The sequence below is a fragment of the Vigna umbellata genome, chromosome 5 (assembly GCF_029865625.1).
Source record: "Vigna umbellata cultivar VRB3 chromosome 5, Vumbellata_1.0, whole genome shotgun sequence".
NCBI classification, from domain to species: domain Eukaryota; kingdom Viridiplantae; phylum Streptophyta; class Magnoliopsida; order Fabales; family Fabaceae; genus Vigna; species Vigna umbellata.
The window spans coordinates 23161732-23213546 of record NC_142169.1 but is presented as its reverse complement, the minus strand read 5'-3'; the positions used below and the strand labels follow the sequence as shown (position 1 = coordinate 23213546).

The window sequence follows — 51815 nt, the reverse complement described above, 5'->3', positions numbered from 1 at the left end:
GAAATTAAATTGATTAATTTTTTTATCACATTAAATGTAACATCTCATTAGTATAATATTACTAAATGAAATATTATATAATATACGATAAATGAATCATTATAAAAAAATAAATCTACGAGAAACAAGATTTACTTCTATAGAATTATCTGACTTCTCAATTGTTTCACTTTCACCTCTAGTTGAAAATACTTCCTATGAAATATTATATATATACACAAGTGTTAGAAATACCTTTTATAATATAATTATTAAGTAGAGTGGTTACAAAATTATAAAAAGAAATGGTATGACAACCATAATTAATATTTTTATTATTATAACGTGTTCTCTCGTCTAATGTATGAAAACTTATCATAAAACAATTGTTCATAATTATTAAAATGTGTCATACACAAGAAAAACGGCTTTAACATACGTTTGTTATAATAATTAATGCTAGCATTTAATCTTATTTTCATTATGAGTTATTAAACTTAAACTTAAATGAAACTTTTTCATTCAAAACTTTGAGAGAAAGGAGTAAAGCCTTAGGCAAAATTTAATATTTTATTTTCTAACTTTGACAAAAAAAGAAGAAGTTAGGATAGTTTAAATGGATTAATTTACAAAGGATTTTAAATAAAAAATATAATTTTGAATATTTAAGTAAAAAATAACTCATAGAAGAGTTTAATTATATAAAAAAGGGTAAAAACTCAATAAAGAGTTATAATATTACACATTATAATCTCAAAAACAAAAAGAATTAAACAATATCACATTGTTGAACCAATGTGGCGGCATTTATAATTTCCTTATGAAAAGGTTAATTAATTGGCTATGGTTATTGCTTGGTCATTATCAGTGTCTGATATCACATCTCACTGTCTGTTCTTAATTTACAATATTCCTTTAGATGCCGGAAAGAACCTAAGATAGTTGGTTAGTAAAGTTAATTACAGAATTTATAGTCTAAAGGAAACTATATATATATATATATATATATATATATATATGTTTGTTTGTGTGTGGTGTAAGAAAGATTTCTTTTAATAACTTTATTATGTATAGGTAGAAGATAAATTTCATAGATATAATTTAGTGTGATCATTATATAGTTAATAAATTTATATAAAATGTGATTTTAATTGATGTAATTTAAAGTATAATTATATATTATTTTAATTTTTCTATAAAATTTTATGAAAATAAAAGAAAATTGAGAAAATAATTAAATTATATATTTATATTTCATCTGTTTTTAATATGATCATATACAATTTCTTTTACATATTCGAATACTTTTTATGTCTAAGATATATAATTTAATTATAAAAATATCATTTGTACAATTTTTTATCTACATGAAGATTAGAAATTTAGTAAAGTGGTTTTGCGTTAGTAGACTTTCCATTTCTCATCTCTTTATTATTCTATTTAATTAATTATTTTTAAGCTTTTATCTTAAATTTGAATTTTTTAAATAATATTTTATTCCATTTCGACTTGAATATATGTATAAATGTATACTAATTAAATAATAAATACTAGATTAAAAATTTATAATTGAAAATAAATAATATCTGAATTTTGAAAAAGACAGATATTACTCATAATAGAAAAAATAGTTTTTCAATTTCATCTTTTTATAAATATTTTTTAATTTTAATAATTATTTATAATAAAAAATATGTATAAATATAACATATATACAAATTATTTATATTTATAATAATTTTATAATTTAATAAATTGTTGTTATAATAAAAAAATACACACACGTATGTGCATATATTTTTACCAATGAAAAAATCTAAACTATTAAAAACGACTGAAGGAAGTAATATATAAATAAAGTTATGATAAGAATTTGATATTTATTAATAAAAATAATGTTATATCAATATAAAGTTGATGATTTGTATGAAAACAACCATGGACTTAATAATAAATTTTTTCTAATCATAAATTATTGAATAAAGTAATATTTATTTTTTATATTTTGACTTTTAATAAAAACATGATCAATCTAGTCCATTTTACTCCAATTCATTCTTAACTCACAAAAAAATGGGATGTGGTTGATTCATCATTCTTAGGTGGGATATTCATTCACTTATAGTTAATATTTTTATATTGTTTTGTTCTGTTTTATTTTAATATATGTTAAAAGCGCACTTAATCATGAAAATATTTTTTAATTCTTTAATTTTTTAAATAACAATTAAAACATCTCATTAAATTATTGAGAAGAAGGGACGGTGCGTTTTAGGAAATAATAATAGGGCCCAAAAGGATCACATCGCACCATTCAAAGGTTGACTATAATAACCGGCCATACCCGGTGACCTTCATGCACCGACACCATTTCCCGGTTGCCTACACCACTCTCTGTTCCGTTTTAAAACGCGTGCACGTTCCCTCACTCTACTTCTCTGTGCTCTCTCTCTCTTGAGAAGTGAGAAATTTCTCCTCGAGAAGTGTTGGAATTTGTAACAAAACAAGAGCACAAACCAGAGTGACAACATTGCTAATCCCAAGGATCTTTTTGTCTGCCATCATTTTTGCTTGTGGGGTTAGTCAAGTTCTAAAGTTTTTAACTGTTCCATCTTCTTCTTCTTCTTCTTTGTTGTTACTGTTACAGTTTTTGAGTCTTTATTCTCTCTCTTCTCTTAGTTTCATGTGTTTTTCTCTCGTGAAGTACCTTTCTTTGTTTGTCTTTGTTTCTCATTCTGCCATCTTTGGTTTTGTTCTCAGAGAAACCTCAAGTACAATGCTTTTTGGGTACGGTTACAATTGTCTTTTTTCTGTAAATAATTTTCAAAACCCAATTCACCCTTCTCCTTATGTATTTAATCTTCTGTTTGTTTTCTGTTTCATTTATTAATTTTTCTTCTGCTTATTAAATAGTAAGTGTGATGTAACTTCCGTTTCCTTCCGTTGTTGTTTTGTTTTGCTTGCTTTTTTAATTGAAATTAAGAAAATGTAGTAGTTGAATGAACAAGCTTTCACTGCTAAATCCTAATTTTACTTGATGAGTGGGGTTGGGTTGGTCAAGGTTAATAGTTAAAAAAAGACAAGATTTTTAGACTGATGAGTGACAGTTGTTATATGGGGTCTTGAAATTATTGGAATATAGCCAGCTATCATATTTGATATTGGTGATGACCTTGGTGAGGAAGAAAATTTCTTCACCCTCTACTTCTAGGTCTCTGATGGTGCTTGGTATTCTTTTATTTGTTTTTTATTTTTTGCTCTAAGATGGTGGCCGCATCTTGTTTGGTTGGCTATTTTTCTTTTTGCTGAGAATATTTCCAGGGTACCACCATGTCGCTGTCACTCCATTCTAATTCGACTTGGTACCACAATGAAGTGTTTTTTGTTTTTTATTTTCTCAATAGACACATTTCTTGCTCCTGGAGAGAGTATAAAATAAAGAAGCGATGACATCATGGTTGTTCTAGGAACTTACTTCAGTTTTACTTGTGTGGACAAGATCCAAATGAATGCAGAATTGCTTATCAAAGATTTCGGATTAATGCATCTGTGCCTTTTGAAATTTTGTTTATGTTTGTATTTATTTTTATTTTCTCTGAATGTTATCATTTTGATTTCTGTCGTTGTTGTTATTAGTTGCTTTCTAAACGAAGTCTTAATTTATTTTACGCTTAAAATTTGTGGCCTCAAATTGAACTTGGTTCCTTCAATTATTGCAAATTGTGTGCTTTATGAATGAACTTTCTGCAGTTGTCATATTTCTGGGTTCTTTTTCTCTGGTACATTCACATAGACTGTGTGTTTTGATTTTTTATACTCATTGTGATGAATGCTTCAAATGCCTTCACCTCGCCTCTTATGCGATAACCTTTCTTGGTTTTCCTTTATTATTATTGAATATTATTCTTTGAAAACGTAGTCACTTATTTTACCTATACTTTTGCAGGTAGATACTAGTTGTTTTAATCCCCTGGAAAAACAGGGAGGTCCTGAACTCGCTTCTCGGGTGGTGGAAGCCAAAGCACTATTCTGGGGAGTGGGTATTGTTAGTGATTACAGACTATAGGATTGGGGAACTAGCGCATAACGAGTTTGCTAAGGTTAGTTACTGCTATCATTTCCCCTGTCACAACATCTTCATTTGATTGATATTTGAAGGAATTTGAAAGCATGAAAGAAATTGAGAAGAGAAAAGCTTCAAGAAATAGTCAGACAAAGGGTTCAAGAAAAACCGAAAGGAGAGAGAGTAAATTGCAACAAGATAATTCTTCAAAAAAATTGAGTGAAAAAGGAATTGAATCTAAGACACTCCATGATAGTAGACCAACTGCAAATAATACTATAAGTGATTCCAACACGGCCTCAGAGAATTCAGAAACTTATGAAAATGTGGTTATACATTACCTGGACGATGTCAACAGGTCTGAGGAGGCACTTGCCAAGATCAAAGTTAATGAAATGGTTGCTAGTGAAAACAAAAATGAAGTGGCTGATGATCATTCTACTGATTTGGAGAAAGAGCAAAAGGAAGGCAATGACGAAGTATCAGATGCTGAGACAGTAAAGGATTCAGTATCTTCCCAAGGTGATTCTTTGACAACTGAGGATGAGAGAACTGAAGTGGCTTCAAAAGATCCTAAAGGTAAGGTTAGAGTTAATCCTCCAGAAAACAACCGTGTTTCAAAGGAGAGATCTGATAAAAAAGAAAATAAATTGCAATCAAAGGTATCACATGGCAATCAAAAGAAACCTATGAACCCAAATAAAGGGCCCTCCAGAGTTGCAGACAAAAATACTTCCTCAACCAATTCTAAGACTTTGAAAGTTCCTGTAAATGCTTTGTCAGAATCTTCTGAAGGTGTTGATGAAAAACCTGTTCAAGAGATCAAGGAACTTGATATTGTGGATGGATCCCCCAATGGTGCTCAGAGCATAGGAATTGAATATGAAAGTCATGAAACGGTTAATGCTGAAAAAAATGATGAACATGAGGATGAGGCAGCTGTGGAATTAAAAATTGACGAAATGCAATTACGAATTGAAAAGCTTGAAGAGGAACTTAGAGAAGTTGCTGCTCTTGAAGTGTCACTTTATTCTATTGTACCAGAGCATGGAAGCTCAGGACACAAGGTGCACACACCAGCTCGACGCCTTTCTAGGCTCTATATACATGCTTGTAAGCATTGGACCCAAAAAAGGAGAGCCACAATTGCCAAGAATACTGTTTCTGGCCTCATTTTGGTTGCTAAGTCTTGTGGTAATGATGTTTCAAGGTATGCTTGTTTTATTGTTAAAGTTCTATTGTTTACTAATTTGAACATGGACATAAAATATTTTCTTATTGGTTTGTGTTTTAGGTTAACTTTCTGGTTGTCAAATACCGTTGTACTGAGAGAGATAGTTTCACAAGCTTTTGGGAATTCATGTCAAGCTAGTCCCTTTAAAAGGTTGGCTGAGTCAAATGGGACTGGCAAGAGAAATGATGGGAAGTATACTGCACTGAAACGGAAGAGTAGCTCCAATGGTAAACCAGGAAGTGGTTTTATGCCTCTCGTTGAAGATTGGCAAGAGACAGGAACCTTTACCTTTGCTTTAGAAAGAGTAGAATCATGGATCTTTTCTCGGATAGTGGAGTCAGTGTGGTGGCAGGTAGATGCTGTCTCCTGTGTTAGATGATTGATGAATTTCATTGATATAAGAAAATAATCATTCTTACATATTGTCCAGTACAGTGGATCTCTAGTGTCATTCTTTGAAGCCTTTTTTATAACCTGAGAATCATGCTATGTTTTCAGGCTTTGACTCCCTATATGCAGTCTCCAGATGGGGATTCTTCAAATAAATCTATTGGGAAGCTGATGGGACCTGCTCTGGGTGATCAAAATCAAGGAAATTTTTCCATCAATCTTTGGAGAAATGCTTTCCAAGATGCCTTTCAACGACTCTGTCCTGTTCGAGCAGGAGGACATGAGTGTGGTTGTTTGCCCGTATTGGCTAGAATGGTGTGTTTTTTTACTATCCGTGATAACTTTCCAATCTTGCATTGTTTATAATCTCCTTTTCTTTGGGTCAGGATTAAGTAGATTTGAATTCTTTCACCAGGTCATGGAACAATGCATAGCTAGACTAGACATTGCTATGTTCAATGCTATTCTTCGGGAGTCGGCCCTTGAGATCCCAACTGATCCTATATCAGACCCTATTGTGGATTCAAAGGTTTTGCCAATTCCAGCTGGGGATTTAAGCTTTGGTTCTGGTGCACAGCTAAAAAATTCTGTATGTATATTTGCCCTTTTTGTTACTGCTTGTCTTTCACACGTTGTAGTTAAAATTGAATATTTTCTAATCTGGCAGCTTTCATATATAGGAAGTTTAGTTTATGTGTTTACCCTTATGGAAGAACTACTTGAACTGCAGGTTGGCAATTGGTCTAGATGGCTTACTGACATGTTTGGCATGGATGTTGAAGATTGTGTACAAGAAGATCAGGAGGAGAAGGGTGAGAATGATGAAAAGCAGGGTGGGGCTGGTGAACCTAAGTCTTTTGTTCTCCTAAACGACTTGAGTGACCTTCTGATGCTGCCTAAAGACATGCTTATAGATAGAAAAATCAGACAGGAGGTTAGTTTTTCTTTTGCTACACATCAGTTTCACATTTTATAGGTTTGTCGTTGTCTTTATTCCCTGTTTTTCATTGTTGTGCTTATAGGTGTGTCCTTCCGTCAGTCTGTCATTGGTTATACGGATTCTCTGTAACTTCACTCCTGATGAATTCTGTCCAGACTTTGTTCCAGGAACTGTATTGGAGGCCCTGAACGCAGAGGTATACCATACATCACTTTCATTTTTAAGCTGTTTACAAGGATACATCAATACAAGGATACATCAATTCGTTGCTAGATTTACCAACTTGAACCAATTTAGGTGTTTGTCTAAGAATTGAATGAACATTTAATTTTGGTTTCTCTCGTCACACTTTCACTTTAATAACATAACATTAGTAGGAAATAACAAGTTAATTATTCGCATGAGATTGATACTTACATTTAATGGAGTTTAATTTCATGAAGCATATCTTTTGTAACTTTTTGCTCTAATTTTGGAAACTGATTTATTGAATTTTGTATACTTCATGTTCAGACTATTATAGAGCGAAGATTGTCATCAGAAGCTGGAAGAAGCTTCCCCTATGTAGCTGCTCCTGTTCTGTACAAGCCTCCCTCCTCTGGTAATGTGGCAGAGAAAGTTGCAGAGGCTGGAGGAAAGTCTCACTTGGGAAGAAATGTATCAGATGTTCAGAGAAGAGGATACACCAGTGATGAAGAGCTAGAGGAACTTGATTCCCCTCTTACATCCATCATTGATAAGCTTCCTTCATCTCCATCAGCCACTCATAATGGTAAAGGTAGTCACAAAGAACAAGGGGGCCACCCCACCACAAATTCTAGATACCAACTCCTACGTGAAGTTTGGTCCATGTGAGCCTTGTAAGTTCCACATGCGTAGATACCTACCAAGGAAAAAAATCACCATAGTGAACTGAGAAAATTGAAAAGAAATGGAATACAGAGATTTATATACTTTGAGAATGTTCATCAATAGCAGAGTTTAAGCCTGCAGTTTTATTTTTTGTATATAAACATAAGTCATTACAGTGTAGCGTTAAAAGAATTTCCTCTGCTCAGTGTTACATCTTTCTGTTTTAGTATTAGCATGCAAGATACATTTGTAATAGAAAATTTTAATATTTATTTATTGTTATATTGATTATACAAAATTTTACAATTTCCTAAATTTATGATTTAGAATTTTAGATGAGTTGTTTAGTTTATCTATAATTCAACATCTTTTTTGTGATAAAGACATAGGATATCTTTAAACAAGTTTCTTCCTTAGTTTTGGCAACTTGAATGCACTTCTACAAAATCTATTACGTATTAGAAATAGCACACTTGAACTTGTATTTGGAAATTAAGTGAAAGTTGAAAAGTTTGTTTTAATTAGAAGTTATGTAGTTAATTAATTTATTGCAATGGAAGGTACTTGGTATTGGTAAAACTAATTAATTTAACTCATTTTTCTTTTCTTAATATCACTTTTAGTTTTTATTTTCATTAACTTTTTATACATAAAACCCATTTTTCTCATGTTAGATGTGATATTAATTTTCATAATTTTGGTTATTTCTCGTCATCTAAATCATTAATAGCATATGAACCGTGGTTTTTAAAAACATTTTTTTTAACTTTTATTATTATTTTGGATTCTTTCTTAATTTTAAAAAAGTTGTCCATATGTGTAATGTTGTAATATTAGTGTTAGGTGTCAAATTAGTATTAGTATCATGTCAAGTCAATATCAATTTAATTCAATTATTTTTGTTTAATTTAATTTTAAATTTTGTTAATTTTATTTAATTATAATTTTAAATTTTAGAAGCTAAAATTTATATTATTTTTAATATTAGATGAAAAAATTCTCATTATTTTTAAAATTATAAGAAATCTTTTCCGTATTTTTAAAATTATAAGAAAAACTTATTATTATTTTTAAAATTAGAAGAAATTTTTTAATTTATTTCTAAAATTAAAGGGAAACTCAAATTTATTTTGAAAATTAGAATGAAAATTATTTATTATTTTTAAAATTAAAAGAACAATTCTTCATTATTTTTAAATCAACTGTAACCCTATTTTTTACACGTAGAAAAAAAAAATTAGAACATAAATCTAATAATTGAATAAAATTAACAAAATATTGAGGTTAAATTGAATATAAGACACTAACACATAACATTAACACTCATACCTAGCTATAATACTGAATATATATATATATATATATATATATATATATATATATATATATATTAGTTTTCTAATTTGATTTTGTTTTTTATGTTTTTAAAGATTGATGGTAATTGATAGATGTAGTTTAATTCTAGATTATAAATGGTAAAAATAATTGTGTTCTATAAGAATGTTTGTGCATAAAATTTGTAAAAGGTAGTTAGTACTCTTAGGTATTTATAATTTGCGGATAATGAGTAGAGGATATTAATTTTTATTTAATTAATTATTTAAAAAGTTAAAAATAAAAATTTAATTACTTGAAAAAAATAAAAATAAAAATTTATTTACTTGTAAAAAATAAAAATAAAAATTTAAGTGTTATATATTACTCGTATTAGTTATTTGAAAAAGATAAAAATAAAAATTTAATTTTTATTTTATTAGGTTAAATTTAATTAAATTTTAATTTATATTATATTTTATATATTTTTAAATTTTATTTTAAAAATTTATAAAATATTTCTTTTTAAATATATGTAGGTATGTCAGTCAATTTTAAAAAATCATGGATAAATTTTAAACAAATATTTATCAGGTTTAATTTAATTTTTTTTTGAGTGGGGTAGCATATAGACACGGACTTACCATCTTATTAGGATATAATCAAACCATGCAATGGCATGAAATCTTGGAAAAGTGTCATTAATCATTATAAACTCTTAATGCAAAAAAACATTAATTTCATCACCAAGGGATTAATTGGTTAATGTTCTTAGATTATTCAAGAGCAATGAATTGTCTTGAATTGGAAATTTGAATTCAGTAAATTAGATGATTGAAATGATATTGTACATGTAATTTCAAATGTATAAAATTGTCATTCTTATTGTTATTTACCTTCCTCTCTTTATTTTCATCTATTAGGGTTTAGGGTTTAAAAAGAAAAGTACTGGATATACCTCTCAAATCTTTCTCTTTTAAATCACCCGAAATAATTAGACATATTTTTGTCTTTCATTGAAACTTCGCGTATGTATAAACACATTAAATGTGAGATTAACCCTAAAGTAGTCATATATATTAACATAAACCTGAATAAGGAATTCTTTCCCAAAAGAACGACAATAGCCAATTTATTTCTAACACTGTTAAATCAAGATATGTCGTTTTCTACTGATCATAATTTCCAAAAGAAAAGAAAATTGTACACGCTTCATTCAAAGAACAACTTTAGTAGAATGACCAAGACCAAAGAAATCCTAATACAGCATGAAATATAAAGCTTTAGCTACTATCTTACCACAGATGGGAAGCAAGATTCCACTAAATAACGAAAACTTGTTAGAAGAAAAAAATTTATTGTTTGAAAATAACATTTTGTCATAACTTAAAAGAGCATGCAAACATACACATTTTTGGCGGTTTTTTTTTTAAATCTAATAGAAAAATTATAAAAATAGGCAAATTTTAAAAAATAATGAGAATAAGTGAGCTATGTACTTTCACAATATTTTAAATGAAGAAATTGTACACTTTTCATATAACTTTTGTTTTTGTGTCCAACTTTTGGAAATGGTTAAGTTCAATAACTTCAAGTTACATTTTATGAAAGTTATCCAAAAGTAACTAGTAACTGAGTTATCATAAGTCCAGCGAAAACACGTATTGTAATCGAATTGATTTCGTGGAACCAGAAAAGAAACATTAAAAGCTTGATGGAACATGTAGAAAGTATAGTAAAGTATGTGGAGAATTTGGTAAGTATATAAAAAACTTAATGGAACATATGGTTAATTCGGTTGAAATCAACTCAATTACAAGTTATTCCTAAACAAACTTTTTGACATAGAAACCTGCTCAACATTGAAATTTAGTTCATATTCCAATCACAGTCTCAATTCTGAACTTGTACTCCACTAACGTATTCAACTTCAACTTGGTCTAGGCCTCTTGATGAATTTCTTATATGCATTGAACCTTTTCCTGGCCGTGCTTCGCTGGCCATTATCCTCTTCACTTCTATTCACCACGAGTTTCTTGTAGAATCACTTTCTCTTTGTAAGGGTACATTTGTAGTAGAGCTATTTCCTTGTAATTAGGCCAATGTCACAAATTTTGCCTGTTCTTCTGTGTTTCCTGACACTATTGGCATTAGAAATTCTTGCACTCCCTCCCTGTTCACATTGCCTGCACTACCATATAACATTGTCGAGGAGCCTTGGCCAGTAATCTTCTGAAACACTTCAAAACCTTGCATTGCTTCCACAGGGACAGTGATTTTTGGCTGATATAATTCTTTTTCATGATCAGTTTCTCCAAGCAAAGTGGCATCAACGTTATAAAACCTGATACTGAAACTAGTAATGGCGTTGAGCCCTTTCAACTTATGCTCTCAACATCATAAGCCCTAGCTGCTTCCTCTTCCGTGTCTGTTTATATATACTTAAAAGCTCAGAGAAACTGATCAACGATTTAAACATATTAAGTGATAATAATATGCTTTAAAAATACTACAAATAATTCGTCTATGAAACATATAAAAGACTTGAGCGAATAATCCAAGGAAGATGCGATGGTCTTTGCCTAAATCAAAATCTGCTTGCCATTTCCCAGTAGAGAAATCTCTGATTAAAACTAAGTAGAAGTGAGTGAAAGAGATGATTTATATAGATAGAAATTATAATACAACTAGCTATAACTTTGTATATACCTGGAGACTCCACGATACATGGAGATGGACTTGGTAAAACTGAAACTCAACCTTTATACAGGGATACAAAATGATTTGCACTGATCAATATAGGTTATCTAGTAGGGAAAATGAAAATGAAGGAATTTAGAACAAAGGAAACTAGGAGTTTTAGTGGTTCACTCAAGAGTTCTTTCTGATATTACATTCTGACAGAATCCACAACTTCGGTTTTTGACATATCAGTCATAACCTCCAGTACTGTCTTATATTGACTTTCCTGGAACAACGAAAGATATTGTTGGACAATTATATGATGCATTAAAAACAGGTTTAGTCTTATATTGACTTTCTGCACGTTTCATCTCTCCAATCATCTTCTCTTTCTATCGTATGTTGATATTGTTTTCTTAACTTTAGTCCTACCACAAATAGCCTTCGTAGGTTAAAAATTCAGATTCCTTTCAGAAGAAGAGATTAGCATTTTTATTTAGCTCAATCTCAAAAGGAGGTGTCTTTACTTTATCTATTCTTGTTATTCGTATATGCATTTATATTTGAGAATGACAAATAAATCTAATTATTAGAAACGTGATGTGTGTGTGTCCAGCACTTGATAAGTTCAAAATTCTAATGTTATGTTTACCTGTATCTTGCAGTATATCTTGGTGAGTGAAGCAACATGTGTGTGTGTGTGTGTAAATTATGAATTGTGTTTAACACCTTCGGTCTAAACTTTTGGCACTGAATAACATTTTTAGTTATAGATTGTGTTAATTCATTACACTAAACTTATAATATTCTCATTGTAATCCTTTATTTAATGTTATAATACTAAAAGAAAAACCCAAATAACTAATGAAATCGAAACAAGTAAAACTAATATTTTCGTGGTGTGAAATTTGTAGATAAAAAGAATTAAATATTCAAATAAATGAAATAACTGAAAAGGCAAGATTAACTTTTTGAGAATTTACTAACATAATGAGGATTAGTAAAGGTGAGTGTCATTCATAATGAAGTAAATTTATTCCAATGTATAAAGGATCATCGAAGGAGAATAATTATAGAAAGACAAGAGAAAACATTATGAGTTAGTGTGAGTACTTTGAAATACTTTTGAGATGGTTTTATATAAAAGGTTACAAACTTGTTTGTTCAACTAAGATTTTTGTCTTGTGTGGGTGGTTTGGTTTTTTTTTTTTTTTCAACAATGGTATAAGAGAATGACTTATGATAAGAAGGGTCGAGAGGAAGGTACAAATCAATCATGTCAACAGGCAGAATTGAACATGTCATATGACTATAGAGAGAAAAGTTAAATGCATTGAAAAATTACAAAATGGGTGTTCATCATTTTCTTGTTTTCCCACAAATCACAATTATAATTCTGTGTTTGATGTTCTTTCTAGACCTTCGTTCTCACTTTGCAAAGTGTATTTATGTCTCTAGGATCATTAACATAAGTGAACGCTCACTCTAACGTAATCACAGCAGTTTCTTTGATGTTGTTTTTTGCTTTTGAAACAAACATGTACCCATGTCATTCTGACTCAAATGATGCTATCATTCTTACATTTTTTCAAGACTATTGTATCGGTTACAGGACTCAGTAATTAAATATTTTCACAATTTGTCTTTCTTCGTCGTTCGGTTATGTTCCTTGGGTCCCTTATCTGCTAGTTCGGCTGGAGTATACCTGTTAAAGATACTCCGATGTCAAAGTTAGTAATTGAACCGTTCGGTTATCTAATACGACAATGACAGTAATAAATGCACAGTAATTGCCTCTATCTACCTGTTACCTTTGATTTATATTTATAGTTTCAAAACATGGACTTAAGATTGCGATATTTTAATATCGGCCTAATCCTGATCCAATATCCGTAAACGTGATTTACCTTAATATCCTTAACATTAATCATTTTACGCTTATGAGGTCGACCGTCCCGACCGACCAATTTATCTTCTTTGTTGGATGTTCGGTCATGTCTTCATTGTTGACGTGACGACCATTCGGTCATATGATAGAACTATTACTCTGTAAATTAATATAATGACTATCTTTAAGAGTCTATGTTAGATATATAGTGTTATTTTTTTATAAGTTAAAAATGATATATATCTTTTTTTAAATCTAACGTGTCATAACACGAAAAAGTGGATTAGAAGCCTCTTATCAACTGAAAATAAGGTAGAACCAATTTTGTAAAATTAAATTAAGTTAAATTTAAATCTATTTTTTACTTTTTTTAATTAATTTCAGTGTAAATTTAATCTATTTTATATTAATAATTTTTAAATTATCCTTTTAAAATATGGTTATTTAGATGATTCAGATTAAAAAAAATACCAATACCAAGACACAATCCACATGTTTTTGCTAGTTAAGAGAGAATAAAAAAAGATTTTATCTCTGTTTACAGTTACAAAAATTATTTTACACATAGAATGATTAAGCTGGATGATGTCGTGGACCAATATGACCTGACTTATTTATCAGGAGAAAAATTATTTATACATACTAGTGAAAACACATTCAATATGTGTGTTATTCTTTTTAACAAAAATTGATTAAATTATAAAATATTTTGTATTAAAAATAATTATAAAAATAAATATTTTGCATAAATTTTTATTATACAAATATTTTTTTGATATACATAATTATTTAAAATTAAAAAAGTAGTTACCGAAATAAAAAATTGAAAAATAATTTTTTTATTATGAAATATCATTTGAATTTAAAAATGTTGTTACTGAAAGATAAAATTGAAAAAGAAATTATGTATATAAAAAGAGGAATCCTCTTTATATAATGATAATATAAAAATAGTTCATTAACATTTAATATACCCTTTAGAAAAAAATAAAAAAAAGATATATTTATAAGTTATATAATGTTATAAGAAGAAAAACTAAAATAAATAAAAAATATATAGCTATACATAAAATGAAAGTGTATATATTTCTTTATTCTTATTAATAACCTTCAAAAATATCAAATACATAGTGTTTTAATTTTCTTCAATGTATTTTTGTGTAGTTTGAAAATAAAATCAAATTCCAAATTACTATGATAACCATGTTAATATATAAAAAGTAATACGAATAAATAATAAGTTTAAATATTATATTAATATGCATAAAAATATCCATCTCAATTTTAAATAACATATTAATCTCAAAATTAATTTAAAATATCCATCTTAAGACTTTAACTCTAAATAAAAAATACAATTTAAAATAATCTTAAACTAAAAATATAATCCAAAATCATATAAATACACCATCCAAGATCAACTCATTAATGTCCCTGCACGTCTATAACATTATAATTTAGGATCTTAAAAGAAAATCAAGACATATTCATCTCTTGAAATATCTTCACCCCATCTATAATACAAATTTAATTAATAACAATAAAAAGATTAAGTAATAAATCAAATTTATATAATAATGCTTATAAAAAAATTAAATAATTTTTATTTTATTTTGAGAGAAATGAAGGGGAAATTGAGAGTTGGAAAGTAAATAAAACCTATATATTCTCTTCACCACATTATTTGAGTTGTATTGTGTCAGAGTAATTATTTTTTTAATTTTTTTATCATGAAACTAGTGAGCTAGTCTGACAGTTTAATCCAGATTAACTGAGGTCTTAACTATATTTTTTAACTCAACTTAATTCAAACATTGGGTGGACCATATTAGCTAACAAAACACAGTTATGAAAAAACGGTACAAAATAATTTATTGGTTTTCATCATATTTATTTATTTATTTAGTTTCTGATTTATTTTAAAAAACTGAAACAAATACATAGAAAACGCAAAAGAAATAATTTAAAAAAGTGGCCCTTTTGAGAAAGAAACCGTCAAATTTGGCATTTTTTTTGTTCGCCAGTCTTAGCCAGGTTGTGTATCATCAATCATATATACTTCGTTACTTTGATAGGTCTTTAATATATTTCAGATTTATGATAAATAATTATATATTGAAATTTGCGTTAAAAATTTAAAGTATTGAAAATAATAAGTTATGTGTGATTAAAAAAAGTTAAACCGTTGAATCAATATTAAAAGCATAAGAAAAATATTAAACACAACTGATTTTTCAAATCTCCCAATATAATTAAGTTTGACTTCAGGAAAATATTAACTAATTTATATATATATATATATATATATATATATATATTATTCAAATATTCAATATATTAAAAACTTAAATTAATAAAAGGTATTCAACTTTGAAAAAGGAATATTAGAATCTTTAAGTGTAAATAACAAAAAAAAAAACTATGATTCTTTGTTTATTGAAGTTACACTTAAATAAACGTCAATAAAATTCTGAAAATTTTACTACAATTTGAATTATCTTGTTAGATTGGAAGACTAAGCCTCTGTTCGGTTAGGGTGATTTACTGTAGTCGCCAATTTGCAAGGATGGTTTTGTGGGTTAAACGCTGTTCGGTTCGTATGATTTGCGAGGATGGAAAAGCAGGGATCAGAGATGATTTGCGCGGATTATAGCTTTTTCCGGGTCTCGCAGTTTTGGAAAGATTTGAGACGATTTGGGATGAAAAGTCGTCTATGTCCCTCTAATAATTCTATAATCCCATAAGCATTGAATAAAGCATGCATAATATATTAACATGTATTAACGTATTGGATTTCATTTGAACCGTACTCAGCAAATGCACTGTGCTTTCACGCGTGTTACTGTGCCTTCCCATATGAGGTATTTGGAGTGTCCGAAAGCAAGCTTTTACATGGTGGTTTAGCACTTCCGTAACAAAAAAATTGATATTACTTCGTACTAAATTATATTACAAGCAAATACTACATTTTAAAATAAATTATTTTTACTACATTATAACTTTTATAATTTTTCACCATTAATTTTATAAAATATTCATAATTTTTTCTCTTCATAAACATTTTTACAATTAAATATAACATTACAAAATAACATTTTATAATACTTTTATACCTAGGGGCATTTTGGTAATCTTTATTTTCTATCAATTAAACTAATTTTTAAAATCTATCACATCAATCAAATCCTACAATAATTCTCACAAACTTTACTTCCAAATTCACTCTCAATTAACCACAAATCCACTCAAAAAAATAACTAAAAAATTATCCTCAAATCTACTCAAATCCATTCAAATCATCTCCTCCAAATACACCCAAAAAAGACACCGGTATGAGGTTGTTCTTCTCTCATTATATAAGTCAATCCAAATAATTCACCTGACTTTTAACTCAAAATTTTAAAACACTAAATTTATGATTTTTTTTATATAATATATAGTTTGTCATTTCTATAAATATTCCCCTCTCTAGATATATCCGACTTGAAATCTCAGGATGAGTCGGCTTTATGTACCTAACTCACGTGTCTAAGTTACAAGACATAACAGTAGTGTTTTGTGTAAACATTTAAATGTTTTATTTATTGCCGTATTAAGTAATATTGGTCCATTGCAGACATATAAATATTTTTTATTTATTGCTGTAATAAGTAATATTGTGCTATAAATTTGTTATATGCCAACAAATCCAAATATATTTGTTAAAAAGAGTAGTTTTTAACAATTTATATATATATATATATATATATATATATATATATATGAGACTATAAATTGTATATTCACATAATAAAAAATAATGTACAGTTTTTATTTATAGATTTTCTTTCTACGGTGAGCTTGTAAAGGAAGAAAATTAAATAAAGTACATATATAGTTTACAAATATGTATTACCTCAATATAATTTTGTATGTCTGATATATTTACTTTTTAAGTATCATTTGTCTTCAATACCTATGAATCCATTCGCAAATATTACCAAAATTTGGTAGTGAAGGTCTAAATGAAGAAGTAACATTCCTAATTTGGTGAAACCTTTTAACCAACAGAGGAAGCAAAAGAGTTATCAAGCGTTGGTTCGCAAAAAGAAATAATTAATTAATTCAAAAGTTCTTAAATTCCTTACTCCATTTCACATTCCAAAATTACGAAGGTAAAGAAAGTTATTTAATCATCTGGATTCAATCATAGATAAGAGAAAGTTTGAATAAACACTGATTAATGTTCACTTACTCAAACCACACAGTTTGAGCCAAAGTTTGAATGAGAAATGAGAAAAGACAAATTATGTAAAGGTACTGGCATTGGCAGCAGTACTGGAGGTCCTATCTACCCCCATTCATGGCTGAAAACATGTCATAATCACATGTGAAATCGTTGTCTTCTATGTAAGATCTGTTGAGATAATCTCTCATGTCCAAATCAAGTTGACTTTGGAAGCCGTTGTTGTTTGGTTCAGAAACAGGATTCTGAAAACTATCAGGGGTGCAGGAGTTCAAGTTCTGATGCTCATAACTTTGGTGCAATGCAGGTGCGTGTAGCTGTGTTGCTCCTGTACTTCCATTCAGCGTGACTTGTGGTAGAGCTTGCAGACTGAGGGCAGCAACGTTGTTTAAAGGTTCCAATTCCAAGTTCCCCCCAAGTAACTTCTTTCCGAAACCTGATCTCCAATCAGGGAAACGGACGCACTTTTCTAACTCTAGATTTCGGATGCCAGTAGCAGGCAAAGCAAGGTTAGAACCCTGAGGCAGAAACTGGTTGTTGCTGTTGTTGTAGTTATTGTTCACAAGGTTCAGATTAAAGGCATTGTTAAAACTCACTTGCCTCGGAGTCTGAAGTGACTGTTGCTGTGCTGCATTATGATTTGGAAGCTGATTGTTGTTGTTGTTGTTGTTGACAAGGTTCTGATTGGAGCCATCGTTGAAACTCACTTGCCTCGGAGTCTGAAGTGGTCGGGGCTGTTGCTGTGTTGCATTCTCGTTTGGAAACTGTACAGCATCGTTAACAATTGAATTGTTAATTGCACTGTTTCCTGCAGTATCAGCAATGGTACCAAGAGCATGAGGGTTGGTTGGTGTGAGAATTTGGTTGTGGCAGCAACGACAAATGGATGGGATGCTGGGTGGTTGAGGATGGCATTGAACTGAGGAGCTGTTTTGAGGAGATGCTTCGGGTTCTTTGTTTTTTTCTTCTTTCTGCAGAATGATCGATCCGTCCGTTGCTTGAGCAATCACAGTCTCCATTATGCCCTCAGTTTCATACGAATTCCAGTCAAAGTTGGTAATTGCTTTCCCTCCCTTCAGTTTTATTGATATAATGTCATAAGCTCTCGCTGCATCCTCTGCAGTGTCTGAAGTACACAATCATATGTCTTACGTTAAACTTTGATTTAGATTTAGAGAGTGTACCAAAAATATTATACTGATTATGTATTGTTCACATAAACACATGCATCTTGATGCTTATCCATTCAATTTGCCATAAATTACAACATGAATTTGATGAGTTGCAATATACTCACAATAAGTTCCCAAGTGTATGGTTGGTGACCCCTCACGACCGAGCCTTGCTTCCCATTTTCTGCTTGTGGGTACCCTGTTTGTGGAAGTAATTAGAGAGATAGAGATAGTAAATAAATGAAAGAGAGAAAGAAGGAATACAAACCTGTAGACGCCACGGAAAGGGGAATCACCGTCTGTATAGCCCTTGCCCAACCTGATATTTTTTCAAGTTTCCATGCAATCATGAATTTCTTTATCTTAATTATGAACTCATAGTAATGGTTGAAGATTTCTAAAAGAATCATTTGGCTTTTGTCATTCTAAACAAATAAATACAAATGAGCAATATTAGTTGATCCAACAAGTCAGGATAAAAAGAAAAAAAAAAATATTTGGAGGCCACTGTGTGGAACTTTGGGGGGTCATCACAAGCATACGTAATATGCTAACTTTCATTCTAGTGTTAGAAAAAAGGACACTGATATTTGACAGAATGTTTTGAAAAAATGGTTATCAAGTTTTAGCTGCAATGTTAAGATATTTTTCTTCATAAAGTATTTGTAGTAAGAACAACAGTGTATATTTATATTTAATTTTCTGTGATGTTAACATCAGCCACGATTTCATATAATATTAAGCATCACAACAAATCAAGATTACAGCAGCAATGACGATTCAGAACCTCATTTAGTAAAAAAACAGACCAAGTTTTAAATAGCTGATTTGAAAGAAAAAAAAAGAAATACAATTAATAGTTGTAAGAAATTAATGGAAAGATTCTACTCTTAACTCATTGAAGTAGAAATTTATTATATATCACTTTTTTTATGAGTCTATACATCACTTTATAAGATCTATATTTTCTTTTTTATTTGATAATATTTTACAAAGTATAACAGTATTACATAGCTATAAGGAGATTCACAAAAAAAAAAAATCACATCTTACCCTCTAACAGCACAAATATAGTCCCATTTGCTCATTCTTCTCATTTCATCCATGTCCTTGGAATAACATCTCACCTACGAATAATAGTATGCTTTATGAGAAGGAATTCAACTAATTAATAACAATTGAATCAAAATCTGCAACAAGATTATATTTATGAAATTCATAAATGTATCTATAAGGAATGACAGATACATGAAAATTGGTTAATGCTTTTAAGCCCCCTATTCTGATTGACACCAAATCATGAGCTTTGGCGGCGTCAACTTCAGATGAATAAGCACCTGCAACAAAAGCAAGCAAAGATCAGAGAAAGATTCACACCAAAACCAATATTTTATCATCTACTATTCACATTAAGATAACCAACACTTGATGCAGAAAAGCAGATTGTACTAACCAATATAAACTGCAACCGTTGAAGAAGATGCAGACATACAAGCGAAAAAATGAAACGAAGTTAGTGAGTAGTTTCTTGAGATAAGCAAATAAAAGGAGAATTGAAAAGATATATATGTTCTAAAGTCTATTTCAACCTGTTCTTCCTTTTTCCCCTGGATCGCTGTTATCCCACACAAATGCTTCAAAACGATCATCGTTGCACCTATATCAGAATTAATGTTTCCTTTCACTCAGGGTCACAAAAAATCAAGTAAAAGCTAATGCAGCAGCGTAATTATTTGAAACAGAGAATCATATAAATATACTTGATTACTCCTCGATACACAGAGCTCTTGCTACCGATTGTTTTAGCAACCAAATCAAGACACGACTCGTGCTGTCTTCGATCATTCTCTCCACAATCGTTTCGTTCCCTTTCATTGATAATCCTGCTACAACATTTCATGTAAGAAAAATAAAATTGAATGTATTATTGTAAAGTAAAGTACCGAAGGTGGCATGTACGTTGCTGTCGCTGTGGCAGCAATGGACCCAACATTGCAAGACAATAGCTTGGATTGGATTAGGGTTTCTTCTATGTGTTTTTCGTTAATTATTCCCTCTAAAAGGGATAAAACATGATACTGAAGGGATGAACTGCAGGTGGAATTGTTGATTGAGCCTTGAGAAGTGCTTTCCATTTGTGGAGTGACAAGGTGTTGATGGAGTAGCATTGCGTCTTGATTCCAATTCCCGGGCGTGCCTTCTTGAGTGGTTAACACGGTTTGTTCCATATTTGTTGAATTCTGGAGCATGGAGTATGGTTCTTCCATGGTCAATTTTCTAGGCTGCTGAACTCAGGATATAATAATTTGGGTTGTACGAGTTTAAGGTTTCCGGAATAGAGAGGTAATAAGGTGGTTTGGTTAAGAATTCATATAGCTGGCTGAGACTACGTTGATTCAAAAAATGTAACTCCCACAGCAATGTTTGACCATGATATTTTGTTTTTTTATTGTTATGTTGAACATGATTAATTATTTTCTTAATCACTTATTGAATACAAAAATAAAAATAAAAATATAATATTATTATTTTATAAAGGAAAATGTTAATATGAGTTGGAAATAAGTTGTTGAATTTTCAAGTAATCATTCCATCTCAACAGTTACTTGAATTCCTTAGAAATTCAGTAGGTGGAATCATATTAAAAAAATTTAACAGCTGAGAAATATAAATTGCACAGACTGGATACAAATAAAAAAAAAAGGTTATTAACCTTTTTAATTTTATTTCTTTAAGATTCTTTTTTCTGATAATTTTTAGAAACTGTATACTATATAGGTAAGAAGTATTTACAAATAATTAATTTTATTTAAAAACATTGGTTAAGTATCAATAATATCACACCTTCAAGCTCAAAGGGTCTTAATTGGCTACATTTTCTTTTTATATCCAAACCTTTAATTTGATTATGAGTATTATTGATGGCAATTTTTTTTATTGGCGGAGTTATTTTCCAAGTTAGGACTTTATTAAAAATTAATTTTTTTCATAAAAAATATATATTTATAAGTATAATGTAGTATTTGGAATAATTTAACTCATTTACAAGACATATACTTCAATATTAGTCCCAAAAACCTTTCTTGCTATAGTGCAAATTTTTATCCCTTTCCTATAGGAGTTAAATACATTAATGTCCATATATTTTCCTATGATGTATTGCCAAACAGAGCTGTAGTATTTGTTGTAGTATCCCTCTATTTGTGTTCTTATGAATGCAGCAGAATCTAATTAAAAAATACTAATTAAGCAAAAATAATCATGTATGAATGAGTTTATATGAGTAATTCTAAAAATTACATTTTAAGTAGATTTGATCCTCTTATAAGATTTATTAATTATCATGACTTTATCATTAATTAGTCCATAGGTTAATCGCAATATTGTAATCCGTATTAATAAAAATACTTAACTATGATAGTTTAGGAATAACATTAAATAAACGATTGTATAGACTCTATTATGTTCCACACACACACACACACATATATATATATATATAAGACGACTCCTAAATAAAGCAAGATTGAAAATGCCAAAGGTGTGATTCCTGGTTTCGCAAACTTTATTCCTTTGTGATGTTTTTAGAGTAAGAATTGAGATATCATACCGTACACCGTTAGATGATAATCAAATTATTGACTTAAAAATGAACAGAATTTAATTACTGAGTTTTTCATACTTTTGCCAACTTGATTTTCTACATTATTTTTTAACTCTTTGGACTTTTGAAAAGTTTCGCATTTATGTTTCAGCACATATTCATATTTAATAAATACTGAAAATCATCTAGTCTTGATGTTAAGGATGCATACATCACTATGTATAAGGCCCAAAGAATCACTAACCTTTTAACAGTTTATCCTTTCCATTAAGAAAAATTCATATGTATCATAAGATTCATAATCAAACACAAAAATTTCTTCAAATTAAACAAATTTTATTTACAGAATAAGTTTGTCGATAAAGGTCAAATTTTAAAATTTTAATTACTGATTTTCTTAATAATACAAATTTTATTTATTGACTGATTTTTTTATTGATAAATATATATATTAAAATTCGTTATAAATCTATTAGCAATAAATAAAGAATAATAAAAAGTGAATGTAAAGAAAGGGATCTACAAAAAGAAGAATTGGTTAGTTTTTATTATTTCTTGTAGTACATACATAATCTATAGCTAATATTTGTATTTTAATAAAACTATGGAAAATTATAAATTTAACACAAAAATTATGTAATGAAAAAGAATTACTAAGATGTATTGTTTTAAATAAAATTCCAACACCAAGAATAGGTATAATAAAATGTATATGGCTGTGTCTTGTGTTAACATTTCTCACTATAATTATAAGATATATAGAGAGAATACAACATGAAGTATTTAGTCATTGAATATAATCCTAAAAATAAAATTTAATTTAAGCAATACTCAAATTGTATAATAAGTCTCATTTATGATACTGTGTAAAAGTATTTTTTTTAATACATACTTTTTCTTCATTGAAATATTTGTGTTTCGCTAATGGAAAATGTGGCCCACCTGGTTGGCCTTACATAAATTTTTCATGTTAATCTTTCTGTTTTCTCCAAAAGATTTTCTTAAATTGTTTAAATAATATGTACTTTTAATGAAATGAAATATTGTTTTAAAACCTTTTTACGGCATTCACATCCACACAGAATATTTGAGTAATAAAAAATATATAAATTATATACAATTGATTAAAAAAATATCTATATTACTTATTATTATTTATACTAACCTAAGTTCTTCTTCTTCTAAATAAAGAAATCCAAAAAAGGGTTGTTAGAACTCTCAATTTTTTGCACTCCATAGTTTGGCAATTAACTCATTGGGGTCACATAATAAAAAAAGTCTCCTAATAAAAAGAATTTACGGGTTAAAATAACCACAAAAGTATAGTGACTCATGATCAATGAACTTTCTTTTTTAAACATAAAAAAGTATTAATTATTTTAAAAATAATTTCATTCAGTATCTCAAATTTGATTGAATTTCTATCGAGATCGACTCGCCCAAAATTCAACGGGTTGATTTGATTAAATTAGACCAAACTTCAATTGGAGCCGATTAAGTTGAATTTGACTAGATTTCAGTTGGTGTTGGTTTAGTCGAATTTAGATTATTTCCGACGTGGAACGACACGGTCAAATTCATTTGAGGTCGACTTAGCAAAATTTTGATTGGGGTCGTCTTTACCAAATTCGAGTTATTTTTATGTGTGGCATAGTCAATCGTGTTTTGATTTAGGTTGTCTCAGTCAAATTAACCCGAATTTTGTCTATGCTGTCTTGTCTGAATTTGATCGATTTTCGATTGAACTTGGCTGAATTCGACTAACTTTTTGACTTGAAATTTGGCCTAACATGACCTATATCAACATTTGGACCTGCCTGGTCCATCTCAAACTTGGTCATAGGTCAGTCGGTCTAAACCTTTGGTTTGACCCAACCCATCTCGACCTTGGCTCTTTCTTGGTTTTTTTCAATATTTGGACCAACCTGGCCCGTCATAACCTTTGGCCCACCTTGGTCCGCCTCAAACTTGGGTCGAGGTTGGCCAATTCCATCTATCGTTTGGCTCGACCATTCTCAACCTTGTGTTTGGTCCGACCTATCGCGACCTTAGAATTGGCTTGACTTATCTCAATATTTGGCTCGATCCAACTCATCTTGAAGTTTTGTAGTTATTGTAGGGTCAACCCACCTTAACCGTAATTCTAACCCTCTTTTGAAAGGCTTTGGGAGCTAGGGCTATTTCTTGGACCCTACCTTGAGGGGGCCTTATTGAACGGTGGGTCAAGACTAACCCATAGACCATAGGCTAAATTCACAACTGCATTTCTCATCATCTTATGCCAACTCATGATTGCATCTTCTGCCCTTTTAGATCTACTGTCAGCCACCACTGAAAGTTCTGCTAGCATTATCAACTCCCCTACTTCCCTTCTTTTCATCTTTTCCACCCCATGATTCATTTTATCTTCATTCCAATACCTAACATGGAATCTAGGCGTCACCCCTACGACACTCAACCATTGGCAGCGATAGTTACACCATCCTTCCTTTTTGTTTTCTTCACACCCACGACTAAGATGCAACCAACACTGCTAGCGTCGTTGTCTATTAGCGAGTCACAAGTCGTCGCGGTCTCCCTCATCGTCATCGTCGCTTCTATTATTAAGGTTCCAAATCCAAGTCGTTGGTGGAAGCATCGTCGTTAGGGTACCAAAACAAAGTTGTTGGTGACAGCACTATTGTTGTGCAAATACAAATAGCGCTTTTCTCCCCTTTAAATCGCAATGAAAAAATGTGACTTATCATGAACTCTAACTCTTTTGCTTAACACCAACCACCAAAAACCTTGTCATACCTCTTGTCGTCGTCACACACGTTGCATGTCGCCACACCTTAATTAACCTAAAATCGTCGACACCAATTGTGCATAAGAATCATGGCACCAACACTACTCCAACGAGTTTTAACACACTAATCTCATTAATCTTAATGTGCTTTATATATATTTAATCTTTTTGATTCTTTTTCTTTTAGCTTTTTAATGTTTAAATTATCGACTTTGTTGAAATTTGTTTTGCAATTCTTTGAGTGAGTGAATGGATTTTATGTTTATGTCTGGCTTAATTTTTTCTAAAATTCTCACTTTATTATTTGTTCTGTGGTGCTATGTGGTTCTTAGATGAAAATTTGAATCACCGCAAGAAGAAAATCTAAAGCCCTCAATAAGATAAAATCAATCAAAATTCAAAAATTCAAATTTGAATACAAAGCAAACAAAATAATGAATTATTGATAATTTTTGATGGATTTTTTATCCGTAATTATGGATAAAATTTTAATTTCATTAATAAAATTTACTAATAACAATTTTATTAATAAATTTTCAGTTATGGATAGATTTGTCAATATATTTAATTTATAAATGGATTTTAGATATTATAGATAATTTTTTATAATTTGATAATATCAATTTTTCTTCTTGAAATTAATATATATAATCATTCATCTTTATGATTTTTCTGATGTGTATCTCATTTATTTTACATAAATGAAGACTTCTTAATTTGAAATATTTATTTCTAACTTTATTATGTTATAAATAAGTGTCTTTACTTAGATGAAGGACATAAATTTTATTAATCTTCACAATAATAACACAAAAAGATTACAAGGACAATTCTCCCACTAACAAAACTAGCCATTAATATTTGTTGATATAGAAAACATATTCAAATAAATAAAAAAAAAGGTTGTTTCTCTTTATTGTAAAAGAGAAAATATTTCCGTCTACAGTGAATCAGGTTCGTATATTATTTTAAACAAAATAAAATAAAGTGAATATCACTTTATTAAAATATAAAGAAGATAAATATTATTTATTAAAATATATAAAGGTATATATTTATTATAAAACTAAAGAATGTCTATAGCAAATTTTTCTACTGCACAATATTTTGTAAGATTTTACTATTTTGTAAAAAAGAAATATATATATATATATATATATATATATATATATATATTATAAATTTAATCTCTAATATTATTAAAATATGAATATTGAACTAAATTTTATATTAAATAATTACATATTATATATTTTTAATTACATTTATTTATTTAAATTAATTTTATAAAATACTTTTTCTATCTTCGAAGGAGTAGTTTTGAAACCCATTTTTTTATATGAAGGACTAATCTCGGGCTAAAGTATATTTTAAAGTCTAAGCAGCTCTTAGCAAAGTTTCTTACCACAAGTGATTATTACCCAATATGATTTGTTTTTTCTATGAAGCCGAGCTCTTTCACCCTAAGAACGTTTTCGAAGTATTATACATTAACAGAACATATAAAATTATTTGTGTTACGTCTTAAATATTATTAATTTTTTCCTTTAATATGCCCTTAAATTAGTATAATCTTATTTAATTCCATTTTAACTTAGAAACAATGACTATTTTTGTAGGATTTTTGAGAAAATTAAAAAAAAAAAAATATATATATATATATATATATATATATATATATATATATATATATATATATATATATGGGGTTTGTTAACGCGTGTAAGCCTCTTTTTCAGTTGGTATATTTTAGCAATGTGTATCGATTTTAACAAATGAACAAATAGAACAAGAGCAACAAATTGTGGTGTCGCGCGGATTGTTGTGTGTGGGTGAGGGAGAGAGTACGGAGATGAGAGATAAACAAATTGGATAAGTAAAGAAGATGAATTAAAGTTAGGGAAGTGTTTCTGATTTTTTTAAATTGGATAAATGACATATTTAAAGAACCATAAAACCTTAAATGTACAAAAACAATAATGAACAACAAGGCTCAGTAACAGGTTTTAAAATCCAAGTTTGAGAAAGTTGATTCAAGATTAACTGTTTTATTTCAATAAATTTCTTCATGAATTTCTTATAAAAAGAGAAAAATAAAATGAAAATTAATTTCTTTATGCATAAGTTAATTGAAGATTTTTTTTTTTTTGTATAATTTCTTAAATTTTAATTTTAAACTTAAATACAGGTACTAATCTTATAGAAATTACTTTCTTATTTTCCTCTTCTGAAAGGACATCAGCAAGGTCTTTCAACCAATCATACAATTGTTCAAACCATTGTTCTTTTGCAAACCAAAACCTGTGTTTCTTAGCAGTACTTAGAGAGCTTAGCCACCCCATTCATGGCAGTAAATTGTCGAAATCACAGATGAAATCATTGTCTTCTATATAAGATCTATTCAGATAATCTTTCATGTTCAATTCAAATTGGCTTTGGGAACCATTGATGTCTGGTTCAGAATAAGGATTCTGAAAACCATCTGCTGCCATCGTTGGTTGAATCTGTGACCCAGATGAAGAAACTCCATTTCCATTATTCACCATGAACAAACACCCTCTGTTGCTTCTGTTCTTCCTGAAAGGACCCAATTCCAAGTTTCCACCTCGTAACTTTGTTCTATAATTCGATGGTCCATCTGGGAGACTTAGACAGCGTTCCAACTCAACGTTATTGGCACCATCACCAAGCCTAGGAAAGCTAGATCTCTTTGGCAGAAACTGGTTTTTGTTGTTGTTGATGCGAAGGTGATCAATGAAAACTGCATTCACTTCGCTCTGAGTCTGAAGTGATTCGTGCAGTGCTGCACTCTCATTTCGAAACACTCCTCCATGGTCACAAATTGAACTGCCACCATTTTCAGCACCCCCAGAAACTCTATCAAGAACAAGGGTTACTTCATATGAGATTGGACTTGATACAAAAGTTTATAAAATTATATGAGTGATGATTAAACGAGACAAATAAATAGGAATGAAAACCTGGAAACGCAATGGTAAGGACAATCGCTCTCAGTATAAGCCTTGTTCGTCCTGAAATTTGTGAAGTTTTTCATATCATCATCAGTTTCTTCAGCTTAATTTCAAAGAGAAAAGAAAAGCAGTTTATCTGAGTTATGAACTCGTACCGATGGTTGAACATTTTTAAGAAATTATTTGCCTCTGCAACACCAAGCAAACAAATACAAGGAGCAATAACTGATCAAAAAGCAAAGCTTGGAATCTCACAAATTAATGAAACTTTTGCCTGTGTTGGTGATAGATAGTATGCAGAATATATATAGTAGAGATTTTAATCATCTGCTGTAAAAAGTGAAACTGCATACATCTCATCCATTCAATTTAATTTTTATAAAATTGATAAATTTAAAATTTAGTTTTATTAATATTAACGGTTAGATTAGGAAAGTGTTGTATGCAATTTTTCTTGAAAATTTAGAGAATCTAAATCGACATATAATACCTAATTAGCAGTCCTTCTTCTGTCATGTCCTACTTCTAAATTTCTCATTTATAAATAAAAAAAAAGTACATTTTTTAAAGTTTCAAGATATTAAATATGAAAAGGTTTTTTTAGCAAATTTTGTTAACAATTTTTTTATAACTATTTATATGATAATTTATAATTATTCGTTTCAAATATATAAACCAATAAAATAATTATACATAATTTATTATAAAAAGAATTGTTAAAAGTTGTTAACATCTATTAAATACCATCTTATTTGAATCAGTTTCTTCGTAAACATGAAATAAACATGAAGTAAAAAATTATTTAAAATCAATTTAGAATTAAATTCATAAGTTAATTTATATTTTTTTAAAAAAATCAGTTCAATTTTCTTTATTTATCTCTCTGTTATAATAAAATTATCTATATAAAATAATAATTACTCTCTACTTAACATAAAGAACCTATAATTAAAATATATAACATCAGAATAACTCAAAAATAATTAATAATTCATAGTTGAATTACAATTTTATATTGCTATAACTATTTATATAAATTTTTATTAAAAGTTAATGATAGCATAAAATTTATATAAATAAAATATAAAGTAATTTCTCTTTATACAAACTTTTCTACATATACACTAGTGCAGCGAGGGGCTTTTACCGCGGTTATTTTTGACTATACGTCGCGGTTTATGAACCGCGGCATATTCAGCCGCGGTAGTAAGTCAGAGACTTTAGGCCGCGGTTATGACCGCGGTATGCGGAATATGCCGCGGTTGTCCAAGGAACCGCTGCCTAAATCCTTTTTTTTTAAAAAAAAATTTCGTCCACTATATGCCGCGGTTGTGGTTACAACCGCGGCATATTCCCCTACAGTTTTTTAAAATTACAGGTCTGTTTTTGTGATATCCACTACCACAAAAACAGACCTGCATATAAAAACATGTACACAAAAACAGACCTGCAAAAGAGAATTCATATTAATTAGTGTATATGAATTCAACATTTGGGAAAAAAATCAAAATTTGTTAAAGTTACCAAAACTATAGTAATTTCATACATTACCAAAACTATAGCAATTGTTATTATGCAAAAACTAATGAAGAAATCATGGTAAGAATGCAAAAGGGTATAAATACCTGGAACAGGGGCGGCGAAAAAGCTTGGTGCAACAAAGGGGAATGGCAGCAGAGAGGAATGACAGGCGTTTCAAACGATTTTGATCGGCTAAAACTGTTTCTTATCGTCAAAAATGGGAAATGACCGAACAATTTTGAGTTTAAACGGTGAAGAAACGAGGGAACTGAGATGGGTGGTCGGCGGGAGAAGAAAACTCGAAGTCCAGCGAGCGTCTGCGCGAACAAGACGATACGGTTCCAAAGTTTTATTTTTTAACTCTGATTGGGGAATCTACTGCGGTTCACTACTTAACCGCGGTATAAGATAGCATTTTTGAAATTATTTTTAAACTATATGCCGCGGTTCGGCGGGCAACCGCGGTATATTCCTCTAAATATTTCAAATTCATTTTAAATTTATTTCAGGTAGGAGAATAGGTTGCGGTTACTTTGAGAACCGCGGCATATACCCCTGTAACTTCTGAAATTCTCTGACTCAGTCAGCCCCTGCAATAAATTGGCAGGGGTATATGCCGCGGTTTTCCAGAGAACCGCGGCATATACGCTGTTATTTAATTTTTTTTTCAGACGTGGCGTCAAAGGGGATGGTTGACTGGCGTATATGTCGCGGTTCCCCTCTGAACCGCGGCATATTCCTTCGATTTATTTACAAAACTGCCACCGCGCACCATTATGCTGCGTTTCTAGTAAACCGTGGCATAATGTGCGCTGTAAAAACCCAATTTTTTACTAGTGATAGTTTATCCTAAAGAAACTTTTGATCCAAAGATATGATTTGAAAAAAAAAACTAAACTAAAAACTATGGATAATTTTGTAGTTAAAAATTTAAATGACGTTATTTAATATTTTCATATATTTTTTAAGAAAAAGGTAAAAAGAAAATCGAAATTAAATTTATAATCTGTTGATTTTAAATTATGAAAAAGTTAAATTCATTTAAAAATATTTATAAAGAAATTTCTTCCAACAATCCTTGTTAATATAATTATACTTTGAGGCTTTTAAATATAATAATAAATATGTCACTTTACAAAATTTATCTCATTGTCCTAATAAATATATTAATTTTATCTATTATAAATACAAATATTAATGTAATTTATTTTTATGTTAAAAAACAATTAATAATTTATTGAAAACTGAAAAAACACCTCAGTCAATTCAGAAAAATTAAAGACCAAAACTGTAAACGTTTGGATAAAAGTACAGCAATAATAATAAATATTATATTTAATTTTATCTATATTGCATTGAATGTAATATTAAATGTAATTATTATCAAAATTGACTGCATGGTATTATTTAATATTATATTTATTATATATTAAATGTTATATATATATGAGTTATATATTAAAGTTATTAAAACAATGATAATAATTATTAAATAAAACTCCAATAGCAAAATTTAATATCTTCAAATATGTATTTCAATTATTTTTCAAATCATTAGTTAAGAAATTAAATTAACAAAAAAATAAAATAAATGCGTAGTATCATCTAAACTTTATTAATCAAAATTGTTTTTTTCTTTCATATCATATCATTGTATTGTAGTGCCTACGAAAAAACCGCACCCAAATATTTGTCCAAATTCGTACATGTGAAACATCAAAGTCTAAAAAATATGAAGATAATCAGTTTTCAAAGTCTAATTAGTTCCTTGAAATCTATTAATACAAAATAATTAAGAACCTATTTTATTTGAAATTATACTGCTCTATAAAAAGGTAAGTATTTGTCCCAACATTTTAAATTATATCTATGACGTTTTTAAACTTTTGCAACACCTACATAATCCTTTCATGTTATTTGCAGTATTTTATTACATGTGTTTTGCTCTATAAATATAAAATATGAAGAATCCATAATAATATTAAGGGTGGAAGCATCACACAGACCAAAAGACATTGCATGAAAGTAAATTCAATCTTAAAAGACCATTTAAAAAGAGGCATCCAAACTAATAATTGACATATCAAATAACAAAGGTAAATTCCATTAAAAATTAGCAGTTAATAAAAAAAAATCGAAAGTTTAAAAAAAATTAGACAACAATGAAAAGTCATATTTCTTTTAAATTATGTAATTTATGATCATGGATTGATTTTTACAATAATTTTATTGTGGCACGAATGACAGAGTTTGGAAGAATATGTTGAAGGTAAGACCTATTATCAAAGGTTGATTGCTAAAATTAAAAGTTTAAAAGTGATAAAATATTGGTTATGTAGCATACTTGCTTAGTGTTAGTTTGATGATAACCTATTATTATTTATAGTAGCTGCTTGATATTAGCTTATGTTGGTTAGTATTTGGAGCCACAAAATGGATCAGATCCAATTTGGTTCGGCCTATTTTTAGTTTACAAAAAACGAATTTAGTTGGATTTGGTTGCAACTAAAAATTTGGGTTAGAGATTACAATTTGTTGGGTCCACCACCACACCCTGCTTCCTACACCTTCCCAAATTCTTTTAATTCCAATTTTATCCTTAAGTTAAAACCTTTTTACTTTTACCATTTAGGATTTTTTAATTAATTTGAAAACCCTACTTCTACTATTTACTCACTGCAGAGCTGCACCACCATCTCTCACAGATTCCTCTCTTTCCCATTTCCCTTTCCTATGTCTGTTTCACTTCCTCTCATCTCTTCTTCCTTTCCTTTCTTTTTTCTTCATTTGTCTCTTCTCCATTTTCGTTTCATTCCTTCCATTATAGTTGATCCCTGGTGTGGAAGAGCATCGAGGAGCATTGATCTAGATTTCGTTCGGGTTGTTTTCGTCTCCATCCAAGTTGGTTTTCTTCACCATTGTTTGATTGTTTAATTTAGGGTGTATTACTATTTTTTTGCTTTGGATCTGTGTTGTTTTGTCACTGCTTCTGGTTCTATTGTTAGTTGCCTGAACAGAGTCCACAAAGGCCAAAACGGATGTGGGATATCCGTTTGGCCTTCAACGGATGTCCGACATCTGTCAATGGAGAAAAATTGAAAGATTCTGGTGCCCCCTGTTCTTGACGAGAAGCAGGTATAAGAATGGAGAGTGTGGAGACTATCAGTAGCTGTGATGGGAAGCTAAAGAAATAATTGAGTTTCGTGAATCATGCAGTTTGGTGGAGTGAATGATTACCAATTTTAGAATAGGCCAAATTCAGTTGGCGAAAAGAGCAAATTCATTATGTGAAAAGGTTTCGATTAAGGATAATGAGATCCACAGGAGATAAGGATTGGTATTGATGGTGATGAAGTCCAGATTAAAGAATATCATAGGTGCGGTAATGATGGGAGCAAATAACAAAATAAAACAAAACACATAAAATTACATAAAACAAAATGAAATAAAGTGAACATAACATAAAATGAAATAAAATAAATCAAACCTAAATCAAACACGATAAAATTAAAAGAGAACAAAATAAAATAAAACCAAATCAAATAAAATCAATTTAAAGTAAATCAAATAAAATTAAACCAAATTAAAGCAATGAAATGAAAATGAGGAAGAGACAAATGAAGGAAAAAGAAAGGAAATGAAGAAGAGATGAGAGGAAGTGAAACGTAAATGAGGAAGTGAAATGGGAAAGAGAGGAATCAGTGAGATATGGGGTGCAACTGAGTAGTGAGTAAACAGTAGAAGTAAGGTTTTCAAATTTATTAAAAAATCTTAAATGGTAAAAGTAAAAAGGTTTGAAATTAAAAGAATTGAAGGAGGTGTAAGAAGCAGAGTGTGGTGGTGGAGGGAGCACCACCCCAATTTGTTCTGTCAGGACGAACCAACGAGTTAGTGGACTAGGCTTACTTTCTTTTAATTTTTAAAATTTTTATTTTTAAAAATTGTTTATATATATACTTAAAAATATATATTTAAAACATAGTTAATCCTATAAATATTTTATAAACTTTTAATGGATTAATCAACATTTTTAACTAGATGAATTAAAATAATTATTATATTTACATGTTAAATTACTCTGTTATAACTAATAATTGGAACTTAGTTTATAAGTGTTAATGATTTAAATTATAATAATATGGTATATTTACATTTTTAAAAAAATATAATAGTGAAATTTAATCTTTTTAATTATTTTTTTTATTTTTAATTTAAAAATAAAAAATAGAAAACAAATGAGTTAGGAGTTTTGCAGTCTAAATGGGTAAATGGGTCGAACCAAAATGAGTTGGCGGGTTAAAAATTTCAACTCGACCTGCTCCATTTTGACAGGCTGGCCCGCGAGGCAGAGGTCATTTTGACACCCCTAGTTAGTATAAAGAATGGAGTGAAGTGGGAAAGCTCTCCATCTCTAGTTTTGTTGTCAACCTAACCAAGGAGAAAAGGAAAAGGATGAGATATTGAAGAAGAAGAAAATAAAGAGAATGAGGCATGTTTAGAACGTGAAAGTTTTTGTTTGTTGTGTCGACTTTGTGCATCTAGAAAGAAAAAGGGGATTTTACAAAAAATCTTTTACTCTGATTAACATTCAATCATCACATTTTAAAAACATTGAGAAAATAAAAAAAAAGGGTAAACTAGATTTCTTTTAAAAAGTGTCATAGAAACACATACTTTCACAACTCATCCATTCATCTAATGGATATCATTAAAAAAAACCAGCTCATTCATTTAATCATATCTCAGAAAAAAAAAATCAAGTGTCTGACATCTCTCAACCGAATCGACTATTTGTCATGTCATAAAATACTAAAATTACATCAATACAAGCTTGAGTTTACTTTCCAAAGACTCATGCATTGAATTAGAGTCGCCTATCATACTACATTCACTCACAACAAAGTTAAATTCCAAGAAACTAAGTCTTCTCATATGACAAGATAAATTTCCTATGAAAATAATTTCGTTGAGTGAGAATATGACTTGTCCAACCACAAGTCCTCTTTGAGTGCTCAGGTTTTCCACAAAAATTAATTGTCTTCATATTAGCTTTCCAAAAACTTTAGGAGTCCTATTTAAGGGCTCATTGAAATTTAATTTTGCTCAGTGAAATGATAACTTAGCCAACGAGTCTACATAATTTAGTTTGACTGTTTTTTTGAATTTATTATACCAAAACTTATACACTTAATCTAAATAACATCAAACTAAACTAATTTAACCCGATTGATAAAAAATTAGACTATTTCAAATTAAACTAAAGATACTCAACCTACTCATGTTAAAACATTTCAAATTAAATCAACCATATTACACTTCCATAAAATTCATTAACTTATTGTAATTCAACTTCTAAATTCAGATTTTGTAACTCATAACGTTATTGTAATTAAATTATTTTTTCTTATATAAAATAAGTTTCTTGACTCTAAAAACAATAATTTTATATAAATAACACAAATAAATTATTTGAACATATTTTAACCATACTAGACAAAAAGAGATTTATCTCAAATCCAATCGAGTCATGGACAAGCACATAACTTCTTAAACCTAACTCAAGTAAAAAGATAAAATTGAAATTACTTTGATAAAAATTATAATGAAACAAAATTGTTTTACTCTACTCATGATCTTTATGATAGACTTTGATATTAAAAAAAGATAAACAAACCTATCATAACCTTTAAAAAAATAAGAGATAAAAAAATTATTTTTTAATTTATTATTTATATTTCAATAATAAAAATTTTAAATTCTATTTATAAAAAATCACTTCCACTCTTAACTATTTTTTATTTATATTTGGCATTATAAAAATATTATTACTATCTCGATTTGGTTACAAATTAAAAAGTTATGATACATCTCTACATATAGATAATTTTCTACAATTATTTTTCTGTAGGACACCTAAATTCGTAATTTGTGAAGACCACATTCACCTAGAACTTGTAACATCTACACTCCTCACAACGCACTTCACTCTACTCTATCTCCATGTTTTGTATCATATGATTATCTGTTCAAACTTGATATCTTTTTAAAGATTGAAACTATCTTCAAGAAATTGTATAATATTTTAGCAAGTCTCACGTCGATTATAGAGAACATTATATAAATCCATATTTAAAAATGTTTAGTGCCTCTTCATTCTCTCGATTAATTATTTTATTATTTTCTTTTTATAATGACAACAATAATGATCAAATTTGAATAAAAAAAGAAGAAACTACTATCTAAAAATCAATCACCAGTACTTGTACCATATGGATTATTTTCTTTTGCTAGTTACTACCACTTTGACTAAAGAAAATGGCAAACTAAAGTTTAGATAAAGTTTAACGTGTCATACCACTTTTCACACCTCACACTTGCCTTATTATTACAGAAATCTGCTATCAAATCTTCTTTACCCATTGAAAAAGTTTGCTTGGTTTTGTACTGCTATGAATAAGCTAAATGCTTAGTTCACAATGTATTTTGAAAGATTCGTGACATCTGTTTTAGATGTAGTGTATTCTCCACCATATGACAGAAAAAAGTACACTGAAGTTGGTTGTGTACTTGAACTCCAACCTTGAGTCTGCATCATAAATGCAAGTGTCTAAACCAATACGTCATGGCACTCCTGATTAACACTTACAATCCAATGCCAAATAGAGAATGTATCATGCAAACCATTCCTATATCTCAATTCATCAGATAGAAAGAAGAAAAAACAAAAATTATGTGAAATACAGACCTTAAAATTTACATACAAAGACTCAACAAAAAACAAAGCAGTCTTTGAGTTTGGACTCAGAAGTTCAGACTGGTGAGGGTTCCTCATTTGGTTCATGCAAATTTGCAATGCAACTTCTTGACTCCAGGGATTGAAGGCTTCTAACAACTTCTACCATGGATGGCCTTTTCTCAGGCACCACAGAAGTGCAACGAAGTGCAATATCTAGAGCTCCAATCATCTCTTGGTGAAAAGTGTTTGATATTTTTGGGTCAAGAACTTGATGCACCCCATTAGCGATGTTCACTTTCCTCCTAACCCACTTCACAATGTCAACTGAGTCACTTGACTCCGTTTCTTCTGCTTGCCTACCACTCACTAGCTCCAGTAGTACCACGCCAAAGCTGTAGCTGTCCAATTGTTCAGTTGCTTTCTTACTGTAACCATTTTCTGCATTGCAACAACACAACAACGATCTTAAGAGTTTATCTCAAAATTCAAGCTATTTCATATAAAGTGAAAATCCAAGCATGCATGTAGGTCTTAATTTGTATGAAAAAAATACTCTACCAATGAGTTAGCTCAATTATGGGAGAATGCATTTGATGTTGTTTGAACACAGCTTATCATACCTGGTGCGATGTAACATGAAGATGCTGCTTCAGAGTTCAAAATTGACTGAAATGAAGCTTCTCCCACAACTCGATCAAGAGCAAAATCTGTGAGCTTTGGCTCGAAATTTGCATCCAACAAAATGTTACTTGACTTGACATTTCTGTGAAGCAAGTGAGGGACATAATCCTTGTGAAGATATGCCAGCCCTTGAGCAACTCCAATGGCAATTTTTAATCGAACCACCCACTGCAGCTGAAAGTTCTGACGAGAAATCAAATCCCCTAAGCTCCCTCCGTGCAAGTACTCATAAATGAGAAACACTGACTCATCGGAGTGGCAGAACCCCAGAATTTTAACAACATTCTTGTGCCTAATTTTTGCCAGAGTCTTCACCTCCGCTTTCAAACTTTTGGAGGACTGGTTTCCAAAATTGACTAACTTCTTCACAGCTACTAGTTCACCACTAGGTAAACTCACAACATAAACTCTACCAAAAAACCCAGCATTTCCCATTGAGCTTTTCTCATTCATCCCTACCAGTAGATCATGCTCGGTAATCCTGAGAGGATAGAAGAACACTGATCGCCAGACCCCCACTCGATTTCCCTTGGAATACCTCCTATACAAAATAAACCCACCAACAACAATGGCAGTTCCAGCAACAAAGGCTAAACTGATGAGAGCACATACTAAGGTTGTAATGCTACCAATGTGGCGTCTTGGCATGTCATCAGAACAAGAGTTAGGCAATCCAGGGCCACAAAGACCAGGGTTTCCGTCCAAAAATGAGGCAGGGAGACCAGAAATCAAGGAGTATGGTACTTTACCTGATAACTGATTGAAGGAGACGTTGAAAAGAGCAAGCTTCAAGTTCTGAAGCCCTTGTGGGATTGAACCTGTGAGATTGTTATCTGAAAGATCAAGGTAGGTGAGTACAGGTAGCTCGGCAAGAGAAGAGGGGATTTCTCCAGTTAGACTGTTATCGGCCAAAGACAATGAAACTAGTTTCCTGCATTTTTTTAGCGCTGGTATTTGACCAGAAAGAGAATTGTGGGAGAGATTTACTATGCTCATAACAGGAGAGTCACAAAAGTTAGGAGGAAGTTCACCATCGAAACGGTTGAGAGAAGCAGAAAATCTGTATAAGCTCTTGACAAGGCCAAGACCTTGAGGAATTTTACCCGCAAAGCTGTTGTTGTCGAGCTGAACTTGCTCCAACTGAACAGCTCCTGAAATTGACTCGGGTATTTGGCCTGAGAATCTGTTGTTTTCAACTCTAATGAGCTTGATTTTGGGTAATGACCACAAGGCAGCGGGGAAATCTCCAGAGAAGGCATTGTTCTGGACTTGGAATCTCTCAAGACTCTTACATTCATCAATGGAGTTGGGTATTGAACCATTGAAGGAATTTGAGTGGAGACAGAGGTTTACAAGGCCTTCTCCTTTGCAGATGCCACTTGGAAATGGCCCCAAAAGCTTGTTTTGTGAAACATCTAAGGAAACCAGGTTCTTCAGAGAAGATGGTAGAGCCTGAGGAACCCCACCTGTTAGGTTGTTCTCAGAGAGATCTAAATGGGTCAAACTAACCAGGCCCACCAGAGAATCTGGAATTTTGCCTTGAAAAGAAGAACTTTGCAACAGAAGCTGCTTAAGATTTTCAAGCTCGCCGATATCCTCGGGAATCTCACTCACCAAGTATGGATTCTGAGACAAATCAAGAACTTCAAGTTTAGTTAGATTGCCAAAGACAGCAGGCACACTACCTGAAAGCAAGTTGCTTCCCATGTTGAGGACTTGGAGGTTCTTCAAGGAGCCTAAGCTCTCAGGGATATTTCCTTCTATGTGGTTTCTTCCCAAATCGAGCACTCTCAAGGAAGAAAACTGAGAAATCTGAGATGGGATAGTGCCCCATATGAGGTTGGTACTGAGATTCAAAGTCTCCAAGGAACCACACTGAGAGAGGTGAAGAGGGATGGGTTGGTTGAAGATGTTATCGGCAAGGTTGAGATAAGACAGATTTGGAAGGTCACAAATGGAAGATGAGATATCCCCAGAAAGGTTTAAGCTCTGAAGGTTGATAGAAATTACAGAGAGTAAAGGTGTGTTGGAGCAGGTTATTCCAGTCCAGTTACAGTAATGGTTTGATGAAGTGTTGGACCAGCCAGACAAGGCTTTCTTAGAGTCTACTATGGAGGCCTTGAAGGAGAGAAGGGTGTCCCTCTCTGATGAAGATGAACTAAGATTGAAGATTGAAAGGGACACAGAGAGAAGGAATAGGTATGTACAGAATGTAGTAGTGGCCATGAGCTTGGTGACTGCAAAAGAACTTGCTTTGAGTTGTTCTCAGCGGTTTCTATATATCCGTGTTAACTGTTAAGTGAAGGAATGTGTATAGTGAGATTACTGGAGCTCGATGGGCTGGAAAGAAAAAAAAGCTTGCATTTTTACGTGCAAAAACTCATCATGGCATTTGAGAAATTTGCTGATAAAACCACAAAAGTCTCCCCTTCACTCTCTTTTAAAGACTTTTTTCCCTTCATGACATTGTGTTCAAAAGGAATTGTATCTGGACAAGAAAATAGTACAATAATTTCAACACAGAAAGAGATAATAGAAGGGAATCAAGAGATAAGAAAACATAAAATGTCAAACTGTCGTAAACATAAAAAAAAAACATAATATCATAAACATAAGACTAAATAAGTTCAGTGTTTACTCACATGCGAATGTGTTAAGTTTTACTTTTACACGGGTGATAAAATATAGATTATTTTGTGAAAAAACACACGTTGGAAACCAGCAGAAACAGGATTTTACAAAGATTTATGTTTACACATTCTTTTATTTGTCCCAGACACTTCCTTTAAAAAATAAGAACATGTATCTGAACTTAACATTATAAAATATTATAATAATGATATATACTAAAGTTAATTTGAACTTTATATCCACCCTAGGAACCTAGCATAGTCTCTCTTACCCGTCTGCTCTGTTTCACTTATTAGTGTATTTATTTGTTGTTACCAGTAGTAGTAAATTTCTCCGAAACAGAGGAAACAATGTCAGGTGAGAAGTTAGAAGGCATTGTCTGAAAATAGTTGTCACTGTTATAAAGCATTCAGTCACTAATGTCGCGGAACTTTTCACCCCAAGAAGGGAAAGAGGTGAGTTTTTTCAACGTTTGAAATCGAATCCAAAGAAGCGAACAGTAATGTAGGATTTGACCTTGGAACACCCAAACCAAACATTTATCTATTTTATTTAGTATTGTTGTTAATATTACCTTCGAGGGGAAACGAATTGAATGCATGTTATGTTGTACCTCATTACATTGAAGACGTTTTGGCTAGGTCACTGGGTCACGTGGCCACATTGTCCATTTGTGTTTCGCAGTGGGGTCCCCAATTGACCGTCAGAACTCAGAAGTCAGACAGCTTTGATTATGCCCAATAACCAAACAAAACTTTTCATTAAACTTGGCATCTTCTCCTCGGGAAAATAACTTCTATTACTAATCTAATACAATAATATTTTTAATGTTAAAAACATAATTAAATATATTTTTTATTTTTAAATTTTAATATAAAATTAAAATTTATCTTGCAATTTTAACATAATTTTATTTTTCAATTTAAAAAATAATAAATATTTTTTTTTAATTCAACTATGTTAATTCTTTTATATACCCAAAATATTTTGGGTTAATGTATCAGTTATGTTAATTTTTCTACTTATTAAAAGAATTTTTTAATTAATGTTGGTGTTGTTTACATAATTTGATAGTGAGTCAATATAATTTAAATATTTGTTTTTAAAATAGTTTAACACATAAAAAAATTAATATATTTAAATTAAGAAAACTATTTTAGTTCATTTTATAAATTGAAAAATAAAAATATATCAAACTTTTAAACGTAATAAACAATTTTTTTTAGAGACTAAAATATAGGAAAATGACACTTGAACAACCATTTTTGACAACATTTAGACACGCGCACACGTGTCAAAATCTGAGTGGTCCAGTTGGAAAAATTAAATGAAAATGGACCACTCAGATTTTGACACGTGTGCGCGTGTCTAAATGTTGTCAAAAATGGTTGTTCAAGTATCATTTTCCCTAAAATATATTCAACTTTAAAAATTAATGTAATTTAATTAATTTTAAATTTTTATAATAATTTTGAGTTTTTTATTAGGTATTTATTATAAGAATTTTGTTTTATTGGGTACCAAAATTTTAATATTTTTAAAATTAGGAAGAAAGTGTTCTCGTGAGTGAGGGTGTTGTTGATAAGAGACATAGGTCCCCATGGCACGTTTTATCAGAATGATTTGGAATTACATGAAAGAGTGACAAAGGTGAAGATAAGTTGGGATATTAACTTTATAGTAATATATAATAATACTGCTTCTACAAAACATATGCAATATTTTATTTTCTTTGATTAATTTAGTTAGACCACCCATTATCTTATTTCAAAAAATAAAAGTACATTTTGTTCTTGATCAATGTAAATAATCACAATTATTTATATGCATGAGACAAAAAAAGGCAAAAGGGTATTTGAGGAAATAAATAAGAGTATGGGACATGAACCGGTAGATCCTCTGCTACACAATTTATTGTAGCGGTGGAGGACAACATGATTCATTATGAATCTAGCTCCACCAATATAAAATTTTATCTAGGACAGTAAAATAAAATTGTACTCTTTTAAACTTGAATGAAGTTTATTATGAATTGTGATTTTTAATTGAAAAATGGTGCGAAATTGTTTTACACTATAGCTCATTTTTCCTTAGAACTATTTTCCATACATAACAAATTTCTTTTGAACAATAAATCTCTGTTATATATAAAAAAGATTAAAAAAACTTACTTTGAGAAAGTTTTATCAAACCATATATAAAAAATTATAAAAAGTGCAAACAGTTTATATGAATAAACGTTTTTAATACGATTAAATATGCTTTGGTTATTCTACTTTTTCAGAAATTCTGTTTGTATCGCTCTAGATATAAGTTAATTATCAGATTTTATACAATATGTAAATTCAGTCTTGTTCTAAATTTATAACAGTAAAAGATCTTCATTAAACATTTAATTTAAATATTAAAACTACATACTTTTAAATTTTAAAAGATTAATAGAAGAATTAAAAAGTATTTTTTTTCATTTTAATAATAATTGTCACTAGCCAAATTGGCTATAATAGTAATTAATTATTCTTAATTATTAATTACTAAAATTGATTATTATTTATGAATTGTTTTGAGTGCATGATTTGTAAATTTTAATTATGTATTAAGTTTCGCTTTGTCATTAATTAATTTAACATTATTAACAAAGGATATCATCTTAAAAAATATAAAAATTGAACTGAGTAAAAAGAATATAAGAAAAAGAAATCATAAACTTAAAATATAAAGATTACAATACAAGTGAAGCAAAGGATTGTAGAAAAAAGAGTTTAGTAAACTAAAGTGACCTTAAGATATTGTGTATCAAAATATTTAAGATATTGTCTTTCAAAATATAGTTTATGGTATCACTTTCAAGGACACGAAAGTTATGATTGGACTTTTTGCCATTGTTATAACATCTGATGCAAATGTTAAAACTTGCAATATTTTTAAAGAAAAGATGATATGCTTCCGAAGCAAAAGTTTAAGAATTAGAGAAGTTGAGATGCCCTCCGTTATATTTTGAGAAGGAGAAAGAGAATCATAAAATGTGGGCTTTCTCTGACAAAGTGGACGAAATCCAAAAAGTTCCGAAACATATCAAAAGATTCTTAACTTTCTCTCTCATTTCTATCTTTCTCAATTCAACACTCACCAAAGCTTCTGACATTTCAATTTATTTATCTTCGCAGAAAATAAATTACGCAAAATATGCCCTCACACTTCCTACTCTAATTGACCACCGTTTCTTTTCTTTTTTTACTATTTAATCTTAAAGTCATCTTCACTTTTATTAAATTAGTAAAATTATGCATCACTGCTCAAAAATATGCAATTGATTATCTTGATGAAACTCTTAACTACTAATATCCAAATAGGTAAAATCACACAAGTCCACACACACACACGTATAGACACATATACGTGTATATAACCAATCAAATTATGATCCACCATCCATACAGGCTACTTAGGCTCTGTTTACTTCCAACACATCATTTGAGAGAGAGTCAGATGAATTTGAGAAAAGTTGTGAGTAAATTTTTTTATTATTTATTTGAGTGAATTTAAAGATAAATAAGAGAGGATTTGAAAATAAAGCTTGTAAAAATTAATATGGAATTTGATTGATATCATGGATAAAAAAAAAATTTGTTTAATGAATAAAAGTTAAAGATTACTAAAATGTTTTTAGTTATTAAAATAATATAAAATGATAATTATTAATGTTGTATTTAATTGTAAAAATAGTAATAAAAAGTAAAAAATTTAAATTAATTATTAAAGTAAATTTTAAAAATGTAAAAAAATTATAATTTAATAAAATAATCTACCACCAAATGGTATGATTTTATTTGTTATTGAAATGAAATTTAATATTTTTTTAAGAAACAAATAATTAACCATGGTTAGAATTTGAGACCCAACTGAAATTATATTTGATTAAACAAAACAATATTCTTTAATGGGCTAAAGGTTTTTTTGGGAAGAATTTAATCATTGTAGCTCTTTACATGTTAACTTTAGAAAGAGTAACATTGTGTGACGAGTTTCCTTGATGGATTAAATGAAAATTTTAATATTGATTAAATCACATATCTTGTTGATGAATCCTCTACCACCATGACTAACATGTTGTCTAAGGTGTCAAAACATGAGATAAAAGTAACTAATTAACAAAGAACTTAATAACCACTTTATAAACTAACAATCAGTAGAAAAAAGTACTATTTATTAAATTACTCCTTTAACTATTTCTAATTTCACTTAGCAAGTAGCAAGATTCTTCAGATTCAGAAATCATATTATATATTTAGCATTACCTGGATTATTTATAACTAAAAATAATCATAATAATACCACAAAAGGGTAACCTATCATAAATGTAATCAGTGGCATCCATTCCAGACAGGTTCAGAATTACTTCAGAACATACGCAAGCAAGGATGGCTGAGGAAATTGTAGTGTTTTATTAAACTTATATTTGTATACTTATTATCTACATATTTTAATGGGACAAATTAGAGTAGGATAAAAATTCATACAATAAGAGTTCATTACATTATTGGTTCAGGATAGATTAAAAAGAAATGAAAATCACTCTGCATCCTCCACCTTTGTCGCGGATCATGGCGCGTTCAGCGTTCAACACCAAGCACCAAGCTTCGAGAGAACCAAATCAAAGCAAGGGAACCGAATATATTAAGGGAAGGAACCGAATACATCATATGGAGAATCAAATACAAACCTCTTTGCATATATGAGTAAAGTTGGAACCGAATACAATTTACGTAGAATCAAATACGATCATATGAAGAACCGAATACATTCTTTGTGTTCTTCTTCTTCAATTTTGTCTTCATTTTCAACCACTCTCATCTTCATCTTCAATTTCACCATCAAACTGATCGTAACAATCATAAATCAGATTCTATTTTGGTCTTTATTTATTATTAAGTGGAATCGATGATCAAAATATTGGAATCCAATACCTTTTTAAATATAATCACTCCAAATTTGAGCAGAATGACGAGTGATAAAAAAGTAAGGTATCTCGCAAATCTACTTAAATCGTTATTCGCGTTTCTCTTCAAATGAACATGTTTTAACCTGTAGATCAGTGCTCGCATTTCCTTTTAACAATATAATCGGTTCATGTGAACACAACCATAGCGTATGTTGATTTTAGGAGATTGATTTGGAAGAGAGTGATGGATGAATTTAAGAGATGAGTGAGAGTGAATTTGAAAGTAAAGTTTGTGAAAATTAGTGTAAGATTTAGCCGATGTAATAGATAAAAAATGATTTAATGGATAGAAATTAAAGATTACCAAAATGTCTTTAGTAATAAAATTAATATAAAATTATATTTATTATTTATAAAATGAATTTTTTAAGTATTAAAAAACAAAAAAATAATAATACAAAAATAAAAAAATTAAGTAAAGTGAAATTATTTTTTTTAAACTTCATCCACGCAAACCACCGTTATATAACATACACGTTTGTATTAATTTTATGAAATTTACTACATTGTTTAATAAAACTTGAAATTCAAAAACATTTAAAATAACATGACAAGAATTATCACAAAAAAAAAATTAAACTAAGACATTTTAAAAGAAAAAAATTGCACAGAGATAAATATTTAAATGGCTACCTAAATTAAGATTTCAAAAGAAAACTTTTTTTACCTATAACCATTTTATTAGATTTCTTTACACTTTTATGCAACAAGGCTATTTATTCAATTCTTGTTTACTTCATTATATAAGGGTAAACTAGACATTACATCCTAACTAGTTTCAAATCTGTACAAAATTAGAAGATTGAAATTTTCAATAATTCTCTAAATCGTCATTCTGCAATTCTTGTAAATCAATAAAAACGAACATAGCATATTTCGTAATTTCATATTCACAAATACCATTAAATAGTATTATCTATGCATACGAACACAACATTAAAGATGACACACATGTCATGCATCTCAGCAATAATCATATACCTTAACATATATAATTAATCTCATCTTTTATACATTATACCATCAGAGCACATATAAAAGCACCTACTTAAATTACGACATTTTCTTTATATTCCAACATATTATCACATGAGCAACCTCTTCAACCTAGATAAGGTAACATCCATTTTGCTTGAATGGTATATTCTTGTTGCTTGAGTAAAAGGAAACTAAAAAACACATCCCTCACAAGATTTTTTTTGCTTTGGCGACCACCCTACTACTTGATATTTATCATAACCAACACTTGATTGGCAATCCTTGTTGGAAATAGTCCAATGAATTCTTAGAAAAAATCTTCGTCACCATAAGATGCTTGGACATCCATCCAAAGCATTATTCCTAGGCCACGTGTCACAAATTGCCACAAGTTTAAGACATATGTATAATGCCTCACATAAGCATTTAGAATCAACCTTAAGTCATAAGAACCAAGGATTTACCAATGTAAATCTATTAATGTAATTAATGCATACCTCTTGAGTCTTGCTTGAACATAGCATCATATCACTCCAAAGATTTTTGGCCTAGAAGCAATTCTATTACTCAAGAAAGTTTCAATGCATTCACATTTCAAAATTATTCTATTTTATTCAAATTCAAGTCATAATCATAAACATATCTATATATTCAAATTCAGGAGATCAATCCTCCTACATTATTAGTGTCGTGTCTTAACCAACCCATTTAAAAATTGAAGAATAAACAATTTAAAACATATCAAAATTAAGTTTTGATCTTTCCAAATCAATTTGTTCCTCAAACCTTAAATTTTTAGAGCTTATACCATCAAAATCTATTTTAGAGTAAGAAAGAATGCAAAGAGAAAATGATTTTCTAAATTGAAAATTTTAGAATGAACTAAGGAATAAATGTATAACTTTTATCTATAAATTTTATTTCTTAGTTACTTTAAAATTTCATATTAAAATATCAAGGACCTTAAACCTAGCTTACAAATAATAACAATGAGATTGTTGTTCTATACTATTTTTTTATTAATATTTTAAATCATGAAAAATAATAAATAATCAAATTCAACTCAGTTATGAAATAATTGTTCTCGCTCAAGCGAAAATCAAGTTGAACCAATTACCTTCGTTAGAAAAGATTTTCGTTCAATTAGGGACTCTCTAGCTCAAGTAAAAATGAGATTGAAACTAATTTATACTCTTTTTTTTTTTTTTTTTTTTTTTTTTTTTTTTTTTACTTTGCATCTAAGTGATAATTATTCGCCTGAGCTAAGAATATTTCTACTCAAGCAACATCGAGTCGTTCAAGTTAAAAATTCGATAAAAACACATGCTCTCACTGTTTCTTTTTATTTCTCTTTTCCTAATAAGTTAATCCAACTAAATAAATCCTATTATCAAAATAAAATTGGATGAAAATAAAAAAGAAAAGATGAATGAACTGAAGTAAAAAAATAAAATAATATATATAAATATTAAATAACAATGATAAATCTCGCCATTTTAAAAGGTATTTTTATTTATTTGATTCCATCAAACAATTGTTATTATTTGTGTGCACTTTTCTTTTTAATATTTTATCAACGAACGAGAGGAATAGACTCTTTTGAGTCGCTTTCACTTTGATCTTTGTTATCTTGCAGTGACTCCTTTTTCGGATGGGTTAGAGTTACAATGCACTTTTTTTTTTCCAAGATCTTGAGAATATATATATATATATATATATATATATATATATATATATATATATATATATATATATATATATATTACAGGTTTAAGGCTTGAAACATATATGTATTTTTTTTTTCAGTGTAAAATATTTTTTTCCTAATTAAAATAATTGTATCTTCTTTTTGTTTTCTGCAATCATGATTTTAGAAGTGATTTTTCCATTGACTTAAATTTTGTTTAAGACATAGCATGATAGCAGTACCATTATTTGAGTGAGCTTCTTCTGTCTAAGTCTCTGAACCATGATAACGAAATTTGCTGAATGCTGCAGTAACATGGAAGAAGGATGAAAATGCAAAGAAAAATCCAAAGAGAAAGTGAGAAGCTCCTAGGGCCAAAACACAATTACAACTAAAAAAAGTGAAGAGCCCCTGCATCAGAAACAAACCCTATGGTTTTAGATTCTTTCCACTGTAGCGCATCCTCACAAAAATTATTAGTAAGAAGAAAGAATAAAAGACACAAGCTAAAAGACAAACACAGAGGTTAAACAATTTTTGCATCGTACCAATCAATTCCTTTGACTTTTCTCTGCATGGTACCAAAACCTATGTTATCATCAATCACTCAGGACCAAACCAAAATTAAAAAATAATAATAATTAATCTCCAACTACAATGTCAGTTTTAATCAGGGTCATGAAAGAAAACCAAGAAACTAAGACTCTACCGTTTTTCTCTTGCAATTCACCTTACGCACAATCATCATGTTTGATTACCTACTAATAAAGTCAATGATATAATAATATAATATAGTATATTGTAGTACTAATGAAGATTGTTGGAACAAATAATTGAAAAAGTGGTTGCAAAGAATAATTGTTTAGGTGTGAAATCACCAAGGACTATTAGCTTGGCAAATCGATCATAGCAGTCAAAGGCATCAAAACTGTGCGTGCCCTTTGGAATCATGATTTCCATTGATGCCATCTTTTATCAGTAAAAGTACGAGGCTAATTCCATGTAAGTTTCCTAGTTAACTGATAAAAAAGTATTGTTAATGTCATTTTTAATGTTTTCTTTTGACATATATCTCAATTTGTCCCCCTTGAAAATATCAAGAAATATTCCCATACTATATATGAAGCAAGCATCAACTTATCAGGTAATAAATATGAAAGAGTAATTGGGTAATTAGTAAGAAAAAATATAAAATAATGCATGAGATCTTTTGTATAGTTATATTTCAAAATGTAATATTTTTTCTATTACTTCCTAATACATCAAACTTAATCTACCTAATTTTTTCATTGTTAAGTATTTCTTAAACTTTCATTTTACAATCTTTAAAAAAAATCGATTTTTTTTCTTTGAATAGTACTGCCATATACCTGTGTGAAGTTGAGATTTGATAGATGTTGATTTAGAAGAAAGATGAGCATGAGTTTTTGTGTGTTTCCCTCCTCTTTGTTTGCAATATTCCCTGACCCCAAATCACATATCACAGCTAAGAAATCAGTGAGGTATTGAAGGTTTTCTTTTGATAAAGAAAGGAGACAGAAAATGGTGGCTGTGAGGGAAAGGCAATGTTGTTATCAAATTGCACTTATTGCATTGAAGAAAGCCATGGGAATAATAATAAGCATTCCATAAGTTAGCCTCTCATAGTACCAATACGAGCCTTACTGTGGGGACCCTTCTTTCATTTTGTTGTCCATGTTTACATCAATGTTATGTTATGGATAGGGCTACATATACCTTAGGTACATCCTCTTTTCTTTATTTTTTACTGATACTTAGACTTAAACTTAAATTTTCTAACAAAATTACACAATATTATGACAAACATGTAATAAATAAATTATATGATGCGATAAAATACATATTAACCGTTGGTTTGAGAAGTTATGTTTAGTTTAGAGAAAGAAAAGTTCAAAAGCAAGATGTTTTTTAATTTGTGCAGGTTCAAAAGCTTTGTCTTGTTTCGTATTTGGTTAGTTACACGTATCTGTTGAGCACATAAAGGATACAGAAAGAACCATAGTTGTTTTTGCAGACATTTTTTGATTCCTGAGCTACGAGAGTAGGTGTAGGTAAATAGGCATGGAACATCAGTAACACCCGTGAATCTCTGTGATTGGAAATATTTTAATAATTTTTTAATAACAGAAGATAATGTATCGCTATTTTATTCACATAGTTGTCAAAAAAAATTGTTAAAAAATATTTCTTTGTAGAAAATTCTGCATTGTCAGCGTTTAATTCATCTGAAAATGTTTTGTTTCACACAATAATTTTATGAATGAGTTTGAGAGTGGACGATATGCCTCTGTCATTGGAATATAACATATTATCAAAGAGGAAAATAAAAGATGTTCTTTTACAGTAAAATCCAGAATGAGTAGAGCTAAACTTGTCACCATCTTATCCGATTTCATTAGCATCCTTAATTAACACACCCAACATGATATATTAAATAAATGGAGCCCTATCCATTAATTTTATTTAAAATTTTCCACTTAAGTTACTTTGATAAAATAATATGACTTAATTTAATTTAATTAGTAATTGAGTTTTTATATTTAAATTTTTTTATTTTTTTAATTTTATATTTTTTTACTCAATTAAATTCTTATTTTTTTTAAAAAAAATCAATTGAATATCTATTTTTGTAAGAAATATTAAATGTGATTTCTTTTTTGAATGTACACATTTTAACATTTAGACATTTTTTATTTAAAAGGTGTTATATGTGAAAATTAGATTCAAATTTTAACATCAAATTTATATTTTTACACACGACAGTTTCTAATTATGTTAACAATAGTTTAATTGAAGATATCATATTGAATCATTTTTCAAAAATAAAATCTACTTAAATAAAAAATAAATATTAAAGTCAAAACAAACTAAATTACTAATTAAACCAAATAATATAATAGAAAGCCAAATAGTAAAAGTATACCAAATGAATTAGAGAAACTAATTTTTTACTTTTTTTAAGTTTAAAACCATTATAATTTATTTTAAATTTGAGAAATTGAAATCAAATTCACTTCAAATTCCATTTACTACAAACATAATGAGAAATTGTTTATGAAAAAACATGTACTGTCAAGCCAACAAAAAATGAGCTTTCTTGAAATAGAGTATCAAACATGTACACCAGAGGCTGTGTTTTTTTTTCCAGCACCTCTTTTTTTCTTCACGCACCCCCATAATATTCGTAACGACTATTCACCATCTCTTCCATTTTTTTCTCCACTTTCAGTTCCGCTTTCGATCTCCACCATAATTACCTTTCAAAACACCCATAAAGCAAAAAATTAAATTTTGAATTGAACATTTCAAAATATATTTTTAAATTTGAAAATACCTTTCAAAATATATAATATAAAAAATATTTTTTATTCTGAATTGAATGTTTAAAAAAACTATTTTCAAATCTGAAAATGGTTAATAAAATATTCAATCCCAAAAATATATATTTTTTATATTTTTCTTATTTAGTGTTCTGGATCCCAAAAAACCAACATCCACCCTTAATCAACATCTCCCTGCCTGTACCTTATCAGTCTCGTCTTACATCTTTCAATTTTTTTATTATTCTAACTACCTTACCAGTCTCACCCTGCATTTTCCAATTCTTTTATGTTAGAACCACATAATCACAGAGAATCTTTAGACTGTTGTTTGTATGTGGTATTTGTATGTGTTGTTTGTATGTGCTGGAATGCATTTCTGGGTTGGATGGGATGAAAGTCGATACCTTAACCATAGTGGTTGAGAGGACGCCGGTGTTAGATTGATGCATTTATGGGTTGGATGGGACGAAAGTATGGATTGGATGCATTTCTAGGTTGGATGAGACGAAGGTCGAGTCGAGACGTATTGATTGAGAACACGCCGACGAAAGAGCTGTTACAAAGGTTGTCGCACTTGAAAATTGGGTTGAACGTCCACCATAATTACAGTTAGAAGTGCGGTTCATATCGCGTCGAAATTTTGGAAGCACGGTTCATACGACATCGCAGTTGGAATTGCGGTAGCCGCATTTGGAATGGCGACTCATTTGGCCGTAACTGGAAATATGTTTTATTGTCTTTCTTTTTGTTTTGATTCACTATTTTTTGAATTTGATTTGGTTTTGTTTTTTATATTAGTTTAAAAATTAAAATTTACGCATAATAAATATCTTTTAAACAAATAGATAATTTCAAAAACATTACATATTAACAAACAAATATAAATTTCAAATTAATTATATTATAAGAAATATTAAATAAATATCAAATATAATAAAAATTAAAAATTAAAAAAATGTTAACAATTCAATATAAAAAGTTTAAAAGAACCACAAAAATACAACAAATTAAATTTAAATTAATAAATAAATAAAAACAAAAAATATACAACAAATAACTAAATAATAATTCATATTAAAAAATAAAATATTAATAAATAATTATAGATTCAAAAACTTTAAAAAATAAATTA

At 29.6% G+C, this 51815-nt stretch overlaps 4 protein-coding genes and 2 pseudogenes across 10 annotated transcripts; 1 reads left to right on the top strand and 5 right to left on the bottom strand.

Annotated features, from left to right (window-relative positions):
• The first annotated feature begins 2423 nt into the window (after positions 1-2423).
• On the top strand, positions 2424-7764 carry LOC124823877 (uncharacterized). 6 transcript variants are annotated; one of them, XM_047296183.2, is made up of 8 exons: positions 2424-2557; positions 3926-5252; positions 5337-5628; positions 5775-5981; positions 6082-6255; positions 6397-6600; positions 6689-6802; positions 7120-7764. In XM_047296183.2, exons 2-8 carry the CDS (start codon positions 4150-4152, stop codon positions 7459-7461), a joined length of 2436 nt encoding a protein of 811 aa, XP_047152139.2. In that variant the 5' UTR covers positions 2424-2557; positions 3926-4149; the 3' UTR covers positions 7462-7764. The 6 variants fall into 6 exon arrangements, with proteins under 6 accessions (XP_047152139.2, XP_087947556.1, XP_087947558.1 ...); XM_088091430.1 differs by lacking the exon at positions 2424-2557 and adding an exon at positions 2631-2766; XM_088091432.1 differs by lacking the exon at positions 2424-2557 and adding an exon at positions 3113-3190.
• A 3102-nt stretch (positions 7765-10866) lies between these two features.
• Positions 10867-11710, bottom strand: LOC148197958 (AP2-like ethylene-responsive transcription factor PLT2; annotated as a pseudogene).
• A 5778-nt stretch (positions 11711-17488) lies between these two features.
• LOC124823871 (uncharacterized) lies at positions 17489-20071 on the bottom strand (annotated as a pseudogene). Its single transcript, XR_015779872.1, has 5 exons — positions 19988-20071; positions 19793-19866; positions 19008-19058; positions 18865-18938; positions 17489-18693 (listed from the first exon to the last, which is right to left on the bottom strand). The product of XR_015779872.1 is annotated as an uncharacterized LOC124823871 (transcript).
• Positions 20072-20323: 252 nt separating this feature from the next.
• LOC148197957 (uncharacterized) lies at positions 20324-21101 on the bottom strand. The gene is made up of 3 exons (XM_088115116.1): positions 20699-21101; positions 20500-20622; positions 20324-20396 (listed from the first exon to the last, which is right to left on the bottom strand). The coding sequence occupies exons 1-3, from the start codon at positions 21004-21006 to the stop codon at positions 20324-20326; spliced, it is 504 nt and encodes a 167-aa protein (XP_087971242.1). The 5' UTR covers positions 21007-21101.
• Positions 21102-27421: 6320 nt separating this feature from the next.
• LOC148197956 (uncharacterized) lies at positions 27422-28186 on the bottom strand. The gene is made up of 2 exons (XM_088115689.1): positions 28113-28186; positions 27422-28008 (listed from the first exon to the last, which is right to left on the bottom strand). Exons 1-2 carry the CDS (start codon positions 28184-28186, stop codon positions 27474-27476), a joined length of 609 nt encoding a protein of 202 aa, XP_087971815.1. The 3' UTR covers positions 27422-27473.
• Positions 28187-36232: 8046 nt separating this feature from the next.
• On the bottom strand, positions 36233-39517 carry LOC124823878 (Leucine-rich repeat receptor-like protein kinase family protein). The gene is made up of 2 exons (XM_047296186.2): positions 36981-39517; positions 36233-36798 (listed from the first exon to the last, which is right to left on the bottom strand). Exons 1-2 carry the CDS (start codon positions 39265-39267, stop codon positions 36434-36436), a joined length of 2652 nt encoding a protein of 883 aa, XP_047152142.1. The 5' UTR covers positions 39268-39517; the 3' UTR covers positions 36233-36433.
• Positions 39518-51815: the final 12298 nt, after the last annotated feature.

What these genes read in the sequence shown, in the direction of transcription:
- LOC148197956 (XM_088115689.1), bottom strand. Translation starts at nt 28,186, where the DNA reads ATGAAAAACTTCACAAATTTCAGGACGAACAAGGCTTATACTGAGAGC. An exon ending in CCTTACCATTGCGTTTCCAG is followed by an intron (nt 28,009 to 28,112) that starts GTTTTCATTCCT and finishes TGTTCTTGATAG; the next exon opens with AGTTTCTGGGGGTGCTGAAA.
- LOC148197957 (XM_088115116.1), bottom strand. Translation starts at nt 21,006, where the DNA reads ATGGAAGAACCATACTCCATGCTCCAGAATTCAACAAATATGGAACAA. An exon ending in GCTGCCACAGCGACAGCAAC is followed by an intron (nt 20,623 to 20,698) that starts GTACATGCCACC and finishes ATGTTGTAGCAG; the next exon opens with GATTATCAATGAAAGGGAAC. An exon ending in GTGTATCGAGGAGTAATCAA is followed by an intron (nt 20,397 to 20,499) that starts GTATATTTATAT and finishes ATTCTGATATAG; the next exon opens with GTGCAACGATGATCGTTTTG.
- LOC124823877 (XM_047296183.2), top strand. Translation starts at nt 4,150, where the DNA reads ATGAAAGAAATTGAGAAGAGAAAAGCTTCAAGAAATAGTCAGACAAAG. An exon ending in ATAGAAAAATCAGACAGGAG is followed by an intron (nt 6,601 to 6,688) that starts GTTAGTTTTTCT and finishes TTGTGCTTATAG; the next exon opens with GTGTGTCCTTCCGTCAGTCT. An exon ending in TGGAGGCCCTGAACGCAGAG is followed by an intron (nt 6,803 to 7,119) that starts GTATACCATACA and finishes CTTCATGTTCAG; the next exon opens with ACTATTATAGAGCGAAGATT.
- LOC124823878 (XM_047296186.2), bottom strand. Translation starts at nt 39,267, where the DNA reads ATGGCCACTACTACATTCTGTACATACCTATTCCTTCTCTCTGTGTCC. An exon ending in TTCATGTTACATCGCACCAG is followed by an intron (nt 36,799 to 36,980) that starts GTATGATAAGCT and finishes GTTGCAATGCAG; the next exon opens with AAAATGGTTACAGTAAGAAA.